This window comes from Oncorhynchus masou, chromosome 9 (assembly GCF_036934945.1).
Source record: "Oncorhynchus masou masou isolate Uvic2021 chromosome 9, UVic_Omas_1.1, whole genome shotgun sequence".
Taxonomy (NCBI): domain Eukaryota; kingdom Metazoa; phylum Chordata; class Actinopteri; order Salmoniformes; family Salmonidae; genus Oncorhynchus; species Oncorhynchus masou.
Window position 1 is genome coordinate 85,167,729 of NC_088220.1, and position 71,540 is coordinate 85,239,268.

The window sequence follows — 71,540 nt, forward strand, 5'->3', positions numbered from 1 at the left end:
AGACTACAGGGTAGAGACTACAGTACTACTACAGGTAGAGACTACAGTACTACTACAGAGGTAGAGACTACAGTACTATTACAGAGGTAGAGACTACACAGAGGTAGAGACTACAGTACTACTACAGAGGTAGAGACTACAGTACTACACAGAGGTAGAGACTACAGTACTACTACAGAGGTAGAGACTACAGTACTACTACAGAGGTAGAGACTACAGTACTACTACAGAGGTAGAGACTACAGTACTACTACAGAGGTAGAGACTACAGGTAGAGACTACAGTACTATTACAGAGGTAGTGACTACAGTACTACTACAGAGGTAGAGACTACAGTACTATTACAGAGGTAGAGACTACAGTACTATTACAGAGGTAGAGACTACAGTACTACTACAGAGGTAGAGACTACAGTACTATTACAGAGGTAGAGACTACAGTACTATTACAGAGGTAGAGACTACAGTACTACTACAGAGGTAGAGACTACAGTACTACTACAGAGGTAGAGACTACAGTACTATTACAGAGGTAGAGACTACAGTACTACTACAGAGGTAGAGACTACAGTACTACTACAGAGGTAGAGACTACAGTACTACTACAGAGGTAGAGACTACAGAGGTGAGACTACAGTACTACTACAGAGGTAGAGACTACAGTACTATTACAGAGGTAGAGACTACAGTACTACTACAGAGGTAGAGACTACAGTACTACTAGAGGTAGAGACTACAGTACTACTACAGAGGTAGAGACTACAGTACTACTACAGAGGTAGAGACTACAGTACTACTACAGAGGTAGAGACTACAGAGGTAGACTACAGAGGTAGAGACTACAGTACTACTACAGAGGTAGAGACTACAGGTAGAGACTACAGTACTACTACAGAGGTAGAGACTACAGTACTACTACAGAGGTAGAGACTACAGTAGACTACAGAGGTAGAGACTACAGTACTACTACAGAGGTAGAGACTACAGTACTACTACAGAGGTAGAGACTACAGTACTACTACTACAGAGGTAGAGACTACAGTACTACTACAGAGGTAGAGACTACAGAGGTAGACTACAGTACTACAGAGGTAGAGACTACAGTACTACTACAGAGTTAGAGACTACAGTACTACAGTACTACTACAGTAGAGACTACAGTACTACTACAGAGGTAGAGACTACAGTACTACTACAGAGGTAGAGACTACAGTACTACTACAGAGGTAGAGACTACAGTACTACTACAGAGGTGAGACTACAGTACTACTACAGAGGTAGAGACTACAGGGTAGAGACTACAGTACTACTACAGAGGTAGAGACTACAGAGGTAGAGACTACAGTACTACTACAGAGACTACAGACTACTACAGAGACTACAGTACTATTACAGAGTAGAGACTACAGTACTACTACAGAGGTAGAGACTACAGTACTACTACAGAGGTAGAGACTACAGTACTACTACAGAGGTAGAGACTACAGTACTACTACAGAGTACTACTACAGAGGTAGAGACTACAGTACTATTACAGAGGTAGAGACTACAGTACTACTACAGAGGTAGAGACTACAGTACTACTACAGAGGTAGAGACTACAGTACTACTACAGAGGTAGAGACTACAGAGGTAGAGACTACAGTACTACTACAGAGGTAGAGACTACAGTACTATTACAGAGGTAGAGACTACAGTACTACTACAGAGGTAGAGACTACAGTACTACTACAGAGGTAGAGACTACAGTACTACTACAGAGGTAGAGACTACAGTACTACTACAGAGGTAGAGACTACAGAGGTAGAGACTACAGAGGTAGAGACTACAGTACTACTACAGAGGTAGAGACTACAGGTAGAGACTACAGTACTACTACAGAGGTAGAGACTACAGTACTACTACAGAGGTAGAGACTACAGTACTACTACAGGTAGAGACTACAGAGGTAGAGACTACAGTACTACTACAGAGGTAGAGACTACAGTACTACTACAGAGGTAGAGACTACAGTACTACTACAGAGGTAGAGACTACAGAGGTAGAGACTACAGTACTACTACAGAGGTAGAGACTACAGTACTACTACAGAGGTAGAGACTACAGTACTACTACAGAGTTAGAGACTACAGAGGTAGAGACTACAGTACTACTACAGAGGTAGAGACTACAGTACTACTACAGGTAGAGACTACAGTACTACTACAGAGGTAGAGACTACAGTACTACTACAGAGGTAGAGACTACAGGTAGAGACTACAGTACTACTACAGAGGTAGAGACTACAGGTAGAGACTACAGTACTACTACAGAGGTAGAGACTACAGGAAGAGACTACAGTACTACTACAGAGGTAGAGACTACAGGTAGAGACTACAGTACTACTACAGAGGTAGAGACTACAGGTAGAGACTACAGTACTACTACAGAGGTAGAGACTACAGGTAGAGACTACAGGTAGAGACTACAGTACTACTACAGAGGTAGAGACTACAGGTAGAGACTACAGTACTACTACAGAGGTAGAGACTACAGGTAGAGACTACAGTACTACTACAGAGGTAGAGACTACAGGTAGAGACTACAGTACTACTACTTAATGACCAGTGTGAGAAATACGTTTTCCTTCAAAAGTCATAACCATTTTACTTGTGATCACTGAAGTCAATAGGTAACATGGAGTTATTGTTTTAATATATCGACATTGTGACGTTAATGTTGACCCAGAAATCTGGATGAACGACAGAAAGGTTGATTTGACAAGTGGCACAGTTGGAAAAGAGCAACAGCCATTTCCCCGAAACACATTGAGTACCTATTCTTTCTCAAATAAGACACATTCATGTATTATCATTTACATTACATTTAAGTCATTTAGCAGACGCTCTTATCTCCATCTCTTCACTCAAAGACTCCATCATGGACACTCTTACTGACAGTTGTGGCTGCTTTGTGTGATGTTTTGTTGTCTCTACCTTATTGCCCTTTGTGCTGTTGTCTGTGCCCAATAATGTTTGTACCATGTTTTGTGCTGCTACCATGTTGTGTTGCTACCATGTTGTCGTCATGTTGTGTTGCTACCATGTTGTCGTCATGTTGTGTTGCTACCATGTCGTCGTCATGTTGTGTTGCTACCATGTTGTCGTCATGTTGTGTTGCTACCATGTTGGCGTCATGTTGTGTTGCTACCATGTTGTGTTGCTACCATGTTGTCGTCATGTTGTGTTGCTACCATGTTGTCGTCATGTTGTGTTGCTACCATGTTGTCGTCATGTTGTGTTGCTTCCATGTTGTCGTCATGTTGTGTTGCTACCATGTTGTCGTCATGTTGTGTTGCTACCATGTTGTCGTCATGTTGTGTTGCTACCATGTTGTCGTCATGTTGTCGTCATGTTGTGTTGCTACCATGTTGTCGTCATGTTGTGTTGCTACCATGTTGTCGTCATGTTGTGTTGCTACCATGTTGTCGTCATGTTGTGTTGCTACCATGTTGGCGTCATGTTGTGTTGCTACCATGTTGTCGTCATGTTGTGTTGCTACCATGTTGTCGTCATGTTGTGTTGCTACCATGTTGTCATCATGTTGTCGTCATGTTGTGTTGCTACCATGTTGTCGTCATGTTGTGTTGCTACCATGTTGTCGTCATGTTGTGTTGCTACCATGTTGTTGTCATGTGTTGTTGCCTTGCCATGTTGTCTTCGGTCTCTTTATGAAGTGTTGTCCTGTATTTATATTTGTTGTTATTTTTAATCCCAGGCCCCCCGTCGCCACAAGAGGCCTTTTGGTAGGCCGTCAATGTAAATAAGAATGTAATTTTAACTGACTTGCCTGGTTAAATAAATAAACAAATGAAATAGAAATGACCTGGGGCCTGTTGCACAAAACTAGGATAAGGGATTAAGCCAGGATATCTTGGTGATCCTGGCTCAATTGATCCGTAATCCAGTTGCACTAAAGATGGATAGGGGGCAGGAGGATATGTTATGGTATAAATTACCATGGAGATTTATTCTGTGGAGCTAGCCTGCTCCAGACCAGGCTAAATTCCAGGATCTATTTAATCTCATCCCTAATGTCAGTCAGCAGTCACCACAAATGGAAACCAATAGTTATTTCACTGCTCACTATACATTGTTATCACATAACTAGACCCACTGTTATTATTTAAACGTTTGTGATCATTAATTTCAATGATTTTGGATAAAAAATGATTTTTAGATGTTGCTATCATTAGATAATTTACAGTTTCCCATAGACTATAAGGCTATATATAAAATGATAGAATATTAGGGCCACAGAGGGGGAAAAAACACAAGTCATAATATTGTAACCAGTTGTTTTAAAGGAGGACAGTTGTTAAAATGACAGATGTGGGGCATTTCGTGAAATTGTACTTCAGTATGGTTTCATAAACAAAGACATGCTGATGTGCCAGAATATTAAGTATCACATTGTCATAAGTATCAAAACTGTAAAAACAATATGTAGCTTTTCTGCAGAAAGAACCAGCCTCATAAATGTATGACTTTATCCTTTTCTTCAGTGTGGCCCTAGTACTCTGTCATATAAACAAATACACATTCCATATGAATATAAAAACACAATGTGTAACATTATGTTCCTTTATTGAATAAGGACAAAACAAAGCAGGTAAACCATCAGCTCCTTTCGAAACTGAAGTCACAGTGACTCTACAAGATGGAAAGCACAGAATCCAAGCATATTCTACAAAATGATACATACACATTCAAAGGTCTGTATAGAACACACCCTGCATGTCTGCACACTAAAATAAATGCAGGACAAATCCATACACATCAACTGAACAGACAAATGAATGGATGCAGTAGCCTCCCTGCAGCCTTGTATTACACACAGTATACCGCACAATCATCATAAGAGGCCAAATTCGTCAAAAAACGAACCCAAAAAAACCAAATTCCTCTCTGCCACCGCAGGACATATTTAACCAAAATTGAAAGCACACATACTAACTAAAATAATTCACCACATATTGGTCCCTCAGCAGCCGACCACTGTCGTCATCAGGGAAGATTGCCGGATTGTCCCAGTCCATGGCTGGTGGCACTCTGGGGCCCTCTCCTTCCTCAGGCAGGCCACATTGTGGAGGACAGCACAAGCCACAGTAATATCACATGCCCTAACAGGGCTGACCCTTAATTTGTGAAGGCAGTGAAAGCGTGCCTTCAGGAGGCCAAAGGTCATTTCAACTCTGGCCCTGGTCCTGGCATGGGCATGGTTGTAGGCCTGCTGTGCTTCCTGGGGGTCTGTGAAAGGTGTCAGGAGAAAAGGCTGGCAGCCATACCCCTGTCTCCCAGCAACACACCAGAGAATTCACCTGTCAACACAAAATCTCATCATTACTACCTCATAAACACAGTGATATTCTTGACACAGCCATGATGGTTATAAATAGGGGTTGTGTGGCTTACCTTGTGATAGGCACTGATAGATTTCAGAGGCCCGAAAGATTCTGGAGTCATGGACTGAGCCAGGCCATTTTGCCACAACATTGCTGATCACACAGTCAGCATTGCAGACCATCTGAAATCATAAGATGAGGAATATTACACCAATCAATGCACATCACTGGCAATGCAGAGTGTTCGTCAATGGACAATATCAAAAAGTTATGTTCACCTGAACATTAATGCTGTGAAAGGATTTCCTATTCACAAAATCGGCCTCATGGGCACCTGAGGGGGCTTTTATCCTTGTGTGTGCAGTCCACTGCACCAATGACATTGGGGAAACCTGTCACACAAAGTAATGAGTATCCTACTATGTGTTAACAGTTGTCCTGTAATTTGTAGATCCTCTTACCTGCAATCCTATAGAACTCCTCTTTGATGTCACAGAGTCTTCTGTGGCCAGGGAAGGAGATGAAGACATCTGCTAATGCTTTGATAGCCAGACACACACTCCTTATTGTGCGGCAAATTGTGGCCTTGTTCAGCTGTTCTGCATCCCCCACTGAGTACAGGAAGGCTCCACTAGCAAAAAAAAGCGCAAGGCCACACAAACCATTTGCTCCACACTCAGTGCATGGCTCCGTGCAGTGCGGTGCTTAATCCTGGGACCCAGTAGTCTGCATAGATACCTGATGCCATCTGCAGAAAACCTGTATCTTTCATATAGATGGTCATCAGGGAAGGCCAGTGGGTCCAACCGGTCCCTGAAGACCCTTTCTCGCCTGAAGGCTCTCCTCAGCACAAGTGCTTCTTCATCCACCACATCTCGCACGAATGGGCATGCCATTGTCAGAGCAGAAAGGAACACACAATTTTGGGCCTTCATATAGGCTAGTGGCCACACCTGGTGCTGGGGGGTGGGCAAAAAGAGGGCGATGCCTTATAACGATGACTTGGTTGTACTGATTGCTGGGAAAATAAAAAAAAACTTAGAAAGATGCCACCGTCCTGTGTGCTCACAATAAGAGCTCATATGTCATGGCTCACTTGACTTTACGAGAATATACCTCATTTTTATTTTGAGCTGTGTCATCTTCTTGGAGCTGGGGGAGGAAAGAAAAATAATGATTAATACATTTGTGTTACAGTTAGCATACAGTGTACATTGAAGGCATATCTCACCTCCCTCTCAAGTTTTTTTATTTCAAGGTCCAGTTTCCTAATTGTCCTCTTTTTTATTTCGGACTCCAGTGCAAGATTTTCCATCTTTTTCTTCAAGGAATGAATGTCTATGTCTGCCAGTTCTATTTGGCGCCGGAGGTGGTTGCCATACAACTTTCTGATAGCTTGTGAGCTCTGTGAACACAATACAATTAGCGCAGCTGGAATTTGGCAGGATGTGGTGTCCTTTTATTAATACGCACTATGTTGCCAGGCTGGTTTTCCCACTGTATAGCATCTGGGTCCTGTAAAATAAATTAGATTTTTTTATTTTGATGAGGACTCCTCACCATTGTAGAGTAAATAGTACTTTCACAGTCTTAACATGATACCTCATGCCTTCTGGAATCCAGAGAGATGGTCTCCTCCTCATCATCGTCTCCATCATGTGCTGTTGCTGCTGCACTGGGGCCTTCACCCTATCACATTTAATCGGATTCATATTGAAGCTTGTAGACAAGACATGCCAGGCCTACAGTATGCCTTTGATGGAGTACTCACTGGATCAGCATCGTCTGGTGCTTGTGCTGGTGGCTCTAACAGGAACACAGTGCTGCCAGACACTGCAAGGCAATAGGTAAACCAAAGTCAGACAGTCCAAATTGATTCAATATGAATGTGGTTGTATCCCATGTAGAGATGGAAGGACATACCTTGAATGAAGCGGGTGGCATCTTGGGAGGAACCTATGCTCGTCTCTTTCCCCCAGGGATCCCCTCTAAGACGGGCCTGCCTTTATTTAGCTCTAAGGCCATGTCCTCTGCTGGGGTAAGGTCAGCCTTTGGTGACCCACCACCCGTGCCTTGTCTGTGGGTATTCTTTTCACTGCTAAAACAGTACAGACAATGTGTGAGCAGGCACCTTCTGGGTACAATATATGCTTGTGCTTTGTTAAATATTAGTCAGGGACCATACCATTCTGCAGAATGTTCTTGTATTTGATTTTGACCTGCTGCCATGTCCGTTTTGGCCCGTTCATGTTTAATCTACACACACACACACACACACACACACACACACACACACATTTAATGGAGTCACACTGCAAAAAATTACTTGGTATTTTTGTCTTGTTTTCAGTAAAAATATCAACAAATTTATCATAGCTTTATACAGTGTGATGGAGTTACTTTACACAATTTCACTCATATCTGCAGTGCATTTCAATTAAAAATTTAACCGTTTCATAATTACAGTACAACTGCATTTTTTGGAGATGTGAATTAAATATTTGAATTGTAATTGTGATGTTTCAGCGGAGCGGTGAGTGTGTAATTGTGCACTACTTACGCATTCAGGCGGTCTGCAATACTTTGCCACGCTTTTTCTCTTTGCTTTATCACTGTGGCGGTGTTGCCTTTCTTCTTAATTATATCTTTTACCTCCTCGTATGCCTCCATGAGGATTTGTGCTTCCGACGGGGAAAAGTACGCGGCTCTAGTTGCCATGGTAAATCAGTTAATCTGTGATCTGTGGCGGGGTCTATTTGAGTGAGCCGTGAGCGCGCACCTATCCAGGATTGGTTTCACCTGGTTTAATGAATCCGTGTCTGCTCATCCTGGCTTGGTCTTTGTGCAACCAATTAAGCCTGGACGCACATGTTTTGGCTTCATTGAGCTCAGCTGAGTCATTTATCCCGGATGTCTTAATTCTACTTTTGTGCAACAGGCCCCTACTGTATATTCCACAGTCCTTACAACACTGTAGTTCCTGGCCAAACTGTACAAGAGTTGTTTTCTAAACCAGTGCTGAGTCTCAGGCCTCTAGTCACTGTATCTGACTGAATAGAAACAGGGATGAAGTCATCCTCCCAGATCTCAAGAAAGAACCGCAATTCAGTTGTGTCATTATAATTTACTATTTTATATTCAATGTATTATTATCATCTTGTTGTTCTTGTATATAAAGTAAATGGTCTGTACTCTGTCATGTATTTTATGTTTTGTAGCCCAGTCCAGGCTCTTCTCTGTCCTGGCGACCCAATGTAGAACCATCTTCCCCTGATGATAGGACAGCAGAGTCCCTGTCCATCTTCCCCCTGATCAATTTGTAAGTCGCTCTGGATAAGAGCGTCTGCTAAATGACTTAAATGTAAATGATAGGACAGCAGAGTCCCTGCCCATCTTCCCCCTGATGATAGGACAGCAGAGTCCCTGTCCATCTTCCCCCTGATGATAGGACAGCAGAGTCCCTGCCCATCTTCCCCCTGATGATAGGACAGCAGAGTCCCTGCCCATCTTCCCCCTGATGATAGGACAGCAGAGTCCCTGCCCATCTTCCCCCTGATGATAGGACAGCAGAGTCCCTGCCCATCTTCCCCCTGATGCTAGAACAGCAGAGTCCCTGTCCATCTTCCCCCTGAAGCTAGGACAGCAGAGTCCCTTCCCATCTTCCCCCTGAAGAAAGGACAGCGTAGTCCCTTCCCATCTTCCCCCTGATGCTAGGACAGCAGAGTCCCTGTCCATCTTCCCCCTGAAGCTAGGACAGCGTAGTCCCTTCCCATCTTCCCCCTGATGCTAGGACAGCAGAGTCCCTGTCCATCTTCCCCCTGATGATAGGACAGCAGAGTCCCTGTCCATCTTCCCCCTGATGCTAGGACAGCAGAGTCCCTGTCCATCTTCCCCCTGATGCTAGGACAGCAGAGTCCCTGTCCATCTTCCCCCTGATGCTAGGACAGCAGAGTCCCTGTCCATCTTCCCCCTGAAGCTAGGACATCAGAGTCCCTTCCCATCTTCCCCCTGATGCTAGGACAGCAGAGTCCCTGTCCATCTTCCCCCTGATGATAGGACAGCAGAGTCCCTGTCCATCTTCCCCCTGATGCTAGGACAGCAGAGTCCCTGTCCATCTTCCCCCTGATGCTAGGACAGCAGAGTCCCTGTCCATCTTCCCCCTGAAGCTAGGACAGCAAAGTCCCTGTCCATCTTCCCCCTGATGCTAGGACAGCAGAGTCCCTGTCCATCTTCCCCCTGAAGCTAGGACAGCAAAGTCCCTGTCCATCTTCCCCCTGAAGCTAGGACAGCAGAGTCCCTGTCCATCTTCCCCCTGATGCTAGGACAGCAAAGTCCCTGTCCATCTTCCCCCTGAAGCTAGGACAGCAGAGTCCCTGTCCATCTTCCCCCTGATGATAGGACAGCAGAGTCCCTTCCCATCTTCCCCCTGAAGCCCTTACCATCTTCCGAAAGCACCTGAAACCCTACCACTTCAGAGTATTGTAAATAAATCCCCCCCCCCCACTTCATTGAGGAAACGTGTACTTACTATGCCTGTGACATGTCATTGTCCCACCTAGCTATCTTAAGGTGAATGTAAGTCACTCTGGATAAGAGAATCTGCTAAATCACTACAAGGTCCATGTAAATGTGTGGACCCCAGGAAGAGGAGCTGTAGCTGTGAGTCACTCTGGATAAGAGAGTCTGCTAAATCACTACAAGGTCCATGTAAATGTGTGGACCCCAGGAAGAGGAGCTGCTGCATGTGCAACAGCTAATGGGGATCCTACTTAACTCACTAAATCATCTCTGTATAAAACAACTGTCATTTGAGTTTTGAGAAGAGCTCGGCCATGTATGTGTGGCTATAATCACTTGTGTTGAAAGGAAGGAGGCTAAAGTCTGGTGTCAGTCCTGATAATGACACTGTGGAGAGTAGGGCCCATTAACGACATCACTGTCTGCTATTCTTGATAAAAGTCAACTGTTTATTGTGAAAATAACCTGGGAAGAGAGAGAAATTGAAACCTTGTGTAACACTTCAAGCAACCACTTGTCCAAACACAGAACCTCAACAGGTAGGTAGGGACAGATAGGTTTATTTCTATTTCAGGACCTGGTGATACTGAAGAAGATGACTCCTCCCATGGCCAGCAGTACCCCTACAGTAATCTCCAACATCTTCCCCAGCTTCCACTGCTTATAATCCTGCTGCTGTTTCTGCTGGTGCTGGGCCCTTCTGGCCCTCAGCTCCTTCTCCCTCTGCAGCTGCTCTCCATAGTGAGCCTGGAAGAAGGCGTCAAAGTCAAACATGGTTTTCCCTCCAACGTTGGAGAACCGTCGGGATCTCTGCTGTTGTTGATACTGCTGTGGGCCAGAGGCTCTGTTGCTGGAGGTGGCCTCCCGGTCCGAGGGTCTCCCTGCCCCCCGGATGTCTGACCCACTGAGGATGCCGCGGTCGTACTTCCTCCTCAGGGCCATGCTCCCCAGCACGCTATAGGCCTCGGTGATCTCAGAGAAACGCTGGGTGGCCTCCTCGTTGTCGGGGTTCTTGTCTGGGTGGTAGATGAACGACTGCTTGTAATATGCTGTTTTTATTTGGGATTGGGTGGCGCCTGGGGACACTCGGAGGATGTCGTAGTAGGCCGTTCTGCTCCTGTGAAGAGGCGGGAAGTCTGACTGGTTGTTTTTGCTCCTCCAGCTGTAAGTCCTGGTGGAGTACAGGGCCTCTGGGTGAGGTCGAAACCGGCCTGACTGCTGCTCTGCCAGCATGACCGTGCTGAATGCTCGGAGCTGCTGAGGTGACCCAAAGACTTCAGGGTGTAAGGTGGCCATGACAACACCTCGGCTATTCCAACACATCATCCTGTGCACTGTTACTAGGTTACCCTGGGACAGAGGCTTTACACTGGGCCACAGGTACAATGGTGACCGTCTGAGCTCACTATCCTGAACAGTTGCTAATTTGATAGCGGGTTTAGCATTAATGTCTAATAAAAGCAAATCACTACTTGACCAAAGTAATGTCCCATACCCCAGTCTGTACTCGTGTTTTAGCCTAGAAAGTATTTGATCAATGTGCTCGGTCTCCGTGCATTCCTGTGCATTCTCCTCGAGGTTGTTACGTTCAGGCTCCCAGGAACTCGCCTGACTGTCCCTTGTTGACACCGGGTGACATTCGTAAATCCCTTGTCCGGTTACCTTGGCTTTAAAGGTTCTGGCTCCAATTATAGAGGTTGCTGCTACTGACATCGTTTCGTGTGGTCGATCTTCGGCGCAGGGGATGGAGTGAGTCGGTGCGTTTCTGATAGCTGAAAATCTGTAAACTCCGCTCCCCAATCTCCGACTGACCTCAGCCATTCTCCCGTAGCAGCAGGTACAGCGGCCATGGAGAAATGACAGAAACGAAGAAGACAGGGGTGGGATCCGGTAAAATGTATAGCTGACCAATGAGAGAATATGTAAATAGGATGTTGTCACAAAACGTATTCTGTCATCCAATAATATACGAGGAATTGGGGTTTGAACGTTCTCAATTATCGCCTCTTCCTCTCTGATGTGATGGTCTTGTGCAAATTAATTTTTCGTATGCTTTAAAATTGTGTTTAGATATGCATTCATTCACAAGGCCGTGTTGGTTGTTGAAGTCGTTTCTAATAGTATTGTTTTTCCCCAACGATGCGGCTGTCTCTTTAAATTACGTGCCCCTTTCCTTGTCGCTGAAATACTACGTCACACTCACATGTGGAGCCTCAGCTGGAGCCAGACATCATAAAAACGTTTAAGGTTTTTTGATTTAAATCGATCATTCGTAGATATCTTGTAGGAAACAAAATTAGACATGGCCTCAAGTTGTCGAAGACCCGAGCATATGGCTCCGCCTGAAATTGTTAGTATGATATTTTCATTATTTTTTTAAAGACATACGAGAGCTAGCTAACGTTAGCCGCATTAACTAAGGAAACACACGATTGCTCAGTTAGTTAGCTAGTGATCTGTTCCAAAATACCTACCTAGCAAGTGACTAGTTATGTTTAGTTCATTATGTGGACAACATTTCCGCGACACATCTTGTGTTTACCTGCACGCAGCACTTAACTTCTTGTGTTTTGATTTCTACTCGTTCTGCAGTTCTATAACGAAGAGGAGGCCAAGAAATATTCTCAGAAGTGAGTTCGGGGTTTGACAATGACCTCCTATGGGCTGCATAATACGAATCGCTGTGTTTGAATATAAATCGTTGCATTTTTACCATTTACATACTGACCAGAGGCTGTCCTTGATGCAATCTCTTTGAGACAGTAGAATGTAATATGATTCAAGGGTAGCTAAGTAATCAACTGTTCAATAATTTCCTCGTTGATTTCCAGTTCTCGGATGATCGAGATCCAGAGCCAGATGTCTGAGAGAGCTGTGGAGCTGCTGAACCTGCCTGAGGACCAGCCCTGTTTCCTGCTCGATGTAGGGTATGTGTACAAGCCAGGGGACTGCTGAGGGCTCTCATTAATGTAATGGGTCTGGGTAGGAGAACAAAACAACAACAAAACTACGTTAGACTGAATGTGTCTTTTATAACTTGTCCCATCAGGTGTGGCTCCGGGCTAAGTGGGGACTACCTGTCAGAGGAGGGACATTGCTGGGTTGGAGTGGACATCAGCACAGCCATGTTGGGTGAGTGTGGTTGAGTGGGCATCAACACAGCCATGTATGGTTAAGTGGGCGGTAACCCGGCCATGTATGGTTAAGTGGGCGTCAACACGGCGATGTATGGTTGAGTGGGCGTCAACACGGCCATGTATGGTTGAGTGGGCGTCAACACGGCCATGTATGGTTGAGTGGGCGTCAACACGGCCATTGGTGTCATTCCTGGCGCAAAAATATTGCATTTATATTTAGAGATGGATCAGCAACCGGAAATATAGCAGTCAATATTTGTTTGTTGTGCTCCGCCGTTGACCAGTGCTGTGTCCTTGTCTCTAGATGTAGCGCTGGATCGGGAGGTGGAGGGAGACCTTGTGTTGGGGGATATGGGGGAGGGATTACCCTTCAGGCCTGGGACCTTTGATGGCTGCATCAGGTAAAGAGCTTGTCCTTCCTGTCCTGTAAGAGAGACCTGAGTTCTCTACTGAGAAATTACTATTGATGGACTTGTCAAGACTGAGTTAGTAATGTCTCTTTCTGACTGTCTCCATCCTTCTCTTTCTACCTATCACCTGTGTCTGTGTCCTCCCCTACCTCTCTTTGTCTCATCCCTCAGTATTTCTGCTCTCCAGTGGCTCTGCAATGCTGACAAAAAGACTCACAGCCCCCCCAAGAGGCTCTACACCTTCTTCAGTACACTCTACTCCTCCCTGGTGAGATCCCTACCAATCTAACTCCGCCCTGGTGAGATCCCTCGTGACCTCTGTCCAATCTAACTCCTCCTCCCTGGTGAGATCCCTAGGGACCTCTGTCCAATCTAACTCCTCCTCCCTGGTGAGATCCCTCGTGACCTCGGTCCAATCTAACTCCTCCTCCCTGGTGAGATCCCTACCAATCTAACTCCTCCCTGGTGAGATCCCTAGGGACCTCGGTCCAATCTAACTCCTCCTCCTGGTGAGATCCCTAGGGACCTCTGTCCAATCTAACTCCTCCCTGGTGAGATCCCTAGGGACCTCTGTCCAATCTAACTCCTCCTCCCTGGTGAGATCCCTAGGGACCTCTGTCCAATCTAACTCCTCCTCCATGGTGAGATCCCTCGTGACCTCGGTCCAATCTAACTCCTCCTCCCTGGTGAGATCCCGAGGGACCTCTGTCCAATCTAACTCCTCCTCCCTGGTGAGATCCCTCGTGACCTCGGTCCAATCTAACTCCTCCTCCCTGGTGAGATCCCTAGGGACCTCTGTCCAATCTAACTCCTCCTCCCTGGTGAGATCCCTAGGGACCTCTGTCCAATCTAACTCCTCCCTGGTGAGATCCCTAGGGACCTCTGTCCAATCTAACTCCTCCTCCCTGGTGAGATCCCTAGGGACCTCTGTCCAATCTAACTCCTCCTCCATGGTGAGATCCCTCGTGACCTCGGTCCAATCTAACTCCTCCTCCCTGGTGAGATCCCTACCAATCTAACTCCTCCTCCCTGGTGAGATCCCTAGGGACCTCTGTCCAATCTAACTCCTCCTCCCTGGTGAGATCCCTAGGGACCTCTGTCCAATCTAACTCCTCCCTGGTGAGATCCCTAGGGACCTCTGTCCAATCTAACTCCTCCTCCCTGGTGAGATCCCTAGGGACCTCTGTCCAATCTAACTCCTCCTCCATGGTGAGATCCCTCGTGACCTCGGTCCAATCTAACTCCTCCTCCCTGGTGAGATCCCTACCAATCTAACTCCTCCTCCCTGGTGAGATCCCTAGGGACCTCTGTCCAATCTAACTCCTCCTCCCTGGTGAGATCCCTAGGGACCTCTGTCCAATCTAACTCCTCCCTGGTGAGATCCCTAGGGACCTCTGTCCAATCTAACTCCTCCTCCCTGGTGAGATCCCTAGGGACCTCGGTCCAATCTAACTCCTCCTCCCTGGTGAGATCCCTCGTGACCTCTGTCCAATCTAACTCCTCCCTGGTGAGATCCCTACCAATCTAACTCCTCCTCCCTGGTGAGATCCCTCGTGACCTCTGTCCAATCTAACTCCTCCTCCCTGGTGAGATCCCTAGTGACCTCTGTCCAATCTAACTCCTCCTCCCTGGTGAGATCCCTAGTGACCTCTGTCCAATCTAACTCCTCCTCCCTGGTGAGATCCCTAGGGACCTCTGTCCAATCTAACTCCTCCTCCATGGTGAGATCCCTCGTGACCTCGGTCCAATCTAACTCCTCCTCCCTGGTGAGATCCCTACCAATCTAACTCCTCCTCCCTGGTGAGATCCCTAGGGACCTCTGTCCAATCTAACTCCTCCTCCCTGGTGAGATCCCTAGGGACCTCTGTCCAATCTAACTCCTCCCTGGTGAGATCCCTAGGGACCTCTGTCCAATCTAACTCCTCCTCCCTGGTGAGATCCCTAGGGACCTCGGTCCAATCTAACTCCTCCTCCCTGGTGAGATCCCTCGTGACCTCTGTCCAATCTAACTCCTCCCTGGTGAGATCCCTACCAATCTAACTCCTCCTCCCTGGTGAGATCCCTCGTGACCTCTGTCCAATCTAACTCCTCCCTGGTGAGATCCCTAGTGACCTCTGTCCAATCTAACTCCTCCTCCCTGGTGAGATCCCTAGTGACCTCTGTCCAATCTAACTCCTCCTCCCTGGTGAGATCCCTAGGGACCTCGGTCCAATCTAACTCCTCCTCCCTGGTGAGATCCCTCGTGACCTCTGTCCAATCTAACTCCTCCCTGGTGAGATCCCTAGTGACCTCGGTCCAATCTAACTCCTCCCTGGTGAGATCCCTACCAATCTAACTCCTCCTCCCTGGTGAGATCCCTCGTGACCTCTGTCCAATCTAACTCCTCCCTGGTGAGATCCCTAGTGACCTCTGTCCAATCTAACTCCTCCTCCCTGGTGAGATCCCTAGGGACCTCGGTCCAATCTAACTCCTCCTCCCTGGTGAGATCCCTCGTGACCTCTGTCCAATCTAACTACTTGTGTTATTGTCCCGTATCTTTTTAGTCGAGAGGAGCCCGTGCAGTGTTTCAGCTTTACCCAGAGAACTCTGAGCAGGTACAGTGATATGAAAATAGTTTATTAAAGTTAGTCTCCACAGAAACATGCCACTCCTGACCTGTAGTCACTCTTCTCATCTGTGTACTGTTGTTGACGGTCTTCCTTCTATGTACATTCATACTAAATGTTCCATTTTATGACACCTTTGTTACTTTAATATTTTACTCTTGTTAATATTGAGAGGTGAACCTGCCAGCCAGCGTTTCAGTGTACGCCATGTCTGTGCTGTGCATATGAATAATAGACTTGACTGTGTGCAGCTGGAACTGATTACATCCCAGGCCATGAAGGCAGGTTTCAGTGGAGGCATGGTGGTGGACTATCCTAACAGCACCAAGGCCAAAAAGTGAGTCTCCCCGCCCCCCCTGCCGCCCAGCGGCCCAACTTGGTTTGGTAGTCACCATTAGAAATTTAACCAATAGAATGGGCCTCTCCTGTTAAGTCAGTGATGTCATAATGAGATAGTGATGTCATAATGAGATAGTGATGGCATAATGGTGTCAATGATGGCATAATGTCATAGTGAGTCAATGATGTCAGATTCTATTTCTATGGTCATCAGTTGGTGGTCAAACTAGAAACACGCACACAAACCCATGTCTTTCTGGCACGAACACTCACACTACCGACTGCTAGGGAACTACTTTATTGAGGGATGGTTTTACTTACTATGACTGTGATACGTGGTTGTCCCCACCTAGTTACTTTAAGATGAATGCTCTTAACTGTAAGTCGCTCTGGATAAGAGACTAAAACTGACATTCTTCTCTTTTTCTTCTTCCCCCCGTCAGGTTCTTCCTTTGTCTGTTCGCTGGGTTTTCAGGAACCCTTCCCAAGGTGAGGAAGAGAACAAGGGTTCATTTGTAGAGACTGTTGTCTTTTTAAAATTTGACCTTTTATTTTACTAGGCTAGTCAGGTAAGAACAAATTCTTATTTTCAATGACGGCCTAGGAACAGTGGGTTTAACTGCCTGTTCAGGGGCAGAACGACAGATTTGTACCTTGTCAGCTCGGGGATTCGAACTTGCAACCTTTCGGTTACTAGTCCAACGCTCTAACCACTAGGCTACCCTGCCGTATGGAAAAGAATAAGGGTTAATTTGTAGAGACTGTTGTCTTGAATGTTGAACGCTGATGGTTTTGTGGTCCCTGTGTTTCAGGGGCTAGTGTCAGAGACAGTGGACAGGGACGTCCCAAATCAAGTCCAATTCACAGGACAGAGGTAAAGAAATAACATCCTCAGCTTTAGAAGTGTTGTAGTTTACCACCATTTATGCTAATGAGAAGCCGTTAGGCCAGGCTCATCTCCCAGAGAGACAGAGGGCTGTCTTCCTGCCTGTTTACAGTTACTGCCCGGGCAGCTTTTCAGCCCTCTGACATCACGTGATGTAGCAGATGGAGATATGGGGAAACTCAGCCTGAGGTGTCTCCACTTGCTCGTCCAAATAGCTTTTCCGTGTCTCGACTGGGTAAGACACTTAACCTCTCTGGATATTCGGGACGGTAGCGTCCCACCCCGCCAACAACCAGTGAAAGTGCAGGGTGCCAAATTCAAAACAACAAAAAATCTCATAATTAATATTCCTCAAGCATACAAGTATTTTACGCCATTTTACAGATAAAATTCTCGTTAATCCAGCCACAGTGTCTGATTTTCAAAAAGGCTTTACAGCGAAAGCACCACAAACGATTGTGTTAGGTCACCACCAAGTCACAGAAAAACAGTCATTTTTTTCCAGCCAAAGATAGAAGTCACAAAAAGCAGAAATATAGATAAAAATGAATCACTAACCTTTGATGATCTTCATCAGATGACACTCATAGGACTTCATGTTACACAATACATGTATGTTTTGTTTGATAAACTGCTTATTTACATCCAAAAATCTAATTTTACATTGGTGTGTTATGTTCAGTAGTTCCAAAACATGCAGTGATTTCGCAGATAGCCACATGAATTCACAGCAATACTCATAATAAACATTGATAAAAAATAAAGCTATTATACATGGAACTTTAGATAAACCTCTCCTTAATGCAACCGCTGTGTCAGATTATTTTTTTTAAAGAAAAAAAAGCATACCATGCAATAATCTGAGTACGGCGCTCAGAGTCCAAAGAAATATCCGCCATGATGTGTAGTCAACATTAGTCAGAAATAGCATTATGCATATTAACTTACCTTTGATGATCTTCATCAGAATGCACTCCCAGGAATCCCAGTTCCACAATCAATGTTTGATTTGTTTCGATAATGTCTATAATTTATGTCCAAATAGCTACTTTTGTTAGCGCGTTTTGTAAACAAATACAAAGTCACGAAGCGCGTTCACTCGGAGCAGACGAAATGTCAAAAATTCCGTTACAGTCCATAGAAACATGTCAAACGATGTATAGAATCAATCTTTAGGATGTTTTTAACATTAATGTTCCAACTGGAGAATTCCTTTGTCTTCAGAAAAGCATTGGAAAGTGAGCTAACTCTCTCATGACCGCACGTCACGAGCCTGTGGCACTCTGCCAGACCACTGACTCAAACAGCCCTTATGAGCCCCTACTTTACAGTAGAAGCCTCAAACAAGTTTCTAAAGACTGTTGACATCTAGTGGAAGCCTTAGGAAGTGCAACAGGACCAATATCCCACTGTATCTTCAATAGGGGCGGAGTTGAAAATCGACCAACCTCAGATTTCCCACTTCCTGGTTGGATTTTTTTCTCAGGTTTTCGCCTGCCACATGAGTTCTGTTATACTCACAGACATCATTCAAACAGTTTTAGAAACTTCAGTGTTTTCTATCCAAATATACCTAATTATATGCATATTCTAGCTTTTATGGCTGAGTACCAGGTTTACTCTGGGCACATTATTCATCCAAGCTACTCAATACTGCCCCCAGTCACCGAGAAGTTAATGGGTGTGATCCTGTGTGTTTGCGAGACAGAGGTCCTGGGTTGGAGCCTTGGTATGAGCCGACTCAGGAGCAAATGGCTTAGCAAGCAGTGTGACGTCCTTTACAAGGACACTGATCACATCTGTCAGAGAAGACGGGGAGCCGATTTGAAGATGAAATATGTAAAACATAACTGCAGGTTTTTTTAGAGCTGAGGTGTCTCAATCCCTTCCTGTGTCTACTGGTGGTCATTTCCTGTTTTGTCTTTTGTAAAGATCTCGCTTTAAGAACATGAAGGGCAAGTCTGCAAAGAAGGGAAAAGACTGGGTCCTAGAGAAGAAGGAGAGGAGGAGAAGACAGGGCAGGTATGTACCCCTCTGCCTACCCTCTCATTTGGCAGGGATCCTGGCTACTTTCTCATTGGCCAGGCATCCTGGCTACTCTCTCATTGGGCAGGGATCCTGGCTTCTCATTGGGCAGGGATCCTGGCTACTCATTTGGGCAGGGATCCTGGCTACTCTCTCATTTGGGCAGGGATCCTGGCTACTCTCTCATTTGGGCAGGGATCCTGGCTACTCTCTCATTTGGGCAGGGATCCTGGCTACTCATTTGGGCAGGGATCCTGGCTACTCATTTGGGCAGGGATCCTGGCTACTCTCTCATTTGGGCAGGCATCCTGGCTACTCTCTCATTGGGCAGGGATCCTGGCTACCCTCTCATTTGGGCAGGGATCCTGGCTACCCTCTCATTTGGGCAGGGATCCTGGCTACCCTCTCATTTGGGCAGGGATCCTGGCTACCCTCTCATTTGGGCAGGGATCCTGGCTACTCTCTCATTTGGGCAGGCATCCTGGCTACTCTCTCATTTGGGCAGGGATCCTGGCTACCCTCTCATTTGGGCAGGCATCCTGGCTACTCTCTCATTTGGGCAGGCATCCTGGCTACTCTCTCATTTGGGCAGGGATCCTGGCTACTCATTTGGGCAGGGATCCTGGCTACTCTCTCATTTGGGCAGGGATCCTGGCTACTCTCTCTTTGGGCAGGCATCCTGGCTACTCTCTCATTGGGCAGGGATCCTGGCTACCCTCTCATTTGGGCAGGGATCCTGGCTACCCTCTCATTTGGGCAGGGATCCTGGCTACTCATTTGGGCAGGGATCCTGGCTACTCTCTCATTTGGGCAGGCATCCTGGCTACTCTCTCATTTGGGCAGGGATCCTGGCTACCCTCTCATTTGGGCAGGCATCCTGGCTACTCTCTCATTTGGGCAGGCATCCTGGCTACTCTCTCATTTGGGCAGGGATCCTGGCTACTCATTTGGGCAGGGATCCTGGCTACTCTCTCATTTGGGCAGGCATCCTGGCTACTCTCTCATTGGGCAGGCATCCTGGCTACTCTCTCATTGGGCAGGGATCCTGGCTACCCTCTCATTTGGGCAGGGATCCTGGCTACCCTCTCATTTGGGCAGGGATCCTGGCTACTCATTTGGGCAGGGATCCTGGCTACTCTCTCATTTGGGCAGGCATCCTGGCTACTCTCTCATTTGGGCAGGCATCCTGGCTACTCTCTCATTTGGGCAGGGATCCTGGCTACCCTCTCATTTGGGCAGGCATCCTGGCTACCCTCTCATTTGGGCAGGCATCCTGGCTACCCTCTCATTTGGGCAGGCATCCTGGCTACCCTCTCATTTGGGCAGGGATCCTGGCTACCCTCTCATTTGGGAAGGCATCCTGGCTACCCTCTCATTTGGGCAGGCATCCTGGCTACCCTCTCATTTGGGCAGGCATCCTGGCTACCCTCTCATTTGGGCAGGCATCCTGGCTACCCTCTCATTTGGGCAGGCATCCTGGCTACCCTCTCATTTGGGCAGGGATCCTGGCTACCCTCTCATTTGGGCAGGGATCCTGGCTACCCTCTCATTTGGGCAGGGATCCTGGCTACCCTCTCATTTGGGCAGGGATCCTGGCTACCCTCTCATTTGGGCAGGGATCCTGGCCACCCTCTCATTTGGGCAGGGATCCTGGCCACCCTCTCATTTGGGCAGGGATCCTGGCCACCCTCTCATTTGGGCAGGGATCCTGGCCACCCTCTCATTTGGGCAGGGATCCTGGCCACCCTCTCATTTGGGCAGGGATCCTGGCCACCCTCTCATTTGGGCAGGGATCCTGGCCACCCTCTCATTTGGGCAGGGATCCTGGCCACCCTCTCATTTGGGCAGGGATCCTGGCCACCCTCTCATTTGGGCAGGGATCCTGGCTACCCTCTCATTTGGGCAGGGATCCTGGCTACCCTCTCATTTGGGCAGGGATCCTGGCTACCCTCTCATTTGGGCAGGGATCCTGGCTACCCTCTCATTTGGGCAGGCATCCTGGCTACCCTCTCATTTGGGCAGGCATCCTGGCTACCCTCTCATTTGGGCAGGCATCCTGGCTACCCTCTCATTTGGGCAGGCATCCTGGCTACCCTCTCATTTGGGCAGGCATCCTGGCTACCCTCTCATTTGGGCAGGCATCCTGGCTACTCTCTCATTTGGGCAGGCATCCTGGCTACCCTCTCATTTGGGCAGGCATCCTGGCTACCCTCTCATTTGGGCAGGCATCCTGGCTACCCTCTCATTTGGGCAGGGATCCTGGCTACCCTCTCATTTGGGCAGGCATCCTGGCTACCCTCTCATTTGGGCAGGCATCCTGGCTACCCTCTCATTTGGGCAGGCATCCTGGCTACCCTCTCATTTGGGCAGGCATCCTGGCTACCCTCTCATTTGGGCAGGGATCCTGGCTACCCTCTCATTTGGGCAGGCATCCTGGCTACCCTCTCATTTGGGCAGGGATCCTGGCTACCCTCTCATTTGGGCAGGCATCCTGGCTACCCTCTCATTTGGGCAGGGATCCTGGCTACCCTCTCATTTGGGCAGGCATCCTGGCTACCCTCTCATTTGGGCAGGGATCCTGGCTACTCTCATTGGGCAGGGATCCTGGCTACCCTCTCATTTGGGCAGGCATCCTGGCTACCCTCTCATTTGGGCAGGGATCCTGGCTACCCTCTCATTTGGGCAGGCATCCTGGCTACCCTCTCATTTGGGCAGGGATCCTGGCTACCCTCTCATTTGGGCAGGCATCCTGGCTACCCTCTCATTTGGGCAGGGATCCTGGCTACTCTCATTGGGCAGGGATCCTGGCTACCCTCTCATTTGGGCAGGCATCCTGGCTACCCTCTCATTTGGGCAGGGATCCTGGCTACCCTCTCATTTGGGCAGGGATCCTGGCTACCCTCTCATTTGGGCAGGGATCCTGGCTACCCTCTCATTTGGGCAGGGATCCTGGCTACCCTCTCATTTGGGCAGGGATCCTGGCTACCCTCTCATTTGGGCAGGGATCCTGGCTACCCTCTCATTTGGGCAGGGATCCTGGCTACCCTCTCATTTGGGCAGGGATCCTGGCTACCCTCTCATTTGGGCAGGGATCCTGGCTACCCTCTCATTTGGGCAGGCATCCTGGCTACCCTCTCATTTGGGCAGGGATCCTGGCTACCCTCTCATTTGGGCAGGGATCCTGGCTACCCTCTCATTTGGGCAGGGATCCTGGCTACCCTCTCATTTGGGCAGGGATCCTGGCTACTCTCATTGGGCAGGGATCCTGGCTACCCTCTCATTTGGGCAGGGATCCTGGCTACTCTCATTGGGCAGGGATCCTGGCTACCCTCTCATTTGGGCAGGGATCCTGGCTACCCTCTCATTTGGGCAGGCATCCTGGCTACCCTCTCATTTGGGCAGGGATCCTGGCTACCCTCTCATTTGGGCAGGGATCCTGGCTACCCTCTCATTTGGGCAGGGATCCTGGCTACCCTCTCATTTGGGCAGGGATCCTGGCTACCCTCTCATTTGGGCAGGGATCCTGGCTACCCTCTCATTTGGGCAGGGATCCTGGCTACCTCTCATTTGGGCAGGGATCCTGGCCACCCTCTCATTTGGGCAGGGATCCTGGCCACCCTCTCATTTGGGCAGGGATCCTGGCCACCCTCTCATTTGGGCAGGGATCCTGGCCACCCTCTCATTTGGGCAGGGATCCTGGCCACCCTCTCATTTGGGCAGGGATCCTGGCCACCCTCTCATTTGGGCAGGGATCCTGGCCACCCTCTCATTTGGGCAGGGATCCTGGCCACCCTCTCATTTGGGCAGGGATCCTGGCCACCCTCTCATTTGGGCAGGGATCCTGGCCACCCTCTCATTTGGGCAGGGATCCTGGCCACCCTCTCATTTGGGCAGGGATCCTGGCCACCCTCTCATTTGGGCAGGGATCCTGGCCACCCTCTCATTTGGGCAGGGATCCTGGCTACCCTCTCATTTGGGCAGGGATCCTGGCTACCCTCTCATTTGGGCAGGGATCCTGGCTACCCTCTCATTTGGGCAGGGATCCTGGCTACCCTCTCATTTGGGCAGGCATCCTGGCTACCCTCTCATTTGGGCAGGCATCCTGGCTACCCTCTCATTTGGGCAGGCATCCTGGCTACCCTCTCATTTGGGCAGGCATCCTGGCTACCCTCTCATTTGGGCAGGCATCCTGGCTACCCTCTCATTTGGGCAGGCATCCTGGCTACCCTCTCATTTGGGCAGGCATCCTGGCTACCCTCTCATTTGGGCAGGCATCCTGGCTACCCTCTCATTTGGGCAGGCATCCTGGCTACCCTCTCATTTGGGCAGGCATCCTGGCTACCCTCTCATTTGGGCAGGCATCCTGGCTACCCTCTCATTTGGGCAGGGATCCTGGCTACCCTCTCATTTGGGCAGGCATCCTGGCTACCCTCTCATTTGGGCAGGGATCCTGGCTACCCTCTCATTTGGGCAGGCATCCTGGCTACCCTCTCATTTGGGCAGGGATCCTGGCTACCCTCTCATTTGGGCAGGCATCCTGGCTACCCTCTCATTTGGGCAGGGATCCTGGCTACTCTCATTGGGCAGGGATCCTGGCTACCCTCTCATTTGGGCAGGCATCCTGGCCACCCTCTCATTTGGGCAGGGATCCTGGCCACCCTCTCATTTGGGCAGGGATCCTGGCCACCCTCTCATTTGGGCAGGGATCCTGGCCACCCTCTCATTTGGGCAGGGATCCTGGCCACCCTCTCATTTGGGCAGGGATCCTGGCCACCCTCTCATTTGGGCAGGGATCCTGGCTACCCTCTCATTTGGGCAGGGATCCTGGCTTCCCTCTCATTTGGGCAGGGATCCTGGCTACCCTCTCATTTGGGCAGGGATCCTGGCTACCCTCTCATTTGGGCAGGCATCCTGGCTACCCTCTCATTTGGGCAGGCATCCTGGCTACCCTCTCATTTGGGCAGGCATCCTGGCTACCCTCTCATTTGGGCAGGCATCCTGGCTACCCTCTCATTTGGGCAGGCATCCTGGCTACCCTCTCATTTGGGCAGGCATCCTGGCTACCCTCTCATTTGGGCAGGCATCCTGGCTACCCTCTCATTTGGGCAGGCATCCTGGCTACCCTCTCATTTGGGCAGGCATCCTGGCTACCCTCTCATTTGGGCAGGGATCCTGGCTACCCTCTCATTTGGGCAGGCATCCTGGCTACCCTCTCATTTGGGCAGGCATCCTGGCTACCCTCTCATTTGGGCAGGCATCCTGGCTACCCTCTCATTTGGGCAGGGATCCTGGCTACCCTCTCATTTGGGCAGGCATCCTGGCTACCCTCTCATTTGGGCAGGGATCCTGGCTACCCTCTCATTTGGGCAGGCATCCTGGCTACCCTCTCATTTGGGCAGGGATCCTGGCTACCCTCTCATTTGGGCAGGCATCCTGGCTACCCTCTCATTTGGGCAGGGATCCTGGCTACTCTCATTGGGCAGGGATCCTGGCTACCCTCTCATTTGGGCAGGCATCCTGGCTACCCTCTCATTTGGGCAGGCATCCTGGCTACCCTCTCATTTGGGCAGGCATCCTGGCTACCCTCTCATTTGGGCAGGCATCCTGGCTACCCTCTCATTTGGGCAGGCATCCTGGCTACCCTCTCATTTGGGCAGGCATCCTGGCTACCCTCTCATTTGGGCAGGCATCCTGGCTACCCTCTCATTTGGGCAGGCATCCTGGCTACCCTCTCATTTGGGCAGGCATCCTGGCTACCCTCTCATTTGGGCAGGCATCCTGGCTACCCTCTCATTTGGGCAGGCATCCTGGCTACCCTCTCATTTGGGCAGGCATCCTGGCTACCCTCTCATTTGGGCAGGGATCCTGGCTACCCTCTCATTTGGGCAGGGATCCTGGCTACCCTCTCATTTGGGCAGGGATCCTGGCTACCCTCTCATTTGGGCAGGGATCCTGGCTACCCTCTCATTTGGGCAGGGATCCTGGCTACCCTCTCATTTGGGCAGGGATCCTGGCCACCCTCTCATTTGGGCAGGGATCCTGGCCACCCTCTCATTTGGGCAGGGATCCTGGCCACCCTCTCATTTGGGCAGGGATCCTGGCCACCCTCTCATTTGGGCAGGGATCCTGGCCACCCTCTCATTTGGGCAGGGATCCTGGCCACCCTCTCATTTGGGCAGGGATCCTGGCCACCCTCTCATTTGGGCAGGGATCCTGGCCACCCTCTCATTTGGGCAGGGATCCTGGCCACCCTCTCATTTGGGCAGGGATCCTGGCCACCCTCTCATTTGGGCAGGGATCCTGGCTACCCTCTCATTTGGGCAGGGATCCTGGCTACCCTCTCATTTGGGCAGGGATCCTGGCTACCCTCTCATTTGGGCAGGCATCCTGGCTACCCTCTCATTTGGGCAGGCATCCTGGCTACCCTCTCATTTGGGCAGGCATCCTGGCTACCCTCTCATTTGGGCAGGCATCCTGGCTACCCTCTCATTTGGGCAGGCATCCTGGCTACCCTCTCATTTGGGCAGGCATCCTGGCTACCCTCTCATTTGGGCAGGCATCCTGGCTACTCTCTCATTTGGGCAGGCATCCTGGCTACCCTCTCATTTGGGCAGGCATCCTGGCTACCCTCTCATTTGGGCAGGCATCCTGGCTACCCTCTCATTTGGGCAGGGATCCTGGCTACCCTCTCATTTGGGCAGGCATCCTGGCTACCCTCTCATTTGGGCAGGCATCCTGGCTACCCTCTCATTTGGGCAGGCATCCTGGCTACCCTCTCATTTGGGCAGGCATCCTGGCTACCCTCTCATTTGGGCAGGGATCCTGGCTACCCTCTCATTTGGGCAGGCATCCTGGCTACCCTCTCATTTGGGCAGGGATCCTGGCTACCCTCTCATTTGGGCAGGCATCCTGGCTACCCTCTCATTTGGGCAGGGATCCTGGCTACCCTCTCATTTGGGCAGGCATCCTGGCTACCCTCTCATTTGGGCAGGGATCCTGGCTACTCTCATTGGGCAGGGATCCTGGCTACCCTCTCATTTGGGCAGGCATCCTGGCTACCCTCTCATTTGGGCAGGGATCCTGGCTACCCTCTCATTTGGGCAGGGATCCTGGCTACCCTCTCATTTGGGCAGGGATCCTGGCTACCCTCTCATTTGGGCAGGGATCCTGGCTACCCTCTCATTTGGGCAGGGATCCTGGCTACCCTCTCATTTGGGCAGGGATCCTGGCTACCCTCTCATTTGGGCAGGGATCCTGGCTACCCTCTCATTTGGGCAGGGATCCTGGCTACCCTCTCATTTGGGCAGGGATCCTGGCTACCCTCTCATTTGGGCAGGCATCCTGGCTACCCTCTCATTTGGGCAGGGATCCTGGCTACCCTCTCATTTGGGCAGGGATCCTGGCTACCCTCTCATTTGGGCAGGGATCCTGGCTACCCTCTCATTTGGGCAGGGATCCTGGCTACTCTCATTGGGCAGGGATCCTGGCTACCCTCTCATTTGGGCAGGGATCCTGGCTACTCTCATTGGGCAGGGATCCTGGCTACCCTCTCATTTGGGCAGGGATCCTGGCTACCCTCTCATTTGGGCAGGCATCCTGGCTACCCTCTCATTTGGGCAGGGATCCTGGCTACCCTCTCATTTGGGCAGGGATCCTGGCTACCCTCTCATTTGGGCAGGGATCCTGGCTACCCTCTCATTTGGGCAGGGATCCTGGCCACCCTCTCATTTGGGCAGGGATCCTGGCCACCCTCTCATTTGGGCAGGGATCCTGGCCACCCTCTCATTTGGGCAGGGATCCTGGCCACCCTCTCATTTGGGCAGGGATCCTGGCCACCCTCTCATTTGGGCAGGGATCCTGGCCACCCTCTCATTTGGGCAGGGATCCTGGCCACCCTCTCATTTGGGCAGGGATCCTGGCCACCCTCTCATTTGGGCAGGGATCCTGGCCACCCTCTCATTTGGGCAGGGATCCTGGCCACCCTCTCATTTGGGCAGGGATCCTGGCCACCCTCTCATTTGGGCAGGGATCCTGGCCACCCTCTCATTTGGGCAGGGATCCTGGCCACCCTCTCATTTGGGCAGGGATCCTGGCCACCCTCTCATTTGGGCAGGGATCCTGGCTACCCTCTCATTTGGGCAGGGATCCTGGCTACCCTCTCATTTGGGCAGGGATCCTGGCTACCCTCTCATTTGGGCAGGCATCCTGGCTACCCTCTCATTTGGGCAGGCATCCTGGCTACCCTCTCATTTGGGCAGGCATCCTGGCTACCCTCTCATTTGGGCAGGCATCCTGGCTACCCTCTCATTTGGGCAGGCATCCTGGCTACCCTCTCATTTGGGCAGGCATCCTGGCTACCCTCTCATTTGGGCAGGCATCCTGGCTACCCTCTCATTTGGGCAGGCATCCTGGCTACCCTCTCATTTGGGCAGGCATCCTGGCTACCCTCTCATTTGGGCAGGCATCCTGGCTACCCTCTCATTTGGGCAGGCATCCTGGCTACCCTCTCATTTGGGCAGGGATCCTGGCTACCCTCTCATTTGGGCAGGCATCCTGGCTACCCTCTCATTTGGGCAGGCATCCTGGCTACCCTCTCATTTGGGCAGGCATCCTGGCTACCCTCTCATTTGGGCAGGGATCCTGGCTACCCTCTCATTTGGGCAGGCATCCTGGCTACCCTCTCATTTGGGCAGGGATCCTGGCTACCCTCTCATTTGGGCAGGCATCCTGGCTACCCTCTCATTTGGGCAGGGATCCTGGCTACCCTCTCATTTGGGCAGGCATCCTGGCTACCCTCTCATTTGGGCAGGGATCCTGGCTACTCTCATTGGGCAGGGATCCTGGCTACCCTCTCATTTGGGCAGGCATCCTGGCTACCCTCTTTGGCATTTGGGCAGGGATCCTGGCTACCCTCTCATTTGGGCAGGGATCCTGGCTACCCTCTCATTTGGGCAGGGATCCTGGCTACCCTCTCATTTGGGCAGGGATCCTGGCTACCCTCTCATTTGGGCAGGGATCCTGGCTACCCTCTCATTTGGGCAGGGATCCTGGCTACCCTCTCATTTGGGCAGGGATCCTGGCTACCCTCTCATTTGGGCAGGGATCCTGGCTACCCTCTCATTTGGGCAGGCATCCTGGCTACCCTCTCATTTGGGCAGGGATCCTGGCTCTCACCCTCTCATTTGGGCAGGGATCCTGGCTACCCTCTCATTTGGGCAGGGATCCTGGCTACCCTCTCATTTGGGCAGGGATCCTGGCTACTCTCATTGGGCAGGGATCCTGGCTACCCTCTCATTTGGGCAGGGATCCTGGCTACCCTCTCATTGGGCAGGGATCCTGGCTACCCTCTCATTTGGGCAGGGATCCTGGCTACCCTCTCATTTGGGCAGGCATCCTGGCTACCCTCTCATTTGGGCAGGGATCCTGGCTACCCTCTCATTTGGGCAGGGATCCTGGCTACCCTCTCATTTGGGCAGGGATCCTGGCTACCCTCTCATTTGGGCAGGGATCCTGGCTACCCTCTCATTTGGGCAGGGATCCTGGCTACCCTCTCATTTGGGCAGGGATCCTGGCCACCCTCTCATTTGGGCAGGGATCCTGGCCACCCTCTCATTTGGGCAGGGATCCTGGCCACCCTCTCATTTGGGCAGGGATCCTGGCCACCCTCTCATTTGGGCAGGGATCCTGGCCACCCTCTCATTTGGGCAGGGATCCTGGCCACCCCTCTCATTTGGGCAGGGATCCTGGCCACCCTCTCATTTGGGCAGGGATCCTGGCTACCCTCTCATTTGGGCAGGGATCCTGGCCACCCTCTCATTTGGGCAGGGATCCTGGCCACCCTCTCATTTGGGCAGGGATCCTGGCCACCCTCTCATTTGGGCAGGGATCCTGGCTACCCTCTCATTTGGGCAGGGATCCTGGCTACCCTCTCATTTGGGCAGGGATCCTGGCTACCCTCTCATTTGGGCAGGGATCCTGGCTACCCTCTCATTTGGGCAGGGATCCTGGCTACCCTCTCATTTGGGCAGGGATCCTGGCCACCCTCTCATTTGGGCAGGGATCCTGGCCACCCTCTCATTTGGGCAGGGATCCTGGCCACCCTCTCATTTGGGCAGGGATCCTGGCCACCCTCTCATTTGGGCAGGGATCCTGGCCACCCTCTCATTTGGGCAGGGATCCTGGCCACCCTCTCATTTGGGCAGGGATCCTGGCCACCCTCTCATTTGGGCAGGGATCCTGGCCACCCTCTCATTTGGGCAGGGATCCTGGCCACCCTCTCATTTGGGCAGGGATCCTGGCTACCCTCTCATTTGGGCAGGGATCCTGGCTACCCTCTCATTTGGGCAGGGATCCTGGCTACCCTCTCATTTGGGCAGGGATCCTGGCTACCCTCTCATTTGGGCAGGCATCCTGGCTACCCTCTCATTTGGGCAGGGATCCTGGCTACCCTCTCATTTGGGCAGGGATCCTGGCTACCCTCTCATTTGGGCAGGCATCCTGGCTACCCTCTCATTTGGGCAGGGATCCTGGCTACCCTCTCATTTGGGCAGGCATCCTGGCTACCCTCTCATTTGGGCAGGGATCCTGGCTACTCTCATTGGGCAGGGATCCTGGCTACTCATTTGGGCAGGGATCCTGGCTACCCTCTCATTTGGGCAGGGATCCTGGCTACCCTCTCATTTGGGCAGGCATCCTGGCTACCCTCTCATTTGGGCAGGGATCCTGGCTACCCTCTCATCTGGGCAGGGATCCTGGCTACCCTCTCATTTGGGCAGGGATCCTGGCTACCCTCTCATTTGGGCAGGGATCCTGGCTACCCTCTCATTTGGGCAGGGATCCTGGCTACCCTCTCATTTGGGCAGGGATCCTGGCTACCCTCTCATTTGGGCAGGGATCCTGGCTACCCTCTCATTTGGGCAGGGATCCTGGCTACCCTCTCATTTGGGCAGGGATCCTGGCTACCCTCTCATTTGGGCAGGGATCCTGGCTACCCTCTCATTTGGGCAGGGATCCTGGCTACCCTCTCATTTGGGCAGGGATCCTGGCTACCCTCTCATTTGGGCAGGGATCCTGGCTACCCTCATTGGGCAGGGATCCTGGCTACCCTCTCATTTGGGCAGGGATCCTGGCTACCCTCTCATTTGGGCAGGGATCCTGGCTACCCTCTCATTTGGGCAGGCATCCTGGCTACCCTCTCATTTGGGCAGGCATCCTGGCTACCCTCTCATTTGGGCAGGGATCCTGGCTACCCTCTCATTTGGGCAGGGATCCTGGCTACCCTCTCATTTGGGCAGGGATCCTGGCTACCCTCTCATTTGGGCAGGGATCCTGGCTACCCTCTCATTTGGGCAGGGATCCTGGCTACCCTCTCATTTGGGCAGGGATCCTGGCTACCCTCTCATTTGGGCAGGGATCCTGGCTACCCTCTCATTTGGGCAGGGATCCTGGCTACCCTCTCATTTGGGCAGGGATCCTGGCTACCCTCTCATTTGGGCAGGGATCCTGGCTACCCTCTCATTTGGGCAGGGATCCTGGCTACCCTCTCATTTGGGCAGGGATCCTGGCTACTCTCATTGGGCAGGGATCCTGGCTACCCTCTCATTTGGGCAGGGATCCTGGCTACCCTCTCATTTGGGCAGGGATCCTGGCTACCCTCTCATTTGGGCAGGGATCCTGGCTACCCTCTCATTTGGGCAGGCATCCTGGCTACCCTCTCATTTGGGCAGGCATCCTGGCTACCCTCTCATTTGGGCAGGGATCCTGGCTACCCTCTCATTTGGGCAGGGATCCTGGCTACCCTCTCATTTGGGCAGGGATCCTGGCTACCTCATTTGGGCTCCTGGCTATTCATTTGGGCAGGGATCCTGGCTACCCTCTCATTTGGGCAGGGATCCTGGCTACCCTCTCATTTGGGCAGGGATCCTGGCTACCCTCTCATTTGGGCAGGGATCCTGGCTACCCTCTCATTTGGGCAGGGATCCTGGCTACCCTCTCATTTGGGCAGGGATCCTGGCTACCCTCTCATTTGGGCAGGGATCCTGGCTACCCTCTCATTTGGGCAGGGATCCTGGCTACCCTCTCATTTGGGCAGGGATCCTGGCTACCCTCTCATTTGGGCAGGGATCCTGGCTACCCTCTCATTTGGGCAGGGATCCTGGCTACCCTCTCATTTGGGCAGGGATCCTGGCTACCCTCTCATTTGGGCAGGGATCCTGGCTACCCTCTCATTTGGGCAGGGATCCTGGCTACCCATTGGGCAGGGATCCTGGCTATCTTTTGGGCAGGCATCCTGGCTACCCTCTCATTTGGGCAGGGATCCTGGCTACCCTCTCATTTGGGCGGGCATCCTGGCTACCCTCTCATTTGGGCAGGGATCCTGGCTACCCTCTCATTTGGGCGGGGATCCTGGCTACTCTCATTTGGGCGGGGATCCTGATCCTGTACAGGTCAACATTTGTACCATGCATTATGATGTTCATATAGTTTACAACCCCATATGGAGGAAGTCATCAGGCTCTGTAAACAGAAAGGCTGGTCTCTTACAGTCTTCCCTCTCTGTGGTGTGTTTTGTTTCCCAGGGAAGTCCGAGCTGACACAAAGTACACTGCTCGGCAGAGAAGGCCTCACTTTTAAACCACGGTCAGTCCTGTGTGTTCCAGCCCGGAGGTTCACACTCATGGAGTACTACTGTCCTTCCTGTGTGACCAGAGGATCTGTGACCGGCAAGATTTAAACTTAAATGGACTCAAATCAATCCTACTCACTTAAAAAAACGGGTGGATTAAAATATATATTTTTCCCCATTTAGAAGTTGACGGTTGTTTTCTTCCAGGAGTTGTCTCTCTATCAATGGAATGGAAATTAATTCATATACATTTGAGAATGCGATTCCCACCCACGCCGGTGACTGCCCGTTGCTGTGGTTACCTAGACTGGTTGCTAGGCTTTGTTTAGCTATAGCATTCCTAGAGAGGGGACAGTTTCTGTACGTCCCACTCCTTCTGGTGTCATGTGCCACTGGAGCATGAGGCGTGGAAAGTTGTCTAATGCTTATCTGGTTGTGGTGCCAATCCTCTGGACAGAAACTGGCCCCTCTCTAGGACATGGGCCCCTATCCTCTGGACAGAAACTGGCCCCTCTCTAGGACATGGGCCCCTATCCTCTGGACAGAAACTGGCCCCTCTCTAGGACATGCCCCCTATCCTCTGGACAGAAACTGGCCCCTCTAGGACATGGGCCCCTATCCTCTGGACAGAAATAAGAAGTTGTAGATGTGTTCTATATGCACTATTTCTATGCTTCCTGTTCTTCAGTTTTTGTTTTTGCATGTTTTGTTAAAACCAGCTGAAGATGTAATATTTCTGGTTCTTGAAATTATAATTTCACAGCGGTTTAGATACCATAATTCAAATCTAATGTTATGTCACATGCTGAATACAACAGGGAAATGCTTACACGCCCTTAACCAACAATGCAGTTAAGTGCTGAAATATTTACTAAATTAACTGAAAAAAAAAAAATAAAATAAAAAATATATATATATATATAAAATAAAAAGCAACAATAAAATAACAATAATGAGACTATATACAGGGGGTACAGGTTAGTAATGAGACTATATACAGGGGGTACAGGTTAGTAATGAGACTATATACAGGGGGTACAGGTTAGTAATGAGACTATATACAGGGGGTACAGGTTAGTAATGAGACTATATACAGGGGTACAGGTTAGTAATGAGACTATATACAGGGGTACTTAGGAGACTACAGGGTCAATGTGCAGGGGTACAGGTTAGTCGAGGTAATGAGACTGAGGTAGTATATACACTACCGGTCAAAAGTTTTAATGAACACCTACTCATTAAAGGGTTTTTCTTTGTTTTTACTATTTTCTACGTTGTAGAAGATGTTAAAACTATGAAATAACACATATGGGATCATGTTGTAACCAAAAGAAAAGTGTTACATAAATCTAAATATGTTTTTTGATAGTTGATATTCTTCAAATAGCCACCTGCTTGCCTGTTGTTAAGAAGGTGATGCCAGCTTTGTGTATGTTTTCCTGTGTGTATGTTATCGTGTGTCTGTGTGTCTTCACCCCGCTGTTCCATAAGGTTGTATTTTTTACCTATTTTAAATCTAATTTTACTTGATGTGGAACATCATGTTGTCACGACTCTATGTAGTACTGTGCACCTCCCATTGTCTGTTCTGGACTTGGGGACTGTGAAGAGACCTCTGGTGGCATGTCTTGTTAAGGGTACGGGCATGGGTGTCAGAGTTATGGGCTTGTAGTTTAAACTGGGCAGCTCGGTGCATTCAACATGTCAATACCGCTCATAAAAACAAGTAGTGATGAAGTCAATCTCTCCTCCACTTTGAGTCAGGAGAGATTGACATGTAGGACCTATTATTAATATTAGCTCTCTGTGTACATCCGAGGGCCAGCCGTGCTGCCCTGTTCTGAGACAATTGCACGTTTCCTAAGTCCCTCTTTGTGGCACCTGACCACCTACTGAACAGTAGTCCAGGTGCGATAAAACTAGGGCCTGTAGGACCTGCCTTGTTGATAGTGTTGTTAAGAAGTTAGAAACTAGGGCCTGTAGGACCTGCCTTGTTGATAGTGTTGTTAAGAAGGTAAAACTAGGGCCTGTAGGACCTGCCTTGTTGATAGTGTTGTTAAGAAGGTAGAAACTAGGGCCTGTAGGACCTGCCTTGTTGATAGTGCTGTTAAGAAGGTAGAAACTAGGGCCTGTAGGACCTGCCTTGTTGATAGTGTTGTTAAGAAGTTAGAAACTAGGGCCTGTAGGACCAGCCTTGTTGATAGTGTTGTTAAGGTAGAAACTAGGGCCTGTAGGACCTGCCTTGTTGATAGTGCTGTTAAGGTAGAAACTAGGGCCTGTAGGACCTGCCCTGTTGATAGTGTTGTTAAGGTAGAAACTAGGGCCTGTAGGACCTGCCTTGTTGATAGTGCTGTTAAGAAGTAGAAACTAGGGCCTGTAGGACCTGCCTTGTTGATAGTGTTGTTAAGGTAGAAACTAGGGCCTGTAGGACCTGCCTTGTTGATAGTGTTGTTAAGGTAGAAACTAGGGCCTGTAGGACCTGCCTTGTTGATAGTGTTGTTAAGGTAGAAACTAGGGCCTGTAGGACCTGCCTTGTTGATAGTGTTGTTAAGAAGGTAGAAACTAGGGCCTGTAGGACCTGCCTTGTTGATAGTGTTGTTAAGGTAGAAACTAGGGCCTGTAGGACCTGCCTTGTTGATAGTGTTGTTATGAAGGTAGAAACTAGGGCCTGTAGGACCTGCCCTGTTGAAGCCTGAAAACCTTTCCCTTCACGGTGTACCCTGCCCTTCTTATGGTTTCCTCTGTGGTGTCCGTCTTCCAGTCGGGCGGTTGTTCTTATCAGGGATGCATCTGTGTTTACATGTTCCAGCTGGAAGACTCAACCACGAAGATATTTACACGTACCTGTGTTCAGTTGGACAGGATGGAATAAGATTTACCTGGGTTTATGTTTGGTGGACAATGTGTTTAGTGGAACACCGCTGCCTGGCTACGTTGCAGAAGATTAAATCTGTGGACTTAATGAGATCCAGTCCATACGTACTTCAAGCCCCATGTACAAGGCCGAATCACAAGTCCCCAGTTTTGGTGTGTGCCCAATTCAATCAAGCTAATGCTTTAAAGTGTTCTGACGCGTTTGGTTTTTTAATTTTTTTTATTCGTTCCTACAGGTAATGGTAAATTGGTTCGATGTGCTTAATGTGTTTTCGGGAAGTGGACTGCATGTTTTTTTTTTTCAACTTATACAGAGTGACTGACCAGAACAATTAGGGTTTATTGCCTTGCTCAAGGACATATCGACAGATTTTTCACGTAATCTGCTCGGGATTGGAACCAGCAACCTTTCAGTTACTGGCCCAACTCTCTTAAACGCTAGGCTACCCGTCTCTGTCTATCCAGGGTCCAGAACAGGGGTGCAGATATTTAGGCAGCTATGTTTACACAGGGGCCCCATCATGCCACAGAGGGTTTCAAGAGATGCTTTTTTTAACAACATTATAATCATCAATATCCACACATGCTCTCATGGATTAGTAAAAACTATCCTTACGATTCTACAAGTGTATTCAATTCTCTCGCTCGCTCTCTCACACTCTCCTATACTGTGTCTTGTTCTCTATCACACACACATACACACCAGCCTAAACAGGGTTCTGTGCAGAGGGCTGCATTACCTCATGGAATTACAGGGTCTTGGTTTGGCTGCATGGGTTAGTTAAGGGAGATGGGGTTAGTTAAGGGAGTTAAGGGGAGTTGGGTTATGGGGAGTTGGGTTACAGGGTGGGGTTGTTATGGGGAGATGGGTTAGTTAAGGGGAGATGGGGTTAGTTAAGGGGAGATTTAGTTAAGGGAGATGGGGTTAGTTAAGGGGAGATTTAGTTTTGATCCACACATAATATATTGGTAACATATTGTTTTTAGATGGCCATATATGATTTACAGCCATACCGACTTCCAAAACCGTAGTTGTAGATAAATATACCGTCCCCAAACGTGTGTGTGGACCACCTAATGATGCCAAAGTCCCCTTTAAAAGAGGACAATTTTCACCTCATCCACGAAGAAGCCCCAACGATCCAGAAATAAGATTCCATCAATTCTGGGACCTTTCTTCCAAAGGAACAATTGAAAGGTAAGATGCATATTGATAATGTTTATATGCTATATTCCTTTAGAAACTAGTGCTATATAGCAGGGCTAAACTGTCGTACAGTTGTATGAGATCAATCTTAACATATCTGCTGCTAATTTTTTTATTTATTTAACTAGGCAAGTCAGTTAAGAACAAATTCTTATTTTCAAAGACGGTCTTGGAACAGTGGGTTAACTGCCTTGTTCAGGGGCAGAACAAGTTCTCCACAAAATCTAACGTACAGGTTACTCCTAATGCAAAATGCATCGTACCTGCTGTATTGATTTTGGGACTATGACGACGATTGGACTAATGAAACAAATAACAAAATATTGTTTTTGGGGTGGAATTTTCCATAAAACAATTAACTATGCAAATAAGCGACGGCTGTGTACATTATGAACATGGATGAAAATAAGAGGCGGCCTACGGTAGCCTAGTGGTTAGAGGCAGGTAGCCTAGTGGTTAGAGAGGCAGGTAGCCTAGTGGTTAGAGAGGCAGGTAGCCTAGTGGTTAGAGAGGCAGGTAGCCTAGTGGTTAGAGAGGCAGGTAGCCTAGTGGTTAGAGAGGCAGGTAGCCTAGTGGTTAGAGAGGCAGGTAGCCTAGTGGTTAGAGAGGCAGGTAGCCTAGTGGTTAGAGGAGGCAGGTAGCCTGGTGGTTAGAGAGGCAGGTAGCCTAGTGGTTAGAGAGGCAGGTAGCCTAGTGGTTAGAGAGGCAGGTAGCCTAGTGGTTAGAGAGGCAGGTAGCCTAGTGGTTAGAGAGGCAGGTAGCCTAGTGGTTAGAGAGGCAGGTAGCCTAGTGGTTAGAGAGGCAGGTAGCCTAGTGGTTAGAGAGGCAGGTAGCCTAGTGGTTAGAGAGGCAGGTAGCCTAGTGGTTAGAGAGGCAGGTAGCCTAGTGGTTAGAGAGGCAGGTAGCCTAGTGGTTAGAGAGGCAGGTTGCCTAGTGGTTAGAGAGGCAGGTTGCCTAGTGGTTAGAGAGGCAGGTAGCCTAGTGGTTAGAGAGGCAGGTAGCCTAGTGGTTAGAGAGGCAGGTAGCCTAGTGGTTAGAGAGGCAGGTAGCCTAGTGGTTAGAGAGGCAGGTAGCCTAGTGGTTAGAGCATTGGACTAGTAACAGAAAGGTTGCTAGATCGAATCCTCCGAGCTGACAAGGTACAAATCTGTCATTCTTCCCCTGAACAAGGCAGTTAACCCACTGTTCCTAGACCAGTTAACCCACTGTTCCTAGACCAGTTAATCCACTGTTCCTAAACCAGTTAACCCACTGTTCCTAAACCAGTTAACCCACTGTTCCTAGACCGTCGTTGTAAAATAAGAATTTGTTCTTAACTGACTTGCCTAATACAATAAAGAAATAACCTGTTGTCTTCAGTGATTTAAGCAAATCAACACTCTGGCTATTAATTTAAGTTTTACAGTACTTATTTTCAGCAATTTGAGTTTTGCTTTTCAGTATGGTTGTCTAATGTTGGTGGGGTTATTCTATTTTTAATGTTACTCCTGAGTCACTATACATATAATCCTTTTTCTTCAGTGTTATTTCAACCGACCTGAGGTTTAAAGGCAGGAAGTTCAATAGGCTGGTGAAGGCAGTCATTAATAAGAATAACCCTAACATGATATTAATGACATGGCATGGAAGATCAGAATGAACCAAGAGGTTGTGAGTTCAAATCCCAAGCAGGAATATCAGAATGACATTAACCAACAGGTTAGAGGTCAGAGACCCGGCAGTGTGGTGCCAGGACAACAACCCCGCCCTCAATGTGAGCAAGACAACGGAGATGATCGTGGACTATAGGAAAAAGAGGGTCGAACAGGCCCCCATTCACATCAACAGGGATGAAGTGGAGCAGGTTGAGAGTTTCAAGTTCCTTGACGTCCACAGCAACAGAAACTAATGTAGCCGATGTGAAACGGCTAGCTAGTTAGCGGTGGTGCGCGCCAGTGGCGTTTCAGTCGGTGACGTCACTTCCTCTGAGACCTTGGAGTAGTGGTTCCCCTTGTTCTGCGAGGGCCGCGGCTTTTGTGGAGCGATGGGTAACGATGCTTCGAGGGGTGACTGTTGACGTGTGCGAGGGGACGGACGTAAAGTCTATACTGTTACACTAACATGGTCCAAACACACCAAAACAGTCGAAGAGGACGAAGCCTTTCCCCGCAGGAGACTGATAAGATTTGGCATGGATCCCCAGAGCCTCAACAGGATATATACAGCTGCACCATCGAGAGCATCCTGACCGGTTGCATCACCGCCTGGTCTGGCAATATCACAACCTCCGCAGAAGTTGGTCCCTCTCCTTGTTCGGGCGCGTTCGGCGGTCAAGTCACCGACCTTCTAGCCATCGTCGATCCATTTTCCATTGGTTTTGTCTTGTCTTCCATCACACCTGGTTCCAATCTCATCAACTACAACTACATGTTGTGTATTTAACCCTCTGTTCCCCCTCATGTCCTTGTTTATTTGTAAGTGCTTGTTCATGTCTGTCCTGGTGTGCGTCGGGTTTTGTACCCATTTTTTTTTTTAGATTGTTTTGTTTTCCGGTGGGTTTTTAGTTATTAAGCTGCGCCATTGGAAACACAGTTTTTCCCGCGTCTGAATTCTCTGCTGCCAGTCCGCACCCCTCTCAGGCAACTGCATCGGCATCTGACCGTGAGGCGCGGATGGAAACACATTGAACTTTTAGATTTTTATTCAGTACATTGAAAACTTAACCCAAGTCCAAATATGTTTTTTTTTGTGTGCACTACGTCATCACGCACTGATTTATGTTCACACCAAGTCCATTTGCTCTAACCACACCACTGATTTATGTTCACACCAAGTCCATTTGCTCTAACCACACCACTGATGGGAAAAGTAGCATGTTTTCTTCATGCAGATTTTAGAACATTTGCATGAAAATAATGTTGGCCAATTAGAACCCGAGCTAGAGAGATGGAAGATTCCAGAATATCAAGTCACACTTCTGTGAAATACTGAATAAACAACAACACAAAGAGTGATCTATCACAAAATGGAGATGTATGGATAAACCCCTTCTCAGACGTTTACGACACCTATAACAAAGAACCAAGCTATTGGTATGTCAATTCTAATCATGTATGTCAAAGTGTGTCAAATATTGAAGTTGAAAACACTATGTTAAAAGCAATGTGTGAGGGTGTGTCCCTTGCATTGCCAAAAGACAAACAACTGTGACTGGATCGGTGATTCACCAATCAGGACCTTGATGGGCATGGTAACAGAACAAGAGGTGATGTGGAATGAAACTAGGGTACCCTGGGTGCAAAAATGTTTTAGGGAGGGGGGGACATTTCTTTACGACCATCAGGTGACGTCCCGGGACAAACCGGGAACGAGACGACAAACCGGGAACGAGACGACAACCTCCAAGAGACCATGATACAACCTCTGAAGAACGTTGTAATATATATATATTTTTTTAAGCGTACTCCGGGACCAACCGGGAATTAAACAGAACTAGACAAAATGTTTCAGACAGCGACAGAGAGAGAAGAGCCGTAGGAGCACAAGCTCATTGGGAAACACATTGACTGAGGGATAAATCACTTGATGTGCTGTGGTAATGGAAGCCAGGGTGTATTGCTGCTGCTTGGGTTTGATTGAACTGTCAGTAGAGGAAGAAGTGTCTGTCAGGCCCAATCTCAAATGGACCTCTGAACCCTACGCTCTAATCACTTGTGAAGATCTGAGAGGATATGATTGGTGTAAGTAAAACGGTGAAACGTCCATGTAGCCTATCACAGGGCAAGGTAGAGCTATTACCACATTGCTTACAACAAGTGCATATGGTTTAAGGCTTAGGGGTTGACTTGGGATTGGGCTGATGTGTTAGGGCTGAGTCAGAGGAGGATTAGGCTATAAACTCATCTCGTTGGTGGTTTGTGAAAGTTATACACTAAAATTATTTCTCTCTGGCCTGTGTATGTATTTGAGCGTGTGTGTTGTGATACACCTCCTTGTGAGGGCTGAGGGGTGTTCTGTCTATATAACAACAGGTTGAGGGGTGTTCTGTCTGTCTAACAACAGGCTGAGGGGTGTTCTGTCTATATAACAACAGGCTGAGGGGTGTTCTGTCTATATAACAACAGGCTGAGGGGTGTTCTGTCTATATAACAACAGGCTGAGGGGTGTTCTGTCTGTCTAACAACAGGCTGAGGGGTGTTCTGTCTGTCTAACAACAGGCTGAGGGGTGTTCTGTCTATATAACAACAGGCTGAGGGGTGTTCTGTCTATATAACAACAGGCTGAGGGGTGTTCTGTCTGTATAACAACAGGCTGAGGGGTGTTCTGTCTATATAAACAGGCTGAGGGGTGTTCTGTCTAACAACAGGCTGAGGGGTGTTCTGTCTGTCTAACAACAGGCTGAGGGTGTTCTGTCTATATAACAACAGGCTGAGGGGTGTTCTGTCTATATAACAACAGGCTGAGGGGTGTTCTGTCTATATAACAACAGGCTGAGGGGTGTTCTGTCTATATACAACAGGCTGAGGGGTGTTCTGTCTGTCTAACAACAGGCTGAGGGGGTGTTCTGTCTGTCTAACAACAGGCTGAGGGGTGTTCTGTCTATATAACAACAGGCTGAGGGGTGTTCTGTGTTCTGTCTAACAACAGGCTGAGGGGTGTTCTGTCTATATAACAACAGGCTGGCTGAGGGGTGTTCTGTCTATATAACAACAGGCTGAGGGGTTGTTCTGTCTGTCTAACAACAGGCTGAGGGGTGTTCTGTCTATATAACAACAGGCTGAGGGGTGTTCTGTCTATATAACAACAGGCTGAGGGGTGTTCTGTCTGTCTAGGGTGACTGTCTATATAACAGGCTTCTGAGGGGTGTTCTGTCTATATAACAACAGGGGTGTGCTGATCGAATCCTCCGAGCTGACAAGGTACAAACAGGCTGAGGGGTGTTCTGTCTAATAACAGGCTGAGGGGTGTTCTGTCTATATAACAACAGGCTGAGGGGTGTTCTGTCTATGAGGGGTGATCTGTCTAATAACAACAGGCTGAGGGGTGTTCTGTCTATATAACAACAGGCTGAGGGGTGTTCTGTCTGTCTAACAACAGGCTGATAACAACAGGCTGAGGGGTGTTCTGTCTATATAACAACAGGCTGAGGGGTGTTCTGTCTGTCTAACAACAGGCTGAGGGGTGTTCTGTCTGTCTAACAACAGGCTGAGGGGTGTTCTGTCTCTGTGTTCTGTCTAACAACAGGCTGAGGGGTGTTCTGTCTTATTTTCAACAGGCTGAGGGGTGTTCTGTCTTTTCAGGCTGAGGGGTGTTCTGTCTGTCTAACAACAGGCTGAGGGGTGTTCTGTCTGTCTAACAACAGGCTGAGGGGTGTTCTGTCTATATAACAACAGGCTGAGGGGTGTTCTGTCTGTCTAACAACAGGCTGAGGGGTGTTCTGTCTGTCTAACAACAGGCTGAGGGGTGTTCTGTCTGTCTAACAACAGGCTGAGGGTGTTCTGTCTGTCTAACAGTGAGGGGTGTTCTGTCTAACAACAGGCTGAGGGGTGTGAGGGGTCTGTCTATATAACAACAGGCTGAGGGGTGTTCTGTCTATATAACAACAGGCTGAGGGGTGTTCTGTCTATATAACAACAGGCTGAGGGGTGTTCTGTCTATATAACAACAGGCTGAGGGGTGTTCTGTCTATATAACAACAGGCTGAGGGTGTTCTGTCTATATAACAACAGGCTGAGGGGTGTTCTGTCTATATAACAACAGGCTGAGGGGTGTTCTGTCTGTCTAACAACAGGGTCTGTCTAGGGGTGTTCTGTCTATATAACAACAGGCTGAGGGGTGTTCTGTCTGTATAACAACAGGCTGAGGGGTGTTCTGTCTGTCTAACAACAGGCTGAGGGGTGTTCTGTCTATATAACAACAGGCTGAGGGGTGTTCTGTCTATATAACAACAGGCTGAGGGGTGTTCTGTCTATATAACAACAGGCTGAGGGGTGTTCTGTCTGTCTAACAACAGGCTGAGGGGTGTTCTGTCTATATAACAACAGGCTGAGGGGTGTTCTGTCTGTATAACAACAGGCTGAGGGGTGTTCTGTCTGTCTAACAACAGGCTGAGGGGTGTTCTGTCTGTCTAACAACAGGCTGAGGGGTGTTCTGTCTGTCTAACAACAGGCTGAGGGGTGTTCTGTCTGTCTAACAACAGGCTGAGGGGTGTTCTGTCTGTATAACAACAGGCTGAGGGGTGTTCTGTCTATATAACAACTGAGGCTGAGGGGGCTGAGGGGTGTTCTGTCTATATAACAACAGGCTGAGGGGTGTTCTGTCTGTATAACAACAGGCTGAGGGGTGTTCTGTCTATATAACAACAACAGGCTGAGGGGTGTTCTGTCTGAGGGGTCTAACAACAGGCTGAGGGGTGTTCTGTCTGTCTAACAACAGGCTGAGGGGTGTTCTGTCTATATAACAACAGGCTGAGGGGTGTTCTGTCTGTCTAACAACAGGCTGAGGGGTGTTCTGTCTATATAACAACAGGCTGAGGGGTGTTCTGTCTAACAACAGGCTGAGGGGTGTTCTGTCTATATAACAACAGGCTGAGGGGTGTTCTGTCTGTCTAACAACAGGCTGAGGGCTGTTCTGTCTATATAACAACAGGCTGAGGGGTGTTCTGTCTGTCTAACAGGCTGAGGGGTGTTCTGTCTATATAACAACAGGCTGAGGGGTGTTCTGTCTGTCTAACAACAGGCTGAGGGGTGTTCTGTTCTGTCTGTATAAACAACAGGCTGAGGGGTGTTCTGTCTAACAACAGGCTGAGGGGTGTTCTGTCTGTCTAACAACAGGCTGAGGGGTGTTCTGTCTATATAACAACAGGCTGAGGGGTGTTCTGTCTGTCTAACAACAGGCTGAGGGGTGTTCTGTCTGTCTAACAACAGGCTGAGGGGTGTTCTGTCTATATAACAACAGGCTGAGGGGTGTTCTGTCAACAACAGGCTGAGGGGTGTTCTGTCTGTCTAACAGGCTGAGGGGTGTTCTGTCTGTCTAACAACAGGCTGAGGGGTGTTCTGTCTATATAACAACAGGCTGAGGGGTGTTCTGTCTGTCTAACAACAGGCTGAGGGGTGTTCTGTCTATATAACAACAGGCTGAGGGGTGTTCTGTCTGTCTAACAACAGGCTGAGGGGTGTTCTGTCTGTCTAACAACAGGCTGAGGGGTGTTCTGTCTATATAACAACAGGCTGAGGGGTGTTCTGTCTGTCTAACAACAGGCTGAGGGGTGTTCTGTCTGTCTAACAACAGGCTGAGGGGTGTTCTGTCTGTCTAACAACAGGCTGAGGGGTGTTCTGTCTATATAACAACAGGCTGAGGGGTGTTCTGTCTATATAACAACAGGCTGAGGGGTGTTCTGTCTGTCTAACAACAGGCTGATGTTCTGTCTGTCTAACAACAGGCTGAGGGGTGTTCTGTCTATATAACAACAGGCTGAGGGGTGTTCTGTCTGTCTAACAACAGGCTGAGGGGTGTTCTGTCTCTAACAACAGGCTGAGGGGTGTTCTGTTCTAACAACAGGCTGAGGGGTGTTCTGTCTGTCTAACAACAGGCTGAGGGGTGTTCTGTCTCATAACAACAGGCTGAGGGGTGTTCTGTCTCTAACAACAGGCTGAGGGGTGTTCTGTTATATAACAACAGGCTGAGGGGTGTTCTGTCTGTCTAACAACAGGCTGAGGGGTGTTCTGTCTGTCTAACAACAGGCTGAGGGGTGTTCTGTCTGTCTAACAACAGGCTGAGGGTGTTCTGTCTATATAACAACAGGTGTCTAACAACAGGCTGAGGGGTGTTCTGTCTATATAACAACAGGCTGAGGGGTGTTCTGTCTGTCTAACAACAGGCTGAGGGGTGTTCTGTCTGTCTAACAACAGGCTGAGGGGTGTTCTGTCTATATAACAACAGGCTGAGGGGTGTTCTGTCTATATAACAACAGGCTGAGGGGTGTTCTGTCTGTCTAACAACAGGCTGAGGGGTGTTCTGTCTATATAACAACAGGCTGATTATAACAACAGGATGAGGGGTATTCTGTTCTGGCTGAGGGTGTTCTGTCTGTCAACAACAGGCTGAGGGGTGTTCTGTCTTCTAACAACAGGCTGAGGGTGTTCTGTCTATATAACAACAGGCTGAGGGGTGTTCTGTCTATATAACAACAGGCTGAGGGTGTTCTGTCTATATAACAACAGGCTGAGGGGGTGTTCTGAGGGGGGGTGTTCTGTCTATAAACAACAGGCTGAGGGGTGTTCTGTCTATATAACAACAGGCTGAGGGGTGTTCTGTCTGTCTAACAGGCTGAGGGGTGATCTGTCTGTATAACAACAGGCTGAGGGGTGTTCTGTCTATATAACAACAGGCTGAGGGGTGTTCTGTCTAACAACAGGCTGAGGGGGTTCTGTCTATATAACAACAGGCTGAGGGGTGTTCTGTCTGTCTAACAACAGGCTGAGGGGTGTTCTGTCTGTATAACAACAGGCTGAGGGGTGTTCTGTCTATGAGGGGTGTTCTAACAACAGGCTGAGGGGTGTTCTGTCTGTCTAACAACAGGCTGAGGGGTGTTCTGTCTATATAACAACAGGCTGAGGGGTGTTCTGTCTGGAACAACAGGCTGAGGGGTGTTCTGTCTGTCTAACAACAGGCTGAGGGGTGTTCTGTCTAACAACAGGCTGAGGGGTGTTCTGTCTGTCTAACAACAGGCTGAGGGGTGTTCTGTCTGGTCTAACAACAGGCTGAGGGGTGTTCTGTCTGTCTAACAACAGGCTGAGGGGTGTTCTGTCTGTCTAACAACAGGCTGAGGGGTGTTCTGTCTATATAACAACAGGCTGAGGGGGTTCTGTCTATATAACAACAGGCTGAGGGGTGTTCTGTCTATATAACAACAGGCTGAGGGTGTTCTGTCTATATAACAACAGGCTGAGGGGTGTTCTGTCTATATAACAACAGGCTGAGGGGTGTTCTGTCTATATAACAACAGGCTGAGGGGTGTTCTGTCTGTCTAACAACAGGCTGAGGGGTTTCTGTCTGTCTAACAACAGGCTGAGGGGTGTTCTGTCTGTCTAACAACAGGCTGAGGGGTGTTCTGTCTGTCTAACAACAGGCTGAGGGGTGTTCTGTCTATATAACAACAGGCTGAGGGGTGTTCTGTCTGTCTAACAACAGGCTGAGGGGTGTTCTGTCTGTCTAACAACAGGCTGAGGGGTGTTCTGTCTGTCTAACAACAGGCTGAGGGGTGTTCTGTCTGTCTAACAGGCTGAGGGGTGTTCTGTCTGTCTAACAACAGGCTGAGGGGTGTTCTGTCTGTCTAACAACAGGCTGAGGGGTGTTCTGTCTGTATAACAACAGGCTGAGGGGTGTTCTGTCTGTCTAACAACAGGCTGAGGGGTGTTCTGTCTGTCTAACAACAGGCTGAGGGGTGTTCTGTCTGTCTAACAACAGGCTGAGGGGTGTTCTGTCTGTCTAACAACAGGCTGAGGGGGTGTTCTGTCTATATAACAACAGGCTGAGGGGTGTTCTGTCTATATAACAACAGGCTGAGGGGTGTTCTGTCTATATAACAACAGGCTGAGGGGTGTTCTGTCTATAACAACAGGCTGAGGGGTGTTCTGTCTGTCTAACAACAGGCTGAGGGGTGTTCTGTCTGTCTAACAACAGGCTGAGGGGTGTTCTGTCTATATAACAACAGGCTGAGGGGTGTTCTGTCTGTCTAACAACAGGCTGATGTTCTGTCTAACAACAGGCTGAGGGGTGTTCTGTCTGTCTAACAACAGGCTGAGGGGTGTTCTGTCTGTCTAACAACAGGCTGAGGGGTGTTCTGTCTGTCTAACAACAGGCTGAGTGGTGTTCTGTCTATATAACAACAGGCTGAGGGGTGTTCTGTCTATATAACAACAGGCTGAGGGTGTTCTGTCTAACAACAGGCTGAGGGGTGTTCTGTCTATATAACAACAGGCTGAGGGTGTTCTGTCTGTCTAACAACAGGCTGAGGGGTGTTCTGTCTGTCTAACAACAGGCTGAGGGGTGTTCTGTCTATATAACAACAGGCTGAGGGGTGTTCTGTCTATATAACAACAGGCTGAGGGGTGTTCTGTCTGTCTAACAACAGGCTGAGGGGTGTTCTGTCTATATAACAACAGGCTGAGGGCTGTTCTGTCTATATAACAACAGGATGAGGGGTGTTCTGTCTGTATAACAGGCTGAGGGTGTTCTGTCTGTCTAACAACAGGCTGAGGGGAGGGTGTTCTGTCTGTCTAACAACAGGCTGAGGGGTGTTCTGTCTATATAACAACAGGCTGAGGGGTGTTCTGTCTATATAACAACAGGCTGAGGGGTGTTCTGTCTGTCTAACAGGCGGTGGGGTGTTCTGTCTATATAACAACAGGCTGAGGGTGTTCTGTCTATATAACAACAGGCTGAGGGGTGTTCTGTCTGTCTAACAGGCTGAGGGGTGTTCTGTCTATATAACAACAGGCTGAGGGGTGTTCTGTCTATATAACAACAGGCTGAGGGGTGTTCTGTCTGTCTAACAGGCTGAGGGGTGATCTGTCTGTATAACAACAGGCTGAGGGGTGATCTGTCTATATAACAACAGGCTGAGGGGTGTTCTGTCTAACAACAGGCTGAGGGGTGTTCTGTCTATATAACAACAGGCTGAGGGGTGTTCTGTCTATATAACAACAGGCTGAGGGGTGTTCTGTCTGTCTAACAACAGGCTGAGGGGTGTTCTGTCTAACAACAGGCTGAGGGGTGTTCTAACAACAGGCTGAGGGGTGTTCTGTCTGTCTAACAACAGGCTGAGGGGTGTTCTGTCTAACAACAGGCTGAGGGGTGTTCTGTCTATATTAGAACAGGCTGAGGGGTGTTCTGTCTGTCTAACAACAGGCTGAGGGTGTTCTGTCTGTCTAACAACAGGCTGAGGGTGTTCTGTCTAACAACAGGCTGAGGGGTGTTCTGTCTATATTAGAACAGGCTGAGGGGTGTTCTGTCTGTCTAACAACAGGCTGAGGGGTGTTCTGTCTGTCTAACAACAGGCTGAGGGGTGTTCTGTCTGTCTAACAACAGGCTGAGGGGTGTTCTGTCTGTCTAACAACAGGCTGAGGGGTGTTCTGTCTATATAACAACAGGCTGAGGGGTGTTCTGTCTATATAACAACAGGCTGAGGGTGTTCTGTCTATATAACAACAGGCTGAGGGGTGTTCTGTCTATATAACAACAGGCTGAGGGGTGTTCTGTCTATATAACAACAGGCTGAGGGGTGTTCTGTCTATATAACAACAGGCTGAGGGGTGTTCTGTCTGTCTAACAACAGGCTGAACAGGCTGAGGGGTGTTCTGTCTGTCTAACAACAGGCTGAGGGGTGTTCTGTCTGTCTAACAACAGGCTGAGGGGTGTTCTGTCTGTCTAACAACAGGCTGAGGGGTGTTCTGTCTATATAACAACAGGCTGAGGGGTGTTCTGTCTATATAACAACAGGCTGAGGGTGTTCTGTCTGTCTAACAACAGGCTGAGGGTGTTCTGTCTGTCTAACATAACAGGCTAACAACAGGCTGAGGGGTGTTCTGTCTGTCTAACAACAGGCTGAGGGGTGTTCTGTCTATATAACAACAGGCTGAGGGGTGTTCTGTCTGTATAACAACAGGCTGAGGGGTGTTCTGTCTGTCTAACAACAGGCTGAGGGGTGTTCTGTCTGTCTAACAACAGGCTGAGGGGTGTTCTGTCTGTCTAACAACAGGCTGAGGGGTGTTCTGTCTATATAACAACAGGCTGAGGGTGTTCTGTCTATATAACAACAGGCTGAGGGGTGTTCTGTCTATATAACAACAGGCTGAGGGGTGTTCTGTCTATATTAAACAGGCTGAGGGGTGTTCTGTCTGTCTAACAACAGGCTGAGGGGTGTTCTGTCTATATAACAACAGGCTGAGGGGTGTTCTGTCTGTCTAACAACAGGCTGAGGGGTGTTCTGTCTGTCTAACAACAGGCTGAGGGGTGTTCTGTCTATATAACAACAGGCTGAGGGTGTTCTGTCTGTCTAACAACAGGCTGAGGGGTGTTCTGTCTATATAACAACAGGCTGAGGGGTGTTCTGTTCTGTCTGTCTAATAACAACAGGCTGAGGGGTGTTCTGTCTGTCTAACAACAGGCTGAGGGCTGTTCTGTCTATATAACAACAGGCTGAGGGGTGTTCTGTCTGTCTAACAACAGGCTGAGGGGTGTTCTGTCTATATAACAACAGGCTGAGGGGTGTTCTGTCTGTCTAACAACAGGCTGAGGGGTGTTCTGTCTGTCTAACAACAGGCTGAGGGGTGTTCTGTCTATATAACAACAGGCTGAGGGGTGTTCTGTCTGTATAACAACAGGCTGAGGGGTGTTCTGTCTATCTAACAACAGGCTGAGGGGTGTTCTGTCTATATAACAACAGGCTGAGGGGTGTTCTGTCTGTCTAACAACAGGCTGAGGGGTGTTCTGTCTGTCTAACAACAGGCTGAGGGGTGTTCTGTCTGTCTAACAACAGGCTGAGGGGTGTTCTGTCTATATAACAACAGGCTGAGGGGTGTTCTGTCTGTATAACAACAGGCTGAGGGGTGTTCTGTCTATATAACAACAGGCTGAGGGGTGTTCTGTCTATATAACAACAGGCTGAGGGGTGTTCTGTCTATATAACAACAGGCTGAGGGGTGTTCTGTCTATATAACAACAGGCTGAGGGGTGTTCTGTCTATATAACAACAGGCTGAGGGGTGTTCTGTCTATATAACAACAGGCTGAGGGGTGTTCTGTCTATATAACAACAGGCTGAGGGGTGTTCTGTCTGTCTAACAACAGGCTGAGGGGTGTTCTGTCTGTCTAACAACAGGCTGAGGGGTGTTCTGTCTATATAACAACAGGCTGAGGGGTGTTCTGTCTGTCTAACAACAGGCTGAGGGGTGTTCTGTCTATATAACAACAGGCTGAGGGCTGTTCTGTCTATATAACAACAGGCTGAGGGGTGTTCTGTCTGTCTAACAACAGGCTGAGGGTGTTCTGTCTGTCTAACAACAGGCTGAGGGGTGTTCTGTCTGTCTAACAACAGGCTGAGGGGTGTTCTGTCTATATAACAACAGGCTGAGGGGTGTTCTGTCTAACAACAGGCTGAGGGGTGTTCTGTCTATATAACAACAGGCTGAGGGGTGTTCTGTCTGTATAACAACAGGCTGAGGGGTGTTCTGTCTAAACAACAGGCTGAGGGGTGTTCTGTCTATATAACAACAGGCTGAGGGGTGTTCTGTCTATATAACAACAGGCTGAGGGGTGTTCTGTCTGTCTAACAACAGGCTGAGGGGTGTTCTGTCTGTCTAACAACAGGCTGAGGGTGTTCTGTCTATATAACAACAGGCTGAGGGGTGTTCTGTCTATATAACAACAGGCTGAGGGGTGTTCTGTCTATATAACAACAGGCTGAGGGGTGTTCTGTCTGTCTAACAACAGGCTGAGGGGTGTTCTGTCTGTATAACAACAGGCTGAGGGGTGTTCTGTCTGTCTAACAACAGGCTGAGGGGTGTTCTGTCTATATAACAACAGGCTGAGGGGTGTTCTGTCTGTCTAACAACAGGCTGAGGGGTGTTCTGTCTGTCTAACAACAGGCTGAGGGGTGTTCTGTCTTTATAACAACAGGCTGAGGGGTGTTCTGTCTGTCTAACAACAGGCTGAGGGGTGTTCTGTCTGTATAACAACAGGCTGAGGGGTGTTCTGTCTGTCTAACAACAGGCTGAGGGTGTTCTGTCTATATAACAACAGGCTGAGGGGTGTTCTGTCTATATAACAACAGGCTGAGGGGTGTTCTGTCTATATAACAACAGGCTGAGGGGTGTTCTGTCTATATAACAACAGGCTGAGGGGTGTTCTGTCTGTCTAACAACAGGCTGAGGGGTGTTCTGTCTATATAACAACAGGCTGAGGGGTGTTCTGTCTGTCTAACAACAGGCTGAGGGGTGTTCTGTCTATATAACAACAGGCTGAGGGGTGTTCTGTCTATATAACAACAGGCTGAGGGGTGTTCTGTCTGTCTAACAACAGGCTGAGGGGTGTTCTGTCTGTCTAACAACAGGCTGAGGGGTGTTCTGTCTATATAACAACAGGCTGAGGGGTGTTCTGTCTATATAACAACAGGCTGAGGGGTGTTCTGTCTATATAACAACAGGCTGAGGGGTGTTCTGTCTATATAACAACAGGCTGAGGGGTGTTCTGTCTGTCTAACAACAGGCTGAGGGGTGTTCTGTCTGTCTAACAACAGGCTGAGGGGTGTTCTGTCTATATAACAACAGGCTGAGGGGTGTTCTGTCTATATAACAACAGGCTGAGGGGTGTTCTGTCTATATAACAACAGGCTGAGGGGTGTTCTGTCTATATAACAACAGGCTGAGGGGTGTTCTGTCTGTCTAACAACAGGCTGAGGGGTGTTCTGTCTGTCTAACAACAGGCTGAGGGGTGTTCTGTCTGTATAACAACAGGCTGAGGGGTGTTCTGTCTATATAACAACAGGCTGAGGGGTGTTCTGTCTATATAACAACAGGCTGAGGGGTGTTCTGTCTGTATAACAACAGGCTGAGGGGTGTTCTGTCTATATAACAACAGGCTGAGGGGTGTTCTGTCTGTCTAACAACAGGCTGAGGGTGTTCTGTCTGTCTAACAACAGGCTGAGGGGTGTTCTGTCTGTATAACAACAGGCTGAGGGGTGTTCTGTCTGTCTAACAACAGGCTGAGGGGTGTTCTGTCTGTATAACAACAGGCTGAGGGGTGTTCTGTCTATATAACAACAGGCTGAGGGGTGTTCTGTCTATATAACAACAGGCTGAGGGGTGTTCTGTCTGTCTAACAACAGGCTGAGGGGTGTTCTGTCTGTCTAACAACAGGCTGAGGGGTGTTCTGTCTATATAACAACAGGCTGAGGGGTGTTCTGTCTGTCTAACAACAGGCTGAGGGGTGTTCTGTCTATATAACAACAGGCTGAGGGGTGTTCTGTCTATATAACAACAGGCTGAGGGGTGTTCTGTCTGTCTAACAACAGGCTGAGGGGTGTTCTGTCTATATAACAACAGGCTGAGGGGTGTTCTGTCTGTCTAACAGGCTGAGGGGTGTTCTGTCTAACAACAGGCTGAGGGGTGTTCTGTCTATATAACAACAGGCTGAGGGGTGTTCTGTCTGTCTAACAACAGGCTGAGGGGTGTTCTGTCTGTCTAACAACAGGCTGAGGGGTGTTCTGTCTATATAACAACAGGCTGAGGGGTGTTCTGTCTGTCTAACAACAGGCTGAGGGGTGTTCTGTCTGTCTAACAACAGGCTGAGGGTGTTCTGTCTATATAACAACAGGCTGAGGGGTGTTCTGTCTGTCTAACAACAGGCTGAGGGTGTTCTGTCTATATAACAACAGGCTGAGGGGTGTTCTGTCTATATAACAACAGGCTGAGGGGTGTTCTGTCTGTCTAACAACAGGCTGAGGGGTGTTCTGTCTATATAACAACAGGCTGAGGGGTGTTCTGTCTATATAACAACAGGCTGAGGGGTGTTCTGTCTGTCTAACAACAGGCTGAGGGGTGTTCTGTCTGTCTAACAACAGGCTGAGGGTGTTCTGTCTGTCTAACAACAGGCTGAGGGGTGTTCTGTCTGTCTAACAGGCTGAGGGGTGTTCTGTCTATATAACAACAGGCTGAGGGGTGTTCTGTCTGTCTAACAACAGGCTGAGGGGTGTTCTGTCTGTCTAACAACAGGCTGAGGGCTGTTCTGTCTGTCTAACAACAGGCTGAGGGGTGTTCTGTCTGTCTAACAACAGGCTGAGGGGTGTTCTGTCTATATAACAACAGGCTGAGGGGTGTTCTGTCTATATAACAACAGGCTGAGGGGTGTTCTGTCTGTAAATAACAACAGGCTGAGGGGTGTTCTGTCTGTCTAACAACAGGCTGAGGGGTGTTCTGTCTATATAACAACAGGCTGAGGGGTGTTCTGTCTATATAACAACAGGCTGAGGGGTGTTCTGTCTGTAAACAGGCTGAGGGGTGTTCTGTCTGTCTAACAACAGGCTGAGGGGTGTTCTGTCTATATAACAACAGGCTGAGGGGTGTTCTGTCTATATAACAACAGGCTGAGGGGTGTTCTGTCTATATAACAACAGGCTGAGGGGTGTTCTGTCTATATAACAACAGGCTGAGGGGTGTTCTGTCTGTATAACAACAGGCTGAGGGGTGTTCTGTCTATATAACAACAGGCTGAGGGGTGTTCTGTCTATATAACAACAGGCTGAGGGGTGTTCTGTCTGGCTAACAACAGGCAGAGGGGTGTTCTGTCTATATAACAACAGGCTGAGGGGTGTTCTGTCTGTCTAACAACAGGCTGAGGGGTGTTCTGTCTGTCTAACAACAGGCTGAGGGGTGTTCTGTCTGTCTAACAACAGGCTTAGGGGTGTTCTGTCTATATAACAACAGGCTGAGGGGTGTTCTGTCTGTCTAACAAAACTGAGGGGTGTTCTGTCTGTCTAACAACAGGCTGAGGGGTGTTCTGTCTATATAACAACAGGCTGAACGGTGTTCTGTTTTTCTAACAACAGGCTGAGGGCCTGTTCTGTCTGTCTAACAACAGGCTGAGGGGTGTTCTGTCTATATAACAACAGGCTGAGGGGTGTTCTGTCATAGTCTAATTACAGGCTGAGGGGTGTTCTGTCTTCTAACAACAGGCTGAGGGGTGTTCTGTCTGTCATAACAACAGGCTGAGGGGTGTTCTGTCTATATAACAACAGGCTGAGGGGTGTTCTGTCATATAACAACAGGCTGAGGGGTGTTCTGTCTATATAACAACAGGCTGAGGGGTGTTCTGTCTATATAACAACAGGCTGAGGGGTGTTCTGTCTATATAACAACAGGCTGAGGGTGTTCTGTTTATATAACAACAGGCTGAGGGGGTGTTCTGTCTATATAACAACAGGCTGAGGGGTGTTCTGTCTGTCTAACAACAGGTTGAGGGTGTTCTGTCTATATAACAACAGGCTGAGGGGTGTTCTGTCTATATAACAACAGGCTGAGGGGTGTTCTGTCTATATAACATACAGGCTGAGGGGTGTTCTGTCTGTCTAACAACAGGCTGAGGGGTGTTCTGTCTATATAACAACAGGCTGAGGGGTGTTCTGTCTATATAACAAAGGCTGAACACTATATAACAACAGGCTGAGGGCTGTTCTGTCTATATAACATGAGGGGTGTTCTGTCTATATAACAACAGGCTGAGGGGTGTTCTGTCTGTTAACAACAGGTTGAGGGTGTTCTGTCTATATAACAACAGGCTGAGGGTGTTCTGTCTATATAACAACAGGCTGAGGGGATGTTCTGTCTATTAACAACAGGCTAGGGGTGTTCTGTCTGTCTAACAGGCTGAGGGGTGTTCTGTCTGTCTAACAACAGGTTGAGGGGTTTGTGTCTATATAACAACAGGCTGAGGGGTGTTCTGTTAATAACAACAGGCTGAGGGGTGTTCTGTCTATATAACAACAGGCTGAGGGGTGTTCTGTCATAAACAACAGGCTGAAAACTGTCTAATAACAACAGGCTGAATTAAATATAACAACAGGCTGAGGGGGCAGTTCTGTCTGTCTAACAACAGGCTGAGGGGTGTTCTGTCTATATAACAACAGGCTGAGGGGCTGTCTGTCTAACAGGCTGAGGGGTGTTCTGTCTATATAACAACAAAAGGGGTGTTCTGTCTGTCTAACAACAGGCTGAGGGGTGTTCTGTCTGTCTAACAACAGGCAGAGTTCTGTCTAGTAACAACAGGCTGAGGGCTGTTCTGAGCTAGTATATGTCTTTTACAAACAGCAGACAGCTGGACTGGAGTCAGCCGATCAATAGACAAGCAAACAGGGAGAAACGGTGAATGTATTTACACTGCAGGCTGACTCAAGAGAGCGGGGGTTGCAGAGAGGAACTGGTGTAGGGAGATGAACAAGAGAGTGCCTTGTTCCTAATATTGGCCCCTTGAACTTTTCTTAACTGACTTTTTAAACAAAATTAATAATTTTGCAAAGCCAATTTTTCAGTTTTTGATTTGTTAAAAAAACTTGAAATATCCAATAAATGTCGTCTACTTCATGATTGTGTCCCACTTGTTGTTGATTCTTCACAAAAAAATACAGTTTTATATCTTTATGTTTGAAACCTGATCAGGCAAAGGTTCGAAAAGTTCAAGGGGGCCGAATAATTTCAGAAGGCACTGTTCGTACAGGATGAGAAAACAAGGTTAATTCTAAATTAGCAAAACCACAACTAGAATTTCAACATGATTTTTCAACACCGATTAGGAGGACCAAAAAGCCGATAAAAATTTAAAAAAAAAATTTTTTTTATTTGTAATAATCACAATTACAACAATACTGAATTAACACTTATTTTAAACTTAATATAAAACATCAATAAAATCAATTTAGCCTCAAATAAATAATGAAACATGTTCAATTTGGTTTAAATAATGCAAAAACAAAGTGTTGGAGAAGAAAGTAGACTGCAATATGGCCATGTAAGAAAGCAACGTTTCAGTTCCTTGCTCAGAACATATGAAAGCTGGTGGTTCCTGTAACATGAGACTTCAATACAAGGTAAGAGGTTTTGGCATTGAGTTAATAAATTTATAGGACTATTTCTCCTATACCATTTAGTATTTGGCTAACCTTTGACTATTGGATGTTCTTATAGGCTCTAGCCCATTGCCAGTGTAACAGTATAGCTGGGGTCCCTCCTCGCCCCTACCAAGACTCGACAAACACATCGACAAACACCAAAGCATCATGACCTACAGACAAAGAATGAACCTTCAGCGTAAGGGGAATAACTACTCCAAATCTAAAAGGAGTGATGTTTGAAACAGTAAGCGCACACCCAGCTAACTAGCTAGCCATTTCACATTGGTTACACCATGAGGCTGATAGGCTTGAAGTCATAAACAGCGTTGTGCTTGTGAAGAGCTTGGCAAAACTTGAAAGTGCTTGGAAATGAATGATTAACCTGCTGAGCAGAGTCAGAATGCTCTATCAAATCCCTACACTAATTATCACAAATAACACAGAAACCTACGAGCCTTTGGTCATTACATATGATCGAACCCAAACGATAATTTCGAAAACAAAACGTTTATTATTTCAGTGAAATGAACAGGATTTTAAGAGTGGCATCCCTAAATCTAAATATTCCTGTTACATTGCACAACCTTCAATATATGTCATACATTAGAGTAAAAGCTTGCAAATTAGTTCAATGAGCCAGGAGGCCCAAAATTAATATACCCTGACTCTGCGTGCAATGAACAAGAGAAATGAGCAATTTCACCTAGTTTATATTGCCTGCTAAACTGGATCAGTAGTTATAACTAGGGATTATGATTGATATTTTTTTATAAGATACGTTTAATGTACAGACTCCCAGCTATCTAACTTGGCTTCTAATTCCACAGACAGGCTCATCAAAGTGCAGGTTAGAGCTTGTGTTAACTGTGTGGTTGCCACAAAATGAGCTGAAACTGAGCTGCACTTCCTTCTGCCTCCTGCCCAATGTTAACCCATATTCTAGACAGTCATTGATTTAGATTAACTGATCCACCTTTCAAATAAAATATAAAACAATTTTTTTTTTAAACTCTCATATCTACTGGGTGAAATTCCACATGTGCCATCAAAGACAAGATTTCAATGTTGCCACGATTAAAGGGCAACCAGTGAAACACAATTGTACAACCCATATCTATGCTTATTTATTTTATCTTGTGCCTTTCAAATTTGACCCTGTAAAAACAGAGTAAGAGAGAGAGAGAGATTGTAAATACAACTATATTTTATATATAATATGACATTTGTCTTTACCCTGTATGTGATGTCTACTGTTAATTTTTATTGTTTACCTTACTTGCTTTGGCAATGTTAACACATGTTTCCCATGCCAATAAAGCCCCTTGAATTGAATTGAATTGAATTGAGAGAGAGAGAGAGAGAGACCCTGTAGAGAGCAGAAAGGAGGAAGCAGAATTGACACAGTGTCTAGTTAATTTCATTACACTGTGACAGGTGCTGCTACAGTAACTTGTCAGTTTCACCGTGTCACAGAGATGGCCTGTCTTTTCAGGGTCAGAGAGAGGGAGTCGGCTGATTACACTGGCCCAGATAGATCACCAGATCAAATCTGCAGTACATTAATCATGGCAGAATAGGAGCAACACGCTAACTGACAGTATAGATGAGTGTTCCTGTATGCATGTATCTGCAACACCGCTTCTGTTGGTGACCTAGTATTTTAAATAATCTGTCCATGTAATATCATAATAACTGCCAAGAATGACTGATATTCGAATCAATTCAAAACAAACTTTATTCGTCACATGCACCGAATACTCTTTCTCGGCCCCTCTCTCTCCTCTTTCCCTCTCTCTCCTCTTTCACTCTCTCTCCTCTCACCCTCTCTCTCCCCCCTCTCTCTTCCCCTCTCTCTCCACTTTCCCTCACTCTCCTCTTCCCTTCTCTCTCCTCTTTCCCTCTCTCTCCTCTTTCCCTCTCTCTCCTCTCACCCCTCTCCCCCTCTCTCCCCCTTTCTTTCTCTCCCCCTCTCTCTCCTCTTCCCCCTCTCTTCCCCTCTCTCTCCGCTTTCCCTCACTGTCCTCTTTCCCTCTCTCTCCTCTTCCCCTCTCTCTCCTCTTCCCCCCCTCTCTTCCCCTCCCTCTCCGCTTTCCCTCATTCTCCTCTTCCTCTCTCTCGCATCTTCCCCTCTCTCTCTCCTCTTTCCCTCTTTCTTCCCCTCTCAGAATTATATTGAAAGGATGGTGATATGCACTGGATTGAACTGTTTACACACACACACACACACCAGCCGTGGTCTGTTATTTGCTCTATTTTAAGCGGCCAGCTCCATGTGTCTGGTGTCATTGACCTCACAGCCCAGGAAGTTAAATAGGAGTTGCTATGGTTACACGGAATGTAGAAAAAATTATCCTGTCCCGTGACTCTGTGCCCAGTAAGAGAACCTTAACCCCCCCCTCCCCCACACACACACTTGAGCTGTGCTTGAGCTGCTGGTCCAAAAGGAAGGAAACCGGGTCTCTCATTATGACTTATGGTAACTCCTGTCATCTAACGTCATGTCATTCCCATGACCATCTAACGTCATGTCATTCCCATGACCATCTAACGTCATGTCATTCCCATGACCATCTAACGTCATGTCATTCCCATGACCATCTAACGTCATGTCATTCCCATGACCATCTAACGTCATGTCATTCCCATGACCATCTAACGTCATGTCATTCCCATGACCGTCTAACGTCATGTCATTCCCATGACCGTCTAACGTCATTCCCATGACCATCTAATGTCATGTCATTCCCATGACCATCTAACGTCATGTCATTCCCATGACCATCTAATGTCATGTCATTCCCATGACCATCTAATGTCATGTCATTCCCATGACCATCTAACGTCATTCCCATGACCATCTAATGTCATGTCATTCTCATGACCATCTAACGTCATGTCATTCCCATGACCATCTAACGTCATTCCCATGACCATCTAACGTCATTCCCATGACCATCTAACGTCATGTCATTCCCATGACCATCTAACGTCATGTCATTCCCATGACCGTCTAACGTCATTCCCATGACCATCTAATGTCATGTCATTCCCATGACCATCTAATGTCATGTCATGCCATTGACCAGCTAACGTCATGTCATTCCCATGACCATCTAACGTCATTCCCATGACCATCTAACGTCATGTCATTCCCATGACCATCTAACGTCATTCCCATGACCATCTAACGTCATGTCATTCCCATGACCATCTAACGTCATGTTATTCCCATGACCATCTAACGTCATGTCATTCCCATGACCATCTTGGATTGATGATGTACCTTCTGTTGACCTATCTGTGGCCGCTGCCTGTTCTCCACTTCATGTGGCAGTTGACGGACTGGCACACACCTGAAAGAGGAGGTAGGAGAAGTGCATTTGTGAGAAACTGGAAAGTGTGGAAGCACGTTAGGGACGACTTCCCAATGAAGTTAGTGAAAACAGCGGAGTTGAACCCAAACAGAAACTACATTTTAGGGTGTCACCCTCATGGGGTGTTCATTATCGGAGCCTTTGCCTCGTTTAGCACCGAGGCCTGTGGATTTATGGACCTCTTTTCTGGGGTGCGCTCCTGCCTCTGCATCCCGGGGGGCCTCTTCAAGATACCCCTCTACAGGGAATATGCCATGGCCACAGGTTGTTGTCCAGTCAGCAAGCCCAGTCTCAAACACCTTCTGTCTCATAGTGGACAAGGCAATGCGGTGGTGATTGTGATAGGGGGCGCTGCTGAGTCACTGTTGAGCCTGCCTGGGGTCAACACTGTGGTTATGAAACAGAGGAAAGGCTTCGTCCAGGTGGCCCTGGAGTTTGTGGCTAACCTGGTGCCCGTTTACTCGTATGGGGAGAACAATATGTTCCACCAGGTGATATTGTCAGAAGGGAGTGTGGGCTGGAGGTTACAGCAACTCTTTAAGAAGGTTATGAGCTTTTCCCCATGTCTGTTTGTAGGTGAACGCCGGTTCTGGTTGTCTTACCACTGCCCGGTCACCACTGTAGTGGGTAGTCCTATCCCAGTGCCAAAAAGGCCTTCTCCCACTCAGGAGGAGGTGGACCACTATCATGGCCTATACATGGAATCCCTGGCTAAGCTCTTCAATGAACACAAGGCCAGCTGTGGACTGTCAGACAGCCACGAGCCACAGATCGAATAGACCAGTCATTTAGACTGCTCCCACGAGGACAATGTGAATATGATACTGTAGCCTATTCATCTCCATAGTGAGCCTACTTCAATCCACACATTCCCACTAGAGGACCAGATCACAATCATTAATCGCTGGATTACCCAAGATGCCTGGCTAATAGCTATTGACTGTAAGAATCAACACAAATCTCAGGGAATTTGGTCAGATGCTGTTTACGTCTGTTCTTGTGATGTAACTTGTTTTATTTGATTTTAAAGACTACAATGGAACATTGGATGCGCTTTATATTATATTATATTATATGAATAATATAACCGTATAATCTGAATAGCTCACTCTCCAAAAAAAAACAAACAGTGATTGATTGTGTGACTTAGGATTTATCAATAAAATCCTGTCCAATCAGACTTCAATCTGAGGTGATCAGGGAGTTTATCAGGGATCATTCATGTGCAATAACTCTTAACCTTTTTGAACAAGTTGCGCAGTAGAGTAATATATTGAAAGTATGACTTTCTAGTTTTTCAATAAATTTAACTTGGGGTGGGTGAGGGTCAGTTTTGACCCGTTTTATTTATTTATTTTTAATAAAATTGAACACACTCTGTCTCCCCAACTACCATGACAGTACAACTGAACCACACAAACATACACACCATTTTTAATAGAAAAAAAAAACCATCCTTGTCACCTGATACATCGTTAAAATAAAATATTTTAATATAATTTTCTGATCTCACCATTGTTAATTTACAGTTCGCAGCTCTAATTACCTTTGGGTGTCCTAGATTTCCTCCATCTCAGTGTGTGTCTGAGACAATGGTGTGTGTGTGTGTGTGTGTGTGTGTGTGTCTTAGATACCTTAGCCAACCAGTTTAAACCAGTTCCATGCATAGTAACATAATTACTCCAACCATTTGCACAACACAGTAACGCAACGCTGTAAATTCATCAAACACCCCGCACCACCTCAGTAAAGGACCATTTCTTGTTTTTTAGATCCATAATAGTGTCGTTGAGACATCTCACAGTTAGAGGTACTTCTCTAAGTCCTTCACCCTATGACCGGAGCATGTACTCTACACTGGTCTTCTCCGAAGGAGTATATTCTTTCACATCGGGAACGTAGTTGATATGGGGGATGTGTGTGTGTGTCTGGGTGTGTGGGGTGGGTGGGTGTGTGTGTCTGGGTGGGTGTGTGTGTGTGTCTGGGTGGGTGGGTGTTGGTTGGATGTGTGTGTTGGTGTGCCAAGAAGATAAGTGAGGTGTGTGCGTGTGAGCCAGGAGTTGAGTCAAACATAATTAGGACTGGGCTGTGATGACAGAGACAGTCTAACCAGTTGACCTCTGACCTGCCTGCTGGTTGCACTGAGAGGTAAATGATTTTCAGGCAGAAACAGACTACTGTCTGGGCTTGGGCGGTGTCCGGATTGTCGTACCTTTTATACCGACCGTGTGGCGTACAGTGATATTCAGTAATACCGGCACTGAGCACAAGGGGCGCTGTTTCCAAACCTCACTGTTAGTAATCTCACCACCACCACCTTGGATTCCCCTGGGGACCTGTTTACCCTGTTCTACTCAGCCAACTCCAACTTCCACTCTGCCAGATCGTAATCTCTGCTCATTACCGCTCTGTCTCTGGCTCCTGTCTCCTGTTTCACATCTCACCATCCAACTAACTTGATCTGGATTTTACTCACCACCACTACCTTGGATTCCCCTCAGGACCTGTTTACCCTGTTCTACTCAACCAACTCCAACCTCAGTCTCCACATCTCACCACCACAACCTTGGATTCCCCTGTTTACCCTGTTCTACTCAGCCAACTCCAACCCCAGTCTCCACATCTCACCACCACTACCTTGGATTCCCCTCAGGACCTGTTTACCCTGTTCTACTCAACCAACTCCAACCTCAGTCTCCACATCTCACCACCACTACCTTGGATTCCCCTCAGGACCTGTTTACACATCTGGATTTTCTGCAACTCATCTGAGCTTCCCCGGATCTGCACTCCATATCTCCCTGTGTAACAATAAATATTTTGGTTTCATTCATCCCTGTCTGCTCTTGGGTTCCCCGGTGTCGCTCGGCTAAACAAGCATGTTAAGACACAGTGTTCTTGTCACCAACACGGCAGGATATCTAGTGGTTGGTGGGCCAGTTGGTGGGCCAGTAGCCAAAAGGTTGCTGGGTCGAATCCCCGAGCTGACCAGGTAAAAATGTGTCGTTCTGCCCCTGAACAAGGTGGTTAGCCCACTGTTCCCCTGAACAAGGTGGTTAGCCCACTGTTCCCCGGAACAAGGTGGTTAACCCACTGTTCCCCTGAACAAGGTGGTTAACCCACTGTTCCCCTGAACAAGGTGGTTAGCCCAATGTTCCCCTGAACAAGGTGGTTAGCCCACTGTTCCCCTGAACAAGGTGGTTAGCCCAATGTTCCCCTGAACAAGGTGGTTAGCCCACTGTTCCCCTGAACAAGGTGGTTAGCCCAATGTTCCCCTGAACAAGGTGGTTAGCCCACTGTTCCCCTGAACAAGGTGGTTAGCCCAATGTTCCCCTGAACAAGGTGGTTAGCCCAATGTTCCCCTGAACAAGGTGGTTAGCCCAATGTTCCCCTGAACAAGGTGGTTAGCCCACTGTTCCCCTGAACAAGGTGGTCTGCATTGTTCCCCTGAACAAGGTGGTTAGCCCACTGTTCCCCTGAACAAGGTGGTTAGCCCACTGTTCCCCTGAACAAGGTGGTTAGCCCACTGTTCCCCTGAACAAGGTGGTTAGCCCACTGTTCCCCTGAACAAGGTGGTTAGCCCACTGTTCCCCTGAACAAGGTGGTTAGCCCACTGTTCCCCTTACAGCCTGAATTTAAAATGTATTATATTTAGATTTCTTTTGTCACTGGCCCACACGCAATACCCCATAATGTCAAAGTGGAATAGTTTTTTAAACATTTTTACAAATTAATAAAAAAAGATGAAGTAGATAAATAGATAAATATTAGACCCCTTTGTTATGTGAAAACTCCCTAAGAGTGGTCTCTACTCCATCAAATTCTTTGAATATTCATTAAGGGGTGGTGAATATGAGGGATGTTCAATATTCGACGAGAGGGGTTGGCGTCAACCCGCCTGAATTCTATGGCAAAGGTATTACAAATTAATCAACCTCATGAATATGCATAGACTGTCTCGAATTTCAACAGGGACAGCTCTGATATAAAGTGTTTTTTTCTTCTCAAAGTTGCTAGGATGTCACTTGCATCACACTTATATCAGTACTAACAACCTAAACATTACCAAACGTCTATTAGATCAAATAAGCATTACCTATCAAAATAGCAATTCATGTTTATCTTGACTAAATTCAACGTATTCTCATTGCCCCCATACAAAACCTCCTTGCTTGCTTAATAATTCATGATCTGCTTAAACATGGACACACTAGTAAAACACTCGCTCGCGTCGCTCTGCTAACAGTTACAGGGGTTTGACTAGATGAGATACACTTTATGTCAGAATTGACCAGAATTGACAATTCGTAGCAGGTTAGGATAATTAACGTAGCAGGTTAGGATAATTAATGTAGCAGGTTAGGATAATTAATGTAGCAGGTTAGGATAATTAACGTAGCAGGTTAGGATAATTCATGTAGCAGGTTAGGATAATTAACGTAGCAGGTTAGGATAATTAATGTAGCAGGTTAGGATAATTAACGTAGCAGGTTAGGATAAATAATGTAGCAGGTTAGGATAATTAACGTAGCAGGTTAGGATAAATAATGTAGCAGGTTAGGATAATTAACGTAGCAGGTTAGGATAATTAATGTAGCAGGTTAGGATAATTCATGTAGCAGGTTAGGATAATTAATGTAGCAGGTAAGGATAATTAACGTAGCAGGTTAGGATAATTAACGTAGCAGGTTAGGATAATTAATGTAGCAGGTTAGGATAATTAACGTAGCAGGTTAGGGTAATTAACGTAGCCGGATAGGATAATTAATGTAGCAGGTAAGGATAATTAACGTAGCAGGTTAGGATAATTAATGTAGCAGGTTAGGATAATTAACGTAGCAGGTTAGGGTAATTAACGTAGCAGGATAGGATAATTAATGTAGCAGGTTAGGATAATTAATGTAGCAGGTTAGGATAATTAATGTAGCAGGTTAGGATAATTAATGTAGCAGGTTAGGATAATTAATGTAGCAGGTTAGGATAATTCATGTAGCAGGTTAGGATAATTAATGTAGCAGGTAAGGATAATTAACGTAGCAGGTTAGGATAATTAACGTAGCAGGTTAGGATAATTCATGTAGCAGGTTAGGATAATTAACGTAGCAGGTTAGGATAAATAATGTTGCAGGTGAGAATAATTAATGTAGCAGGTTAGGATAATTAACGTAGCAGGTTAGGATAAATAATGTTGCAGGTGAGAATAATTAATATAGCAGGTTAGGATAAATAATGTAGCAGGTTAGGATAATTAACGTAGCAGGTTAGGATAATTAACGTAGCAGGTTAGGATAAATAATGTTGCAGGTGAGAATAATTAATGTAGCAGGTTAGGGTAATTCATGTAGCAGGTTAGGATAATTAATGTCGCAGGTTAGGATAATTAATGTAGCAGGTTAGGATAATTAATGTAGCAGGTTAGGATAATTAACGTAGCAGGTTAGGATAAATAATGTTGCAGGTGAGAATAATTAATGTAGCAGGTTAGGGTAATTAATGTAGGAAACAGCACAAAACTAATAAAACAAACAGAAACACAAGGATTTATCTTTTTTTTTTACAGTAATGACTTGGTGATCGGCTAGTAATGCCTTGGTGATCGGCTAGTAATGCCTTGGTGATCGGCTAGTAATGCCTTGGTGATCGGCTAGTAATGCCTTGGTGATCGGCTAGTAATGCCTTGAAAATCGGAAGTTGTTCTTAACTGATCGCCTAGTAAATGCCTAATGCCTGGGACAAAGTTCATAAATGGATACTAATGACTTGGTGATCGGCTAGTAATGCCCCTTGGTGATCGGCTAGTAATGACTTGGTGATCCTGCTTAAATAACATAGTGGCCTTGGTGATCGGCTAGTAATGCCTTGGTGATCGGCTAGTAATGACTTGGTGATCGGCTAGTAATGCCTTGGTGATCGGCTAGTAATGCCTTGGTGATCGGCTAGTAATGCCTTGGTGATCGGCTAGTAATGCCTTGGTGATCGGCTAGTAATGCCTTGGTGATCGACTAGTAATGCCTTGGTGATCGACCAGTCGATCGCGACCGACCGGTTGGTGACCACTGGTTTAGAGAACCATGTTAGTTTCCCAAATGGCACCCTATTCCCTATATAGTGCACTACTTTTAACCAGTTTGACCAGAGCCGTGGTCAAAAGTAGTGTAGGGAATAGGGGCGGCAGGGTAGCCTAGTGGTTAGAGCGTTGGACTAGTGACCGGAAGGTTGCAAGTTCAAACCCCCGTGCTGACAAGGTACAACTCTGTCGTTCTGCCCCTGAACAGGCAGTTAACCCACTGTTCCTAGGCCGTCATTGAAAATAAGAAGTTGTTCTTAACTGACTTGCCTAGTTAAATGCCATTTGGGACAAAGTTCATAAATGGATACTATGAACAGTTGAGATCTCCACAGTAGAAGCCCCCCCCCCTTAGCTCCGCTGGTCTCTACGACCCATCCTACTTAAATAACATAGTGGCCTGTGTGAGGGCCAAGGGAGGGACTGGAGTGTCTCGGGCATGACTGGTTTAAATAACGACAACCTCTCAGCGACCAGTGATCAAAGGAAGAAAGCGAGATAAAGACTGCATCCCAAATGGTATTTCCTATTTAGTGTACTGCTGGTGCGCACTATATATGCGATAGGGAGCCGTTGAGGACTTAGCAACAGCAGTTTACTGTGTGTCTCTAACTGACCTGTACTGCAGCTTATTGGCTGAATAAAGTGTTTCAAACCAAATCAAATGTTATTAGTCACATGCGCCGAATACAACAGGTGCCCTTGTGAAATGCCGAGTACAACAGGTACCCCTGGGAAATGCCGAATACAACAGGTACCCCTGGGAAATGCCGAATACAACAGGTGCCCTTGTGAAATGCCGAGTACAACAGGTACCCCTGGGAAATGCCGGTACCCTGTACAACAGGTACCCCTGGGAAATGCCGAGTACAACAGGTACCCCTGGGAAATGCCGAGTACAACAGGTACCCCTGGGAAATGCCGAGTACAACAGGTACCCCTGTGAAATGCCGAGTACAACAGGTACCCCTGGGAAATGCCGAATACAACAGGTACCCCTGGGAAATGCCGAGTACAACAGGTACCCCTGGGAAATGCCGAGTACAACAGGTGCCCCTGAAATGCCGAATACAACAGGTGCCCCTGTGAAATGCCGAGTACAACAGGTACCCCTGTGAAATGCCGAGTACAACAGGTACCCCTGTGAAATGCCGAGTACAACAGGTACCCCTGGGAAATGCCGAGTACAACAGGTACCCCTGTGAAATGCCGAGTACAACAGGTACCCCTGGGAAATGCCAAGTACAACAGGTACCCCTGTGAAATGCCGAATACAACAGGTACCCCTGGGAAATGCCGAGTACAACAGGTACCCCTGTGAAATGCCGAATACAACAGGTACCCCTGGGAAATGCCGAATACAACAGGTACCCCTGGGAAATGCCGAGTACAACAGGTACCCCTGGGAAATGCCGAGTACAACAGGTACCCCTGTGAAATGCCGAATACAACAGGTACCCCTGGGAAATGCCGAGTACAACAGGTACCCCTGGGAAATGCCGAATACAACAGGTACCCCTGTGAAATGCCGAGTACAACAGGTACCCCTGGGAAATGCCGAATACAACAGGTGCCCCTGTGAAATGCCGAATACAACAGGTACCCCTGGGAAATGCCGAATACAACAGGTACCCCTGGGAAATGCCGAGTACAACAGGTACCCCTGGGAAATGCCGAATACAACAGGTACCCCTGGGAAATGCCGAATACAACAGGTACCCCTGGGAAATGCCGAGTACAACAGGTACCCCTGGGAAATGCCGAGTACAACAGGTACCCCTGGGAAATGCCGAATACAACAGGTACCCCTGGGAAATGCCGAATACAACAGGTACCCCTGGGAAATGCCGAATACAACAGGTACCCCTGGGAAATGCCGAGTACAACAGGTACCCCTGTGAAATGCCGAGTACAACAGGTGCCCCTGTGAAATGCCGAGTACAACAGGTACCCCTGGGAAATGCCGAATACAACAGGTACTCTGAGACTATATACAGGGGGTACAGGTTAGTAATGAGACTATATACAGGGGGTACAGGTTAGTAATGAGACTATATACAGGGGATACAGGTTAGTAATGAGACTATATACAGGGGGTACAGGTTAGTAATGAGACTATATACAGGGGGTACAGGTTAGTATTGAGACTATATACAGGGGGTACAGGTTAGTAATGAGACTATATACAGGGGGTACAGGTTAGTAATGAGACTATATACAGGGGGTACAGGTTAGTAATGAGACTATATACAGGGGGTACAGGTTAGCAATGAGACTATATACAGGGGGTACAGGTTAGTAATGAGACTATATAGGTACAGGTTAGTAATGAGACTATATACAGGGGGTACAGGTTAGTAATGAGACTATATACAGGGGGTACAGGTTAGTAATGAGACTATATACAGGGGGTACAGGTTAGTAATGAGACTATATACAGGGGTACAGGTTAGTAATGAGACTATATACAGGGGGTACAGGTTAGTAATGAGACTATATACAGGGTACCGGTACAGGGTCAATGTGCAGGGGTACAGGTTAGTAATGAGACTATATACAGGGGGTACAGGTTAGTAATGAGACTATATACAGGGGTACAGGTTAGTAATGAGACTATATACAGGGGTACAGGTTAGTAATGACGCTATATACAGGGGGTACAGGTTAGTAATGAGACTATATACAGGGGTACAGGTTAGTAATGAGACTATATACAGGGGTACAGGTTAGTAATGAAACTATATACAGGGGGTACAGGTTAGTAATGAGACTATATACAGGGGTACAGGTTAGTAATGAGACTATATACAAGGGGTACAGGTTATTAATGTGACTATATACAGGGGGTACAGGTTAGTAATGAGACTATATACAGGGGGTACAGGTTAGTAATGAGACTATGTACAGGGGGTACAGGTTAGTAATGAGACTATATACAGGGGGTACAGGTTAGTAATGAGACTATATACAGGGGGTACAGGTTAAATAATGAGACTATATACAGGGGTACAGGTTAGTAATGAGACTATATACAGGGGTACAGGTTAGTAATGAGGCTATATACAGGGGTACAGGTTAGTCAAGATAATTGAGGTGATATGTACATGTTGGTAGAGTTATTAAAGTGACTATGCATAGATAATAAACAGAGCGTAGTGTTTTTCTACCATACGTAGTTCATGTTGTCAAACAGCTGCTGCTGCCCGTTACCACGCCGCTTGGTCCTGTTGTGGTGGGTGATTCTGTAACGTGGTGGTTTTTCATGTTTTTTAATAAAGACACTATACATGAATAAACTAACAAAAACAATAAACGTGAGACAACTAAACAGCCTATCTGGTGAAAACAAACACAGAGACAGGAATAATCACCCACAAACACACAGTGAAACCCAGGCTACCTCAGTATGATTCTCAATCAGAGACAACTAATGACACCTGCCTCTGATTGAGAACCATACTAGGCCAAAACATAGAAATACCCAAATCATAGAAAAACAAACAGACTGCCCACCCCAACTCACGCCCTGACCATACTAAATAATGACAAAACAAAGGAAATAAAGGTCAGAACGTGACAAACAGTAACTCTTTTCACATGAAAACAGTTGATTTTTGTTAATAGTTTTCAATTATTATCTCGAGGGGAAAAAAATAAACCTCAGCTATTGTTATTCAATGAGCTATTTTATTTGTTTGTCTAAAATGGGGAAACGCTTCTATTTTCTCTCGTCGATCCCATCATGAGAAGTAACATTTACCCTCAGAGATTTCAAGATGCGTTATGAGAACATTGTTCCACAGCTCCAAAGGCTAAATATTTGTCCCAAATGGTACCCTTTTCTCTACAGGGCCCCATAGAGATCTGGTCTAAAGTAGTGCACTATATAGGGAGCTGTGTGGCATTGGGGACACAGCCCCTTGCGCTGCTGCAACACAAGAATGGCTTTGTCACCGTCAGACAATGTATGGTGTTGTTAAGGAAAAATCTAACCACACAAAACTAGCTACACGATCTGCAGCCCCCCTTTAATTACCCAGCATGCACCATTCTCCGCCACTAAATGAGGCCTTTGTTTTCTTGTACCTCTGTTTGTTGACCTCTACACTTTGTCCTCACATGAACAGTCCCGTTAAAGTATATCTGATTTTCAGTCTCCTCATCTCTGTGACTTGCTGTGTCACTGTTTGTATTAACTTGTTGTCCTGTTTTGTGAATAGAGGTGATAATGGGAGCCATTTTGTGCCTTGTGTTTCTTGCAGAGGTTCCTGCTGTGAGGCTGACGTGGGGAAACTGGTGTTCTGCTGTGAGGCTGAGGGGGAAACTGGTGTTCCTGCTGTGAGGCTGAGGGGGAAACTGGTGTTCCTGCTGTGAGGCTGAGGGGGAAACTGGTGTTCCTGCTGTGAGGCTGTGGGGGAAACTGGTGTTCCTGCTGTGAGGCTGAGGGGGAAACTGGTGTTCCTGCTGTGAGGCTGAGGGGGAAACTGGTGTTCCTGCTGTGAGGCTGAGGGGGAAACTGGTGTTCTGCTGTGAGGCTGAGGGGGAAACTGGTGTTCCTGCTGTGAGGCTGAGGGGGAAACTGGTGTTCCTGCTGTGAGGCTGAGGGGGAAACTGGTGTTCTGCTGTGATGCTGAGGGGGAAACTGGTGTTCCTGCTGTGAGGCTGAGGGGGAAACTGGTGTTCCTGCTGTGAGGCTGAGGGGGAAACTGGTGTTCCTGCTGTGAGGCTGAGGGGGAAACTGGTGTTCCTGCTGTGAGGCTGAGGGGGAAACTGGTGTTCCTGCTGTGAGGCTGAGGGGGAAACTGGTGTTCCTGCTGTGAGGCTGATGGGGAAACTGGTGTTCCTGCTGTGAGGCTGAGGGGGAAACTGGTGTTCTGCTGTGATGCTGAGGGGGAAACTGGTGTTCCTGCTGTGAGGCTGAGGGGGAAACTGGTGTTCCTGCTGTGAGGCTGAGGGGGAAACTGGTGTTCCTGCTGTGAGGCTGAGGGGGAAACTGGTGTTCCTGCTGTGAGGCTGAGGGGGAAACTGGTGTTCTGCTGTGAGGCTGAGGGGGAAACTGGTGTTCCTGTTGTGAGGCTGAGGGGAAACTGGTGTTCCTGCTGTGAGGCTGAGGGGGAAACTGGTGTTCTGCTGTGAGGCTGAGGGGGAAACTGGTGTTCTGCTGTGAGGCTGAGGGGGAAACTGGTGTTCTGCTGTGATGCTGAGGGGGAAACTGGTGTTCCTGCTGTGAGGCTGAGGGGGAAACTGGTGTTCCTGCTGTGAGGCTGAGGGGGAAACTGGTGTTCCTGCTGTGAGGCTGAGGGGGAAACTGGTGTTCTGCTGTGAGGCTGAGGGGGAAACTGGTGTTCTGCTGTGAGGCTGAGGGGGAAACTGGTGTTCCTGCTGTGAGGCTGAGTGGGAAACTGGTGTTCTGCTGTGAGGCTGATGGGGAAACTGGTGTTCTGCTGTGAGGCTGAGGGGGAAACTGGTGTTCTGCTGTGAGGCTGAGGGGGAAACTGGTGTTCTGCTGTGAGGCTGAGGGGGAAACTGGTGTTCTGCTGTGAGGCTGAGGGGGAAACTGGTGTTCTGCTGTGAGGCTGAGGGGGAAACTGGTGTTCCTGCTGTGAGGCTGAGGGGGAAACTGGTGTTCCTGCTGTGAGGCTGAGGGGGAAACTGGTGTTCCTGCTGTGAGGCTGAGGGGGAAACTGGTGTTCCTGCTGTGAGGCTGAGGGGGAAACTGGTGTTCCTGCTGTGAGTCTGAGGGGAAACTGGTGTTCCTGCTGTGAGGCTGAGGGGGAAACTGGTGTTCCTGCTGTGAGGCTGAGGGGGAAACTGGTGTTCTGCTGTGAGGCTGAGGGGGAAACTGGTGTTCCTGCTGTGAGGCTGAGGGGGAAACTGGTGTTCTGCTGTGAGGCTGAGGGGGAAACTGGTGTCCCTGCTGTGAGGCTGAGGGGGAAACTGGTGTTCCTGCTGTGAGGCTGAGGGGGAAACTGGTGTTCTGCTGTGAGGCTGAGGGGGAAACTGGTGTTCTGCTGTGAGGCTGAGGGGGAAACTGGTGTTCCTGCTGTGAGGCTGAGGGGGAAACTGGTGTTCCTGCTGTGAGGCTGAGGGGGAAACTGGTGTTCCTGCTGTGAGGCTGAGGGGGAAACTGGTGTTCCTGCTGTGAGTCTGAGGGGGAAACTGGTGTTCCTGCTGTGAGGCTGAGGGGGAAACTGGTGTTCCTGCTGTGAGGCTGAGGGGGAAACTGGTGTTCTGCTGTGAGGCTGAGGGGGAAACTGGTGTCCCTGCTGTGAGGCTGAGGGGGAAACTGGTGTTCCTGCTGTGAGGCTGAGGGGGAAACTGGTGTTCCTGCTGTGAGGCTGAGGGGGAAACTGGTGTTCCTGCTGTGAGGCTGAGGGGGAAACTGGTGTTCCTGCTTTGAGGCTGAGGGGGAAACTGGTGTTCTGCTGTGAGGCTGAGGGGGAAACTGGTGTTCTGCTGTGAGGCTGAGGGGGAAACTGGTGTTCCTGCTGTGAGGCTGAGGGGGAAACTGGTGTTCTGCTGTGAGGCTGAGGGGGAAACTGGTGTTCTGCTGTGAGGCTGAGGGGGAAACTGGTGTTCTGCTGTGAGGCTGAGGGGGTAACTGGTGTTTTGCTGTGAGGCTGAGGGGGAAACTGGTGTTCCTGCTGTGAGGCTGAGGGGGAAACTGGTGTTCCTGCTGTGAGGCTGAGGGGGAAACTGGTGTTCCTGCTGTAAGGCTGAGGGGGAAACTGGTGTTCCTGCTGTGAGGCTGAGGGGGAAACTGGTGTTCTGCTGTGAGGCTGAGGGGGAAACTGGTGTTCCTGCTGTGAGGCTGAGGGGGAAACTGGTGTTCCTGCTGTGAGGCTGATGGGGAAACTGGTGTTCTGCTGTGAGGCTGAGGGGGAAACTGGTGTTCCTGCTGTGAGGCTGAGGGGGAAACTGGTGTTCCTGCTGTGAGGCTGACATGGGGAAACTGGTGTTCTGCTGTGAGGCTGAGGGGGAAACTGGTGTTCTGCTGTGAGGCTGAGGGGGAAACTGGTGTTCCTGCTGTGAGGCTGAGGGGGAAACTGGTGTTCCTGCTGTGAGGCTGAGGGGTAAACTGGTGTTCCTGCTGTGAGGCTGAGGGGGAAACTGGTGTTCCTGCTGTGAGGCTGAGGGGGGAAACTGGTGTTCTGCTGTGAGGCTGAGGGGGAAACTGGTGTTCCTGCTGTGAGGCTGAGGGGGAAACTGGTGTTCCTGCTGTGAGGCTGAGGGGGAAACTGGTGTTCCTGCTGTGAGGCTGAGGGGTAAACTGGTGTTCCTGCTGTGAGGCTGAGGGGGAAACTGGTGTTCCTGCTGTGAGGCTGAGGGGGAAACTGGTGTTCCTGCTGTGAGGCTGAGGGGGAAACTGGTGTTCCTGCTGTGAGGCTGAGGGGGAAACTGGTGTTCTGCTGTGAGGCTGAGGGGGAAACTGGTGTTCCTGCTGTGAG

The 71,540-nt window shown here is 48.3% G+C and overlaps 3 protein-coding genes across 3 annotated transcripts; 2 read left to right on the forward strand and 1 right to left on the reverse strand.

Moving 5' to 3' along the window:
• Positions 1-10,444: 10,444 nt before the first annotated feature.
• Positions 10,445-11,791, reverse strand: LOC135546700 (uncharacterized). Its single transcript, XM_064975322.1, has one exon. The coding sequence runs from the start codon at positions 11,719-11,721 to the stop codon at positions 10,471-10,473; it is 1,251 nt and encodes a 416-aa protein (XP_064831394.1). The 5' UTR covers positions 11,722-11,791; the 3' UTR covers positions 10,445-10,470.
• Positions 11,792-12,079: 288 nt separating this feature from the next.
• Positions 12,080-33,031, forward strand: bud23 (BUD23 rRNA methyltransferase and ribosome maturation factor). The gene is made up of 12 exons (XM_064975340.1): positions 12,080-12,250; positions 12,493-12,530; positions 12,732-12,827; positions 12,950-13,032; positions 13,342-13,438; positions 13,619-13,715; positions 15,991-16,041; positions 16,305-16,390; positions 16,836-16,881; positions 17,205-17,266; positions 19,211-19,300; positions 31,882-33,031. The coding sequence occupies exons 1-12, from the start codon at positions 12,203-12,205 to the stop codon at positions 31,934-31,936; spliced, it is 849 nt and encodes a 282-aa protein (XP_064831412.1). The 5' UTR covers positions 12,080-12,202; the 3' UTR covers positions 31,937-33,031.
• A 24,891-nt stretch (positions 33,032-57,922) lies between these two features.
• On the forward strand, positions 57,923-58,804 carry LOC135545119 (2-acylglycerol O-acyltransferase 3-like; the record flags this gene model as incomplete). Its single annotated transcript, XM_064972751.1, has 1 exon — positions 57,923-58,804. A coding segment is annotated over one exon (882 nt), but the record flags the coding sequence as incomplete, so codon positions are not given.
• Positions 58,805-71,540: the final 12,736 nt, after the last annotated feature.

Bases quoted from the DNA above. Each gene is read 5' to 3' on its own strand.
- bud23 (XM_064975340.1), top strand. From the start codon at position 12,203: ATGGCCTCAAGTTGTCGAAGACCCGAGCATATGGCTCCGCCTGAAATT. The intron at 13,716-15,990 runs GTGAGATCCCTA...GTATCTTTTTAG, and splicing joins GTACACTCTACTCCTCCCTG to TCGAGAGGAGCCCGTGCAGT. The intron at 16,042-16,304 runs GTACAGTGATAT...GACTGTGTGCAG, and splicing joins ACCCAGAGAACTCTGAGCAG to CTGGAACTGATTACATCCCA.
- LOC135546700 (XM_064975322.1), bottom strand. From the start codon at position 11,721: ATGGCTGAGGTCAGTCGGAGATTGGGGAGCGGAGTTTACAGATTTTCA.